Consider the following 60,079-nt stretch of genomic DNA (forward strand, 5'->3'; position numbering starts at 1 on the left):
AAATGACTTGCCTCCAGAAGTTGTGGGTGCTCCCATAGTGGAGGTTTTTAAGAACAAAATTGAGCAACCATTTTCTGAAATGGTATAGGGTCTCCTGCCAGAGCAGGGGGTTGGACTAGAATATCTGAGGTCCCTTCCAACTGTTAGTCTGTATTCTCCTAAGTATACTACATTTCATTTTAATGGAGAGATCCATAATAGTGTTAATGAGCAAGAAACTATTTTTTGATTCACTGGTTCTATGCAATGCATGATTTTATGACATATGTCCCCTGACCAACTTTGCTCCAAGTTAAATAATTCAAATAACTATCGTCTTTCCAACAGAGCAACTTCTCTCTTCTCCAATCAATTTGGTCTCTTCTTTCTGGCTCCAACCAGCTTTATGATATTGTTCAGGTTTTAAAATCAAATTACTTGCCATCAGATGACACAGTTCTGTAAGTTCTGGAATGTCATAAAAACTCTGATGAGAAATTTAATGGTGTCATTCATTCATCTTTACTTCTCTACTCTCTACTCTTGTTGTCTCCATGCAAGGAAGACCTACAGAGGATGAAGTTGCTTCTTATTCCCAACCTGCAATGGAAAATAATGCAAAGAAGCATCAGTCTTTTGAACACTCACTTTTGAGGGTATGCCTAAGAGGTTGTCACAAAGAAGGGTGTGTGTGTCAACCTATTCTCCAAAGCACCTGAAGGCAGGACAAGAAGCAATGGATGGGAATGAATCAGGGAGAGAAGCAACCTAGGACAAAGTAAAAATTTCACGAAGAACAACTTGTCTCCAGAAGTTGTGGGTATTTCAACACTGGAGGATTTTAAGAAGTGGTTGGGCAACCATTTGTCTGAAATGGTATAGGGCAGGGATGCCCAACCCCGAGTCCGTGGACTGGCACTGGTTCGCAACATGCCAAAAACCTGTCATGCAAAGAAATGAACATCCATGGGATGTAGGCAGTACATGAAATCATGCGCCCTCCAGTGTGCGGAAAAACCTCTCTCCGCAGAACTGGTCCCTGGACCCCAAAAGGTTGGGGACCACTGATATAGGGCTTCTTGCCTGAGCAGCGGGTTGGACTAGAAGACCTCCAAGGTCCCTGCCAACACTGTTATTCATGTTGGGAATCTCCTGCCTGTCAAGCCTTCCCCAAAGAACCATTTCAGGAAGGAGGATATTTTTCACTCTGCTCAGAGAGGCTTCTTTGGCCAGATCCAGCAGAGCAACTCACAGGGATCAGCATCTTCCAGCTTGGAGGGGCCCTCAGTCAGCCCTCGGCCCCCCACCCCACCCCGAGAGTCAGGGGACCTGAACCTTTGGAGCTGGATCTCCCTGGATCTGCAGTGAGAGGCCCTGGAGCGAATCCAGCAAGGAAGGGGCACAAGCCAGAGTCACTTCAGATTCATGCGTGAGAGAGAGAGCGGCCGGGTGAAGACATTTCCCCTCAGAAATCTGCCCCTCCTCTCCTCGCAGCTGCGCACCCCGCACCCACCCACGCCAGTCGCCCCTCAAAGCTCTGAGAGAGGCGCTCCCGCTTCCGGCTCCAGCTCCACGACCAGGACAGGCAGCCGAGCCACCCAATCACACGCCCGTTAGGTGGACCGCTTCTTCGCGGAGGCGCGTGCCTCCTGTGGTGGCGCCGGGATTGGTCCGAGGGAGGGACGGTTGGCCAATGGGAGAGCAGCGTGCTTGAAAGCGGACTGGGCTGTCCGTTGCTCACGCGAAGTTGTTGTTTTTTGACGCGGTGTCTGCGCTCCCCTCAGCTCTCTCAGACCGAGCGGCGGATTCAGTCCATGAGGGAGGTGTGGCAGAGGTGTCTTCGGTTGCTGGGCTGCTGGAGTTTTTCCCCTCTCCCCATTATTGGGAGTCTTTTCCCGAAGTTTTTTTCATCCTGGCTCTCGTTTCTATTTTGGCTGAGGGATTTGTGCTCCATGCAGCTCCCTCAGGCCGAGCGGCTTTCTGAACCTGGTCGAAGGAAACTGTGGTGGAGGGAAGGCGAGCAGGACCCAAAGCCTCATTCGAAGGGTGATGCTAGAAATTGGGGAGCAAGAGAAAAGACTCCCCCGGGGAGAAACATAGGAGTCCTGAAGGGATTTGAGAGGCAAAGGTTGTCAGAAGACTGTTAACGTTGAGGGGAGAAGAGTGGGACTGATTCCTTCTGAGAAGCAAAGTCAGTGGAGAAAAGTCAGATTCCCTTAACAACTGGGTTAGTAACGTATCAGCTGTACTGATTCACTTAACAACTGAGGCAAGAAAGGTCGTAAAATGGGACAAAATTCACCGAACAAATGTCTCACTTAACTAGTTAGAAGGAATATATTTTATTTCTTCCGTGATATTCCCTAACCAGTAGATCGTCTTGGCTGTTAAATTCTTTTAAGTGGAAGTTTACATTATATGTATCAAACTGGCAACATTATGAATCATTGACAGTCAAAAGCCAAATATCACATCTGCGTAAAAGGATCCGTAATTCGAGGACTACCTCTGGAAGCCATTTTTATTTCCTAAGCTCCTCCTCTCTCTCTTTTTAGAAATAGCTGGGAGAGTGGAGAAAAATGTAATCCTTATCTTTTCAACCTTCACATAAATCCATTTTCCCTTAGTTTGGGCAGAAGGTGAGCTTGCAAAGAGTTCTGTGTGGAGATCCCATTGTCGAAAGGAAGAGCTGACCATGGGGTTGCTGGAATGGTTGTAACTGAAAAACTGTCAGAAGTGAGAGCAATCAACCAATGGAACAGCTTGCCTTCACAAGTTGTGGGAGCTTCATCACTGGAAACTTTCAAGAAAAGACTGAACTTCCACCTGTCGGAAATGGTAGAGTCTTAACATCTTCTTTATAGTGTAGTGACCAAAACTGGGTGCAGTATTCAAGAAGTGGTCTTAATATATTGGCTTTATATATTGGTACCAATATCTCACATGATCTTGATTGAAATCCTCTGTTAATGCAACTTAGGATTGCATTGGCTATTTTGGCTGCTGCACACTGCTGGCTCATATTTAATTGGTTGTCCACTAAGACTCCAAGATCCTCTGTCAACTCGTAAAGCTTTCCTGGCTTGCTTGAATTGCCCTAAGAAGGAGGGGGGGGGGAAGAGATCTGATGGGAGCAGTTCGGTTGCTATGACCAGAAGCGCATTCCACACATACCTTTTACCAGATTGTGTCTCAGGTTACCAGAGCCAGCTGGAGAGGCATGTTTTCTACAGCCCACAAAAGTGCTGTCGGGCTCCGTTAGGGATGATAGATGATCTGAGCCCGTCAGCACCTTTGCAGGAACCATATCATCAGAACACTGCTGATGATAGATACTCCCAGGTAATTGCAACAGCTGTAGTGTGGGAGAATCATGACCTGCGAGGGGCTCCTCAGTCATCTGTAACTTGAAAGGAAACTCCTGTCTGTGTTTGATGGATTGTTGGACTTAATTTAATGATTCTGCCAAAGCTGAATTGAAAAAGCAACTGTGATGAAGGAACAGGCGATGGGGGTGTGAAGTTTAACTATTTAGTTTACTTGCGAGGAGATAGAAATCATGAGCGATGGATAGGTGATAGGGAAGGAAATAGTAGACTTATTGATGGGAATAAGAGGTGATTCAGGGAATAATTAAGGGCGTGGATAGGAGATAGAAGCGTTTAGGTGGGTGTGTTTATACCTTTAAATAACACTGTAAGGCTTCCAGTGCTAACCTAGACCGGTTGGAATACCGTTCTTGTAGGATGGAAAATTTGTTGTTTGACATTAAAACCCCTTGAAACCTGCTTCCTGCTCTGCATGGTGGTTTGTGGTTTGTGTGCAAATCTACAAGTTTTCGAAGACTGGCTGAGAGAAGGTTAAAATGAGAGAAGGAATAAAATGTTCAGAATTGGGGACCTTGTGTACCTCTCCACAAAATACCTAAATTTGGAGTTGCTATCCAAGAAACTGGGTCCCAAATATATTGGTCCATTTCCAGTGACTAAAATAATCAACCCTGTCGCAATACAATTAAAATTACCCTCAAGATTTAGAAAGGTGCATCCAATTTTTCATATTAGCCTCATTAAACCAGCAAATATTCTTAGTTCTGAAAGCCAATCTAAGCAACCCGGTTTTCAAAGACTGGCTGAGAAGTGCTCCATTGGAGAGAGTGATTTATGACACACCCTGGGAGGAAGGGGGAAACAGGGTCATAGGTGGGCAGTAAATTACGTAGGGCAGAGCTGACTGGACTTGGGAAAAGTGCCAACATGTTGCTCCTAATAAAGAATTGGGTTTTTGTTGAAACTTGGCTTGAGGCTCATGAATAGGGCTTCCATCAGAACCCTGACACCCTCTCACAGTTAATGCTATTAAGCCTGGTTTCTCCCAATCTATATGTGTACTTTAAAGTGCATGTGTGTGCGCACTAGTGGTGGGATTCAAATTTTTACTACCGGTTCTTTGGGCATGGTTTGGTAGGCATGGCAGGGGAAGGATACTGTAAAATCTCCAGTCAGAGGTGGTATTTGCTGGTTCTCCAAACCACCCAAAATTTCCACTACTGGTTCTCCATAACTGGTCAGAACCTGCTGAATACCACCTCTGACACACACACACAACACAAGCACCATGATATAATGAACACTAGAAAGAAAAATATAATACGTCAGACCTTCTACAATAAAACATATTGTACAAAACAAGTACATATATGTTATAGTAACTAAAAGAAACGGAATAAATGGGCAGGGGAAATAACTTGGAAAAAGAGAAAAATAAGATTCATATATTTTTAGTATAACATTAATGTAGTCCTTCAATTTATTATTACATCCAGACCATACAGAAACATATTCTTCCATCATTTCACTTTTGGAATAGGAAGACATTTAAAAAATTGATCACAACGTACTGTATTTTGGTTCCAATTCTTAGAAGCAGAGAAATATTTGTTTCCTGTTTCCATCTATATGAAATAATTTTCCTGGCTGAGTCACAAGACCTTCATAAGATGGCACCTTCCATATTCAACATCACTTTTACATACTTGATTTTCTCCCAGAACTATATCAACGTATAGAATCCAATCAATATTTAACAATGCTTTCAGATGAACTAAGTTTTAATGTTTGAAAGAGTATTTATTTTAATGTTTGAAAAGTATTTTAACATTTTAATGTTGCCTTCGTAGTGGACCATTAGATCAGCTGTTGGGTGGAGGGTGTGAAAATAAAGGTCTGGTCACTGTCCATCTTCCCCAAAAGAGGGCAAAATTAGGCAAACCTGCCCTTATAGACTTCTAGAGACATTTGATCATATGCACTTCCCCCAGTGGTGGAAACATAGAATGCTACCAACAAAATTAACAAAGCTAACTTCTCTGGAATATGCCGAGGGAATCAACTTGTTTTCTTCTCAAACAATTTTGAGAAGGTTGTGACAATTGTCATGCTATTTTGCATTCACTTTCAAGCCATCTTTACTGTTTGCTGTTAGATGCTCCTTTGTATTCAGACCTGGCCTCAGAATAATAATGTAGCACTTGGGGATGAAGATACATCCCAACAGTCCAGTACTGGAGGCCAAGATGGAGAAGACCTGCACAGCCACCATGTACTTCCCTTTGGTACTCAGATAGGTGGGCACAAAGGACACCCAGACGCTGCAGAACACCAGCATGCTGAAGGTGATCAGCTTGGCTTCATTGAAGGCCCCAGGCAAGTTCCTGGCCAGGAAAGCCACCACAAAGGAGATGGCAGCCAGGAAGCCCATATAGCCCAGGGCAAGATAAAACATAACAACAGAACCTTCGTTGCACTGCAGGACAATCTGATTGGTCTGAGAGTGTGTGTCAGACTCAGGGAATGGGGGAGAAACTCCCAGCCAGACGATGCAAATGACAACTTGGAGACCGGAGCAAGAAAGGACAATGGAGTTGGCCAGAGTCTTTCCCAGCCATCTCCTCACAAAGTTCCCAGGCTTTGTGGCCAGGAAGGCCAGCACAACCATGATAGTTTTAGCCAAGACAGACGAGACAGCGATGGAAAAGATGGTGCTGAAGGAGGTTTGTCGGAGAAGGCAGGTGATTGGCTTGGGAGGACCAATGAAGAGGAGGGAAGTCAAGAAGGATAGGAGGAGAGAGACCAGGAGGAGGTAGGAGAGGTCCCGGTTGTTGGCCTTGACTATTGGAGTTTCTAAGAATTTGATGAAGATTGCTAAGACAAAGACAGTGACCAAAGATAAGAAGATGGCAAAGGAAGCTAGAATCATTCCCAGGTCTTCTTTGTACGACAAGAAGGTTATATTTTGGGGGATGCATTTATTTTGGCCTATATTCGGATGGTGATTTTTTGGACATCTTGTGCACTTCTCTGCATCTGGGGAGAAGACAGGCAAGACCTCAAATATTAATGTTACATGATCATAATAAAGCTCTCCTTTTTTGCTTACTGTCTACAAATGATAAATTATGGCTACAATAAAATTCCAGATCTGTAAAGGGGAAAAAAGTGTTGAAAGTTCTCTAGTAAAAATGAAGGAAACCAGTCAAGATTAACAAAAAGGATATGCTTGGTGAAGGCAGGAGTGGAAATAAGCTGGCTGGAGTAAAAAGGAAGGTCCCAAAAAGGTGAAGAGCTTCCTAAGATCTATATCACCAGACAGCTTAACCCTCAACATTATACAAATCCAGATCCTAACAGTTGAGAACTCCATTGTCTCAAGCATACTCCTTTCTCAAAGATTTGTCTGGTGTGCTAATGGGGATCCTTTCTTGAGAATCTGGATGCACAGGGCAGATATTTATTTCATGACCTTGTTGAATCAGATTCAGCCAGTGGGATCAATTAGATGGGATTTGGTTGAGAAACTTACACGGATACGTTTTGAGAGTGCTGTAGATAGTACGAACGACATCTGAGAAAAGGGGTTATACAAAGAGTCAAGAAAGTGATTTGTGGGTGGGTGATTTATGCCCATTATCTTGATCTTTTGCCTCCTCTTCACCCATGGAGACCCCTAATTCTAATGATTTTCAACATATGTTGAGTGCAATTCAATCCAGCCTACCATCAGTGATTTACATAGTCTCAGTAAGCCATACATGTTTCGTGAGGTGAGGATGAGGTGACAGATGTTTATTTTTATAGAATGCTTTCTCTACATTGGTATAAATAGACTTAGCACTTAAACTCATATACCACTTCACAGTGCTTTACAGCCTTCTCTAAGTGGTTTACAGAGTTGGCATATTTCCCCTCACAATCTGGGTCCTCATTTTACTGATCTCGGAAGGATCGGTGGCTGAGTCAACCTTGAGCCTGGTGAGATTTGAACTGCCAAATTGCAGGCAGCTGGCAGTCAGCAGAAGTAGCCTGCAGTACTGCACTCTAACCACTGTGCCACTGTGGCTCTTCTCTATAGATATTTTGAAAGCAAGGCAATCTATAGATTTATGGTTGTTCAGCTCCAGGTAAGTGAATGGTGTCCTTGATGTGTTTGCGTTGTTTATTACCTATTATTTAAATGGCAGATTTTTTTTCACACAATGGGCACACCCTGAGGAATTGGCTCTTTGGATCCCTGTTCAGGGACAGTTCTTTCATCAGTTCTTCAAGCAAATACTTTTCTTTTGTATTCATGGAAGGCATAATATAATCTCTCAACAGAGAATCAGAGTTGGGCCAGTCTTCAACAGGCAGGCTCCTACAGACAGAGGTTACTTAATCAGCTTTTCTACCAAATGTTGCCATGTGTACCAGATCAGGTCTAGGACAATTCGTTGCAGCCAACTTGCCATGACCAACTTGCCATGGCCAACGTGCCAAGGCCAACTTGTTGCAGGACAATTCAATGCTGTATTAATCATTTCATTCAGTTATTTTTATTATTGGTGACCATGTTTTCATCCAAATTATTGTAACTCTTGTTTTTTTTTTAATTCACTTTTTAATTTTATTATTATTGGCTACGGTTCTGTCAAAATTAATTTTTGCATTTGTTGAATTGTCCCACAGCAAGTTGTTCTGCGGTGAGTTGTCCCATTCCATACCAGACCTGGGCTGCATAAATGTAGACAACAACTCAATATTAAAAATGATATACAAAAATGAACTCTTGCTTCTGTCTCATATTTATTGAGGTTTTCAATCTAGATTGTTAGTTTTCCTCTCTTTACCTAATAACTGGGTGTTTGCCATCACCCATGAGACACTTTGTTCAAGGCTTACATGTTTGCTTCCAAATATTCCTGAATGGAAATACTTCATGGACTGTTCTTCCCATCTTTCAAGAACTGCCTCTCCCCTTGGTGTCTCTTACCTTCCTGAATGGAGATGGTTCCTTTGGCGCACAAGATACATCCATAGCAACAAAGAGGCCTTCCTTCCAAGACCACCTTGGCTTGGCCAGGGTGACAGTTTGTGGTGCACCTGGAGTGAGGAAGGGACTGATCGAAAAAAGAAACCATTAAAATGGTTGGGTATTGCCACCGTCATGAGACATTCATCTGTTTAATTGGTCGGCTCATCCCTACCCCATTTCTCTTTCTGTCAAGGAAGGGGTTTACATTGGCTTTTTGTTTTTTTAGGATATGCGCAACTAAGATGGTCGGTACTTTTGCTGGAAGTCTTCAAAGAGAGCCTGGATAATCACCTGTCAAAGATGATTTAGCGAATCCCATGCTGAGCAGGAGTTTGGAAAAAATTATTTCTCAATGCAGCATTAAGTTCAGTGTTCAAAGAAGGGGTGGGGCTGGGGAAGCAGAATAAATATAATAGAATTGGAAGAGACCTTGGAGGTCTTCTAGTCCAACCTCCTGCTCAGGCAGGAAACCCTATACCATTTCAGACGAATGGTTGTCCAATCTATTCTTAAAAACAGCAGTGTTGGAGCATATACAACTTCTGGAGGCAAGTTGTTCCACTGATTAATTGTTCTAGCTGTCAGGAAATTTCTCCTTAGTTCTAGGTTGCTTCTCTCTTTGATTTGAGTTTCCATGCATTGCTTCTTTTCCTATATTGTCCTATATATTGCCTGATATGCAGAAGGATGCTTAGCCATCACATGGAAATCAGTGGGCATCTTGAAGGAGGCAGGAAGGAGATTCTGGGGCAATGAAAGGAATATCATCTTCAATAGGACCATTGTTAATTTGTGAAATTTTCTCCTAAAGGCCTATTGGTGGACACAGGTTGATGAGACATATCTCAATAGCTATGTCTCAATTCATCTATTACATGAAACCAAGTATTCTTTAATTGTTATTGAATTAATCACAGTTAGCTAATTGTGTAGAGTTGTCAGGGTGGGGCAGAGGTTGATATTTTTTAATAGAATTGAGAAGGAGGAAGTTCAAACCTACCCAAGGAAATTTCTGGAGAAAAGTTGGAATCTAAGCCAAATAATGTCTAACAGTAAAAGTCCACTTCGCACATGCATGCTAGTCATTTCTGGCTCTAGGGGGCAATGCTCAACCAAAAAGCCAGCACTGTCTGAAGACATCTCCGTGGTCATGACTAAACGCTGAAGGTGCACAGAATGCTGTTACCAAAGTGGTCCCTATCTTTCTACTTGCATTTTTACATGCTTTCGAACTGCTAGGTTGGCAGAAGCTGGGACAAGTAACGGGAGCTCACTCTGTTACGCAGTGCTAGGGATTCGAACTACCAAACTGCTGACCTTTCTGATTGACAAGCTCAGCGTCTTAGCCACTGAACCATCACGTCCCTTAAATAATGTCTACCTTGGTTTATAAACACAATAATTGGGTTTGTCAATAAATTAACCAGAATCAAATCAACCATTTTATGGTTGTGAAATGTGAATTCAGCATACTATGTATCTCTTCCAGGATTAAATGTTATAGAATTCTCAGTTCTACATCCTGACCTTCCTGACTTTGCTTTTAACTACAATTCAGCCAAGACAGGCAGTTTTGTTCTTAAGCTGCTGACAGCAATCATCCAATCACAGCTTGCTTTATAAAGCAAAACAGAAGGAAGAAGATCCAACCAGCATCTGAATCTGGATAAACCACATAGACTTTTTGACCAAAGTGTCAGTCTTGGAAGCCATATTTTACTTGGGAGCTTTAAGGGTGCCACATTCAGTGCCTGGGAATTTGGGAGGGGAGGAGAGTCAAGGACAAGTTTCCCTGAACCTGGAGGGGAGTGTCTGGAGGGATGTCTCTAGTTGGGACGAAGGTTTGATTGGGCCATGTGATGGACTGATGGGTGCAGGGGATGGATCTTTGAATTTCTATTGGGTAGGGAAAACCTGGAACTCTCAGATTCAGATTTTCCCAGGTGTACCAAAATGACAACTCTAATAAAATGGAACTTTGAGGAAATGTTTGTCTTGGAATTTATTGGTTTGGAGTTGGTTAGTTGGAATGATGACACAAAGTTTCCCATTCTGTGATCCATGGCCCGCTCTTTTTTTTTTTTTTTTAATCCAAGGAGCCCAACAAAATCTTTGAGAAAGAAAAAGATCCCAAGCAATCCTTCAACCCAGCTCCAGCAACACGCTATCCACTTCACAACTAGTTGGAAGAATGAAAAAAAGGTTGGAGGGCATTAGATGAGCAGCCTCAACTAACCTGGTTAAACCGTCGGGACCAATTTATGGCCTCCTGGTCAAGGCTGAATTCCAGGTCTTTGGACCTCCCTGGTCTATCTATCCTCCCAAACTTCACAGCCCCAAAGGTCTTATTAGGAAAGAGCACCCAGTTCATGGCATCAAATCTGGCAGCAAGGTCCCCCTTCTCATCCAGATACACTCCATCCATGCAAGTATTGTAGAAGTGGGAATCTCCCAGGAAAGGATGAAGCTACAATGGCAGAAAAAACAACAATAATATGAAGGAAGAGGATGTTCTACAAGTAGAGTTGAATTCCTCTACAAAGCTCTCCATAGCGATGGAAGTCGTCAGAGAGATAGAAGGCAAATTTTAGCCACTCCTTGCCTTTACGATAGCAGGATGACAGAGATGGAAGGGACCTTGGAGGTCTTCTAGTCCAACCCCCTGCTCAGGCAGGAAACCCTATACTCAGTGGTGAGATTCAAAATGTTTTACTACCAATTCTGTGGGCGTGGCTTGGTAGGCGTGGCAAGGGAAGGATACTGTAAAATCTCCAGTTAGAGGTGGCATTTGCCGGTTCTCCAAACTACTCAAAATTTCTGCTACTAGTTCTCCAGAACTGGTCAGAACCTGCTGAATACTACCTTTGGAGCACCCACAACTTCCAGTAAGGGGCTGTTCCACTGATTAATTGTTCTAACTGCAGGAAATTTCTCCTCAGTTCTAGGTTGCTTCTCTCTTTGATTACTTTTCATCCATTCCTTCTTGTCCTGCCCTCAGGTGCTTTGGAGAATAGCTTGACTCCCTCTTCTTTGTGGCAGCCCCTGAGATGTTGGAACACTGCTACTGATGTTTTAGATGCTGCCCAAAGTTGTTTTGCAGACAGAAATGGGTGGCATATGACTGATATTTTTTTTAAATAAAATATCAATTTAACCAATCCTGCTTTATCTTGCGTGCTATGAAAATAATGTGTATTTCTATTGCACCTAATAATCTTTGTAAACTGTCACCATTTTATTTAAAGAGGAAAATATGTTTTTATTTGGATGTCCTGCATGTGAATAAAAGTTTTTGAAACTTTGACTTTCATTTTGTCAATCAGAAAGATTTGTGGTTATAGAAATGGCTAGTTATATATTGTGTAAAATAAAAAAAATGAAATTGGAGTGTTTTTATCTTGTACTGTGCTAAGAAGAGCTGGAAGTCAATGCCTTTTTTTTCTTTTTCTCTTTCCCCTGGTATCTCACATCCCATTTTCCCTGCTCCGCTTCCTTCCCTTAATTTCCTATTTTTTCCTTCTCTTTTCTATATTTTATATAATAAAACAAAACCTTAATAAAAATCAAACTTAAAAAATCAATTTGATTTAAAGCAACAACAATTCAGTGATGTAGTAGAATCAAGTCATGGATACCCTGCCATGGAACTCCAGGTCAGGAATCCAAAAAATGGGACGGAGTGGAGGATTTCCTACCCTAGTAACCTCATAAAATGGAAGAAGACAATTAAAATCTTAACTTCCTCACACAATCTAAAATGTCTTTGAAATCTGAAATCGTACCTTTAGGCTTTCTAAAGGAAATCAAATACCTGCCATGCCTGAAGGACCAGCCTGTGATCTCTTTTCTTCTTTGCTTTTTGCTTGGACCTGGATAAGTAGGCATCGTGTGAAGCCCGAGCGACTGCCCAGGCAAGGTTGTAAATACTGTAGCTGTCCAGAGAGAAGGTTTTTTCCACCACCTCTTCCTCCAGGTTCTTCAATTCTTCATTCTCCTGGCACCTCACCCTTCCTTTCACAGAAAAGAGGTGTCTGGAATATGAACAGTTGAACACCATTTTGCCAAAGTTTTGCATCGTGCCAAAAAACGTTTCTGAAACTTGCGGTCTTTTTTCAGTATGGATTAAGAAAGAGAAAAAACCCCGGAGGTGCTGAGGAGACAGTATGTTGTCAGATAAATTCAGAGTGAGGTCCCACATTGCTGTGGTGATCCAAACTTTTGCCAGGATGGGCTTGATGTGCCTTTCAATGTAGGATTGTAAGGCTTTTATCAAGGAATACAAGTGACGGTGTTCCCCGTAATATATGAAAACACTGACATTGTTCCACAAGTGAAATGGTTCATTGAACAATAGCCTCATTTTCCAGGGCAATATTGGGATGTTCACCGAGAAGGCTACACAAATTGTGTTTCTGGTTAATATGGGCCTCAAAGTTCGGAGAAATCTTTTTCCATTGTCAGTGTCTGGTGCTAGAAGACCGACCCAGTTCCATCTGAAATGATGGAGCACTTTGGCAATTCCCCAATACAAGTATTCTTCTTTGGGGACTATGCGGTAGATGAATGGGAAATTGGTTTTATCATTCAGAGTTTCAGACACAAAACCATAACTGACCTAGTAAGAAAAAGAAGTGTGGGGAAAAGATTTTCAGGGCATTGTTTAAAGGATATGGTCTTATTAGTTTGAGCAATCATTTCTCCCAAGATGCTGGAGTAGTTGGTTTCTGCACTAGGCAGAATGATGAAGTAGATGGTATCAAGATCCAATTCACCTATTACTACAATTACTACCAACCTGCCTTCAATCAAGGACCTGTATACTGCATAATACTACCAACCTGCCTTCAATCAAGGACCTGTATACTACATGAGTCAAAAAGAGGGCTGTGAAAATATTTAAAGACCCCTCACATCCCGGACATAAACTGTTTCAACTCCTACTCTCAAAATGATGCTATAGAACACTGCACACCGGAACAACTAGACACAAGAACAGTTTTTTCCCAAATGCCATCACTCTGCTAAACAAATAATTCCCTCAACACTGTCCAACTATTTACAAAGTCTGCACTACTATTACTATTAATCTTCTCATCATTCCTTATCTCCCATCCCCTCCCATTTATGACTGTATGACTGTAACTTTGTCGCTTGTATCCTTATGATTTATATTGACTGTTTCCTGGTATGATTTGATTGCTTATTGTACCCTATGACTATCATTAAGTGTTGTACCTTATGATTCTTGACGAATGTATCTTTTCTTTTATATATACTGGGAGTATTTGCACCAAGACAAATTCCTTGTGTGTCCAATCACGCTAGGCCAATAAAGGAATTCTATTCTATTCTAATTCTATTCTACTACACCAAGGTACTAATTTATATTCAGGACTGAACTCTTGCAAGCTCCTACCAAAGTAAATTAAGAGAATAGTCCTGAAGCTCAGCTATCACAAGTCACTTAAAATATTTACATAAGTGCTTTCAAACTGAATGGGAAAAATGTTTTACTGGGCCAGTTGCTGTACAAATTGTACAAATACAGCTGTAGTATAGATAAAGCTGACTTCTAAACCTGGAGGCTAAAACATATGAAGAACAGCTGCAGGAACTGGGCATGGCTAGTCTAATGAGAAGAAAAACTAGGGATGACATGATATCAATTTTCCAACAATTTATTTATATATTTTCACATTACATACTAAGTGCTTAGTGAACAGCATATTGTCTGGAACAATTTATTTAGATATAATAATACTTTCCCCACTCCTAATTTCTACCTCTGCTATCCAACCATTTATAAAACAAGTCCCATGTTTTAAAATACTCTGTATCTTCTTTTTCTTTTATTTTTACTGTCAATTTGTCCATTTCTGCACAATCTATTTTTTTTATTACATCATCCTCTGTAGGTGTTTCCTCACTTTTCCAGTACAAATGTGCAAATACAATTCTTGCTGCTGTCAAAACACATAATATTAAGTATAGGTTCCCTTTATCATACTTTTCAGACATTATGCCCAGCAAAAATATTATCATATGTGGTGGACATGTGTAAAAGCAAATAAAATATTGGATAAAAATGCATACATTGTTGGGAAAAATGTGAAAACAACATATAGATTATAAGCAATGTTCCAATATCTAAAGGGCTGCCACAAAGAAGAGGGAATCAACCTATTCTTCATAGCATTTGAAAGCAGGACAAGAAGCAAAGGATGGAAACTAATCAAGGAGAGAAGCAACATAGAACTAGGGAAAAATTTCCTGACAGTGAGAACAATTAACCAGTGGAATGACTTGTCCTCAGAAGATGTGAATGTTCCAACACTGGAAGTTTTTAAGAAGAGATTGGACAACCATTTGTCTGAAATAGTCTAGGGTTTCCTGCCTGAGTAGGGGGTTGGACTAGAAGACTTCCAAAGTTCCATCCAACTCTGTTATTCTGATAACTGGCACCTCTTTAAAAACTATGAAAGAATGAACAGTGCAGGACAAGAACATTCCAATGTTCATTCTGTGCATTCTGCTTATCATTGCATATCAAACTCACACTCAGGGATGACTCACACCCTGGTCAGCACTTCTTTACTCTCCTAACATCGGGTAGGAGATATAGAAACATAGCCAGCCACACTAACAGGCTGAAGAACAGTTTCTACCCGTGGGCTGTCAGACTCCTGAACAGAAAATAACTTCAAGTCAACATAGACTTGCGGGGCCGGCACATTGTGACACATAGTATAATAAGATTGTGTGTTAGTAGGATTCACTGGGTTAGAGACTCAGTGAGCCAATCTCATTGTACACATGTTGTACTCTGACAATAAAGGTTGATTGATTGATGATTGATCAGATTTCCAGTCTTTAAAAAAAGACAAAGATTTTCACTGTCATCTTATATCCTATGAACTGGAGGAGTTCACTAATGGTACAAGGAGTTCCATAATGGGACAGATTGCCTTGTGAGCTGGTAGACTTTCCTTTGCTGGAGCTATTTTCACAGAGACTAGATGGTAATGTTTTGGGAATACCAAAAGTGAACTTTTGTGTAGGGCAGAGGCTGGGAAAGAAGATCTCCAAGACCCCTTTTAAAACTTTCCATTCTCTGCTTCTGAAGTTCAAACTGATAACTTCTCGAGATCTGCCCCAGGAATGAAAATTAGGAAATGAGCATCATTTTCTTTTGAAGTACAATTAAGACCTGGTGATAACTTGATCAGTTTGGTGTCCCACACTGACACCAAACAGCACCAGTTTGATTGGAGCAACACCAAAACCATCGGCCCCGCTACCACCTGCCACACTTGTGAGTTCATTGAAGACTCACACTCCACAAGCAATTCCATCAACAGGCACATTGACCTACAACCAGCCTATGAACCCCTCAGAATCCAAATCAACTGCACAGCCAACCAGAAACAGCACCAACCTCAACCAACCCAGGCAATACCCCTCCCCCAACAGCAGTTCATCTCCCAGTGTTCTTGATGTGAGGTAATCTTCTTATCACAAGACCCATCACAAGACTCACTGATGACTCACAGCTGACCCATCACAAAACCTGTCACACTAGTATAGAAAAGAATAGAGTAGAGTAGAGTAGAGTAGAGTAGAGTAGAGTAGAGTAGAGTAGAGTAGAGTAGAGTAGAATATGGAATGGAATGGAATGGAATGGAATAGAATAGAATAGAATAGAATAGAATAGAATAGAATAGAATAGAATAGAACAGAACATGATTCAGGATAGGATAGGACAGAATAACAGAATGAATATAGAACAGTATAGAATAGAATAGAGAATATAATAGAAAATAGAATAGAATAGAATAGAATAGAATAGAATAGAATAGAATAGAATAGAATAGAATAGAATAGAATAGATTTAGAATAGAACACAACAGAATAGAATTCTTTATTGGCCAAGTGTGATTGAACAAACAAGGAATTTGTCTTTGGTGTATATGCTCTCAGGAAAAAATACGTTGATCAAGAATCATAAGATACAACACTTAGTGATAGTCATAGGTTACTAATAAGCAATGAAATCATACTAGGAAACAAATAAAACAATATAAATTGTAAAGATACAAGTAACCATGGTTATAGTCATAAGTGGGAAGAGATAGGTAATAGGAAGGATGAGAGGAATAATAGTAATACAGTCTTAATAAATAAGTTGACAGTATTATGGGAATTATTTGTTTAGCAGAGTGATGGTGTTCAGGAAAAAAACTCCTTGTGTCCAGTTGTTCTGGTGTGCAATGCTCTATACATCATTTTGAGGGTAGGAGTTGAAACAGTTTATGTCCGGGATGTGAGGAGTCTGTAAATATTTTTACAGCCCTCTTTTTGACTTGTGCAGTATACAGGTCTTCAATGGAAGGCAGGCTGGTAGCAATTGTTTTTTTTTTCCTGCAGTTCTAATTATCTGTTGAAGTCTGTCTCTGTCTTGTTGGGTTGCAGAGTCAAACCAGACTGCCAAACCAGCCAAACAAGACAAAAACAAACAGCCAAACAAGACCCTCACTTGACACACTCACACCTGACATCCCCTAAATTCTACTGAAGATGTTACCTAGCCTGATAACAAAAACGTTTGGGAACCAACCCACAAGCTCGGAAAACCTCATCCTCACCCTACCCCTGAGATACAGATATTCTCCACTATTGCAAACTTGATCTCCATTGCCGTGTCAGATTTAAAAACATCCTTCAACCTGCTGTTTCAATGGTCATGGCATATCCCTGAGCAGGACACATCTAGGTTTGGCTTTTCTCCCCATCTCCATTCGTACCTGTGGCATCTTGTAGAGGTTCAACATGGTGGAAATCTGCTCGGAAATGTTAGACTCGGTCCCTTCAATCACAGCCAGTAGCCTCTTCTCTCTTCCACAAATGTAGTTTGGGACATTTGCCTGTCCGGTGGAGAGCAAGTCCATCAGGGCATCGGCAGTCAGTCCTGGTTCATAATAGTTCTCGTAGATGTCAAAGCCCAGGGTGATATTGGGCAAAATGTGGGGATTCTTGTTGATCTCACGAATGGCAAAAAGAAAGGACAGAAGGTACCAGTGTGCATTATAACCTTTGCTTCAAAACAAAAATAAAACCCACAACCACCTTTAATTATTCATTCAGAAGTTTAACAATTCATGCATTAGGGCACAGGTTGGATCTGAGACCCTTTGTAACTCTATCCTTGCTACTCCTACTAGAAGTAATAATTATAACACTAAAACATATGAAGAACTGTTGCAGGGACCTGGTATGGCTAGTCTAGAAAAAAGAAGGACTAACATGATAGCATTATTCCAGTATTTCAGGGGCTGCCATAAAGAGGAGGTTGCCACAAAACTTATTTTCCAAAGCACCCAAAGGGAAGAGAAGAAGCAATGGATGGAAACTTATCAAGGAGAGAAGCAACCTGGAATTAAGGAGAAACTTCCTCACAGTGAGGACAATAAACCAGTGGAACAGCTTCCTTTCAGAAGTTGTCGGTGCTTCATCAGTATAGGATTTTAAGAAGGACTTGATGACCATTTCTTTGAAATCGGTGGTGGGATTCAAATTTTTTTTTACTACCGGTTCTGTGGACATGGCAGGATTACTGCAAAATCCCATTCCCTTCCCACCCCACTAATCTACTTTCCAGCTCCGTTCTCCTGTGCAGGGCAACAAAAGAAGACCCAGCCAATCAGCTGGGACTCAGGAGGCAGAGAATAGATGGGGGCAGGGGCAGTCAGAGGTGGTATTTGCCGGTTCTCCAAACTACTCAAAAGTTTTGCTACCGGTTCTCCAGAACTGGTCAGAACCTGCTTAATACCACTTCTGTCTGAAATGATATAGGATCTCCTGCTTGAGCAGGGATTTGGACTAGAAAACTTCCATGATTCATTCCAGCTCTATTCTGATTGAGTGATTAAATAATACGGTCTCAGCCCCATTTTTGGGGAGAAGAAAATCGGTAAAATAAATGAAGAATTTTGCATATTTCCATGCAAAATAGTACAAAATCCACCCCTGAGATCTACTTACAAAACTGGTTGGCTAAAGAGAGGCTCCTTGAAGGTTGCTACCGCTGACCAGATTGACCTCAGGGAAACAATGCCACCAATATAGAGGTCTCCTGGGCGGTAAAAATTGTACACCCCATTTTGATCCTTGGCGAAATCAAGGGGGCATTTTCTCCCGCCAGCTGCACTAGGCAATAGAAGCAGAAGGAGCAGCAGGAGGAACAGCTTAGCTCGTATGGCAGCCCTCAGAAGCATTTCAGAGAGCACTGGTTGGACTAGAAGACCTCCAAGGTCCTTTCCAACTCTGTGGATCTGTTCTGCCTTCAAAAGAGAGAGAGAGCATCCAACCACAACTTCCCAGGATCGTAGGAAGTTAACTCTGCACCTCAAGAGGGTGCACGTCACTCTGAACACATTGGCTCCAGAGGAAGCATCAATTTGGCACGTGGTTTTCCAGGCAAGATTTATCAAATGTTGCAGCAGGTTGCTTGCTGCGTTCGGAGAATCAGGGATGATGAAACTCCCTTGAGGGTTAGAGGAAAAGAAGACCATGGTTTTCACAATTACAATGTAGAGTGCATCTATTACGCCAGTTTGGTCAAGTGGTTAAGGCACCAGGTTAGAAAGCAGGAGGCCATGGGGTTCAAATCCTGCCTTAGGGATGAATGCCAGCTGGGTGACTTTCTCTCTCTCTCTCTCTCTCTCTCTCTCTCTCTCTCTCTCTCTCTCTCTCTCTCTGTCAGCCCAATCCACCTCACAGGGTTGTTGTGGGAAAAACAGGTGGCGGGAGAGTGTGTGTTGTGTATATTCGCTGCCTGAGTTATTTGTAGTTAGTAATAACTGTGTATTACAAATCAATCAATCAATAAATATTGTGGCTTCAAAAGCAGTTCCAGGAAGGAAGAAAACATGTTTCGGAAACCTCACACATTTGACCTGTGTCCTTTGAGGCAAATCTGGTCTGCTCTATGCCAAAGTTTCTCGATATTTTTGGTAAAGCAGGAATCCAGATGAATGAGCCTTAGCAGTGCAGTGGTTAAAATGCAGTACTGCAGGCTACTTCTGCTGACTGCCAGTTGCCTGCAATTTCGGAGTTTGAATCCCACCAGGCTCAAGGTTGACTCAGCCTCCCATCCTTCCGAGATGGGTAAAATGAGGACCCAATTTTTTGGGGCAATAGGCTGACTCTGTAAACCATTTAGAGAGGGCTGTAAAGCAGAGGTTGTATTCAGCAGGTTCTGACCAGTTCTGGAGAACCGGTAGCAGAAATGTTGAGTAGTTCAGAGAACCAGCAAATGCCACCTCTGATTGGAGATTTTACAGTCTCCTTCTCCTGCCATGCCCACCAAGCCATGCCCACAGAACTGATAGTAAAAAAATTTGAATCCCACCACTGCTGTAAAGCACTGTAAAGTGATATATAAGTCTAAGTGCTACTGTGCTGTCCAGACAGTATAGGGGGATTGGGAATTGAGATAGTTAAGTTAGAATTGGGAGCTGTCCCCTTAAGGGAACGCCTCATGGTAAATGTAGTTAATGCATCATGGGAAATGTAGTTCATGTCATGTGCTCACATCTGTAATCCTGATTGGTCACTAACTGACCCTTGGTTGGGTTGGGGGAGTTTCCTTTCTCCTGCTTGGATCCCAGCAGCATGCTGGTGTCTCACCCTTTGCTCCAGCATTATGGGATGAAATATCAATATGCTTTTACACTATGAAGTCATTTGTGCAAAGAGTTTGACATTAAGATGAATCTCTCGAGGGCGGAGCTGGCGTCGCGACGATACGGCATGCGATCTTGGAGTTCTGAGATCACTGTCGATATCTTTGCTCCTGGACGGTCCATGTGGATCTAAACCGTCCTGAAGAGATGGTGAATGTAAAGAGTGCATCCTGTCAATCCCAGGGATATCGCAAAGTCCCTGGTATATCCAGGAGAAGCTCTTTTTGAAAGGACACCCTAAGGGAAAGAAAGAATCTGTAAGTTTTGACAGAAGTGATTAAGCGGTGATTTTAAACAGGAATGTCAAAGTAATATTTTTATTTTTTTCTTATTGCTGGATTTTTTACACATGATCTTATATTTTGAAACTGGACTGATTCTTTTTTTCTTGTCTATTCTTTTCTCCTTTTTGACTTTATAATATTTTAAGTCAGAGACTCCCTTTTAGTTATTTTTTAAATATCCTTTTCTTTTTTTAAATTAATTAATTCTTATTATATTTTGCTTGGAAAAGGAGGGGGAAAGTGAAAGCTAAAGAAACTTTGTAACACTGCCAACTAGAGGCTTGGAAATATTCTATTTTTCTTTTGACCAGACAAAGCTGAGAAAGAACTGAGACTTTGTTTCAAGGACATTGCCTGTTTGATAAGAAAGAGGGAAGAGCATGGGAGAGTGCTCTTCTGGTTTCTATCAACAGCTGAAGTCTGGTGTTGAAGCTTAAGAAAAGAAAAGGTGATAAGTCTTTGGAGAAGAGAGTTATAATCAAGAGCCTTGGATAATTAAACAAAACGCAGTGTGCTCTTTTTATTCTTTCTAAGCTGTGCTACCCCTCCTCATCAGTTTTTTTTTTTCTAATAGCTATTTGGATTTTTGGCTCTTTGGAACTTGTCTTTTTACGCCTGATTTTTGTTTAAAGGAAAAGCTTTAGTATTAATGTTTCCCTTCCTTTTCTTTTTAAGAGAGTAGTCTTTTTCTTCTCTCTCCCTTCCTGGTATTTTTGTCTTTCCATCTACCTTCCATATTGGTTTTTCTTTTTTCTTTTTTTGGTTTATTTTTATGCATCCTTTTATATTTGAGACCTCTTAATTGGATTAAGGTGTTGAAGAACCTGAAGAATTTTTCTTTTCTTTTTTTTTTTAGCCTTTTCCTTCACTTTTTCACCTTTTTTAGGATTTTACAACTTTCTCTTTTTTGTGTGTGTTCATGGTGTGTTTATGGTTTTTTCCTTCATTTTTGAATTTTTACTGTCATCTAACTAACCGATTGGATTAAGGTATACAAGAACCTGAAGAAATTTTTTCTACTTTTTCTATTATTACTACTACTTGGCTTCTTTTTTCCTACTATTTTTATTTGGAACTGCAATTGGTCATTTCACAACTGGATTAAGGTCTAGAAGAACCTGAAGATTTTGAATTCCTCAAAATGAGTAAGAAATTAACAGCTGCTGGTTCTTCAACTTCTACTTCTTCCTCTCCACCGTCTGGAGGACAACGTTCAATACAGACAATGTTAAGGCAAGAAAAAGAACAAGAAAAAGTGACTCTGCGGATGATTATGCAAGGAATTCAAAATATTCAAACAAGATCAGAGAATATTGAAAAGAGAATAGAGAACATTGAACAAAGAACAGAGAACATTGAACAAAGAACAGGGAAAACCGATGAAAAAGTGGAGAACATCCAACAAATGATGTTGAAGTATGATGAGAGACTCCAAAAAATTGAAGAAGATAAACAAAGAGACAAGAAGATTGGAGACATTGATAATAGATTAATTGTGGTTGAACAAGATAAAAGTGGTATGTTGAGATGGGAGATGGACAGATCAGAATTTTATCTTAGATTCCAAAACATAGAGGAAGAAAAAGGACAAAATCTAGCTGAGATAATGATAGAAATATTGGCTGAAGCTTTGGAAACAACTGAAGAGAAGATGATGGATGGAATAGATGAGGTTTATCGAGTCTTCACAAGATATGTAATGAGAAATAGCTTACCAAGAGAAGTTCACATTAGATTTACAAAGAAAGCCATTAAAACGCAAATATTGCAAGTGGTAAGAGAGAAAACATTGAAATACAAAGATAAGGAGATTGTAGTCTTGAAACAAGTACCCAGAAGAGTGAGAGAGATGAGAAGAGAATACCGATTCTTGACCAAATTGTTACTTTAAAAAGAGGTGAATTATAGATGGTTGATTCCAGAAGGTTTAATGTTCACATGGCAAGAACAGAGATATAGAATCAACTCAATTGAGAAAGCTGAATCATTTTACACAGAATTCTTCAGAGGGGAAGGAAGAGACAGAAAAAGAAATTTAACTAATTGAATTCCAAGAGGACTCTCAAATGATGACTGAAAAAGAAGAAGGTGCAGTAGGTGGAAAGGGGGAAGTCAAAGAACAACGTGAACCAAGATCCACGAGAGCTGTCAAACCTAACTATAAAATATAAACATGGAAGAGAAAAAATTGATTACAATTAATATAAATGGACTTAACTCAGCCGTTAAAAGAAGAACTCAGCCGTTAGTTTCATAAATTAGAGAAATTAAAATTTGATATAATCTGCCTACAAGAAGTACATATTAAAAAACAATATGAACAATTGTTGATACAGCCAAAATTAGGGAAAATATTTACTTCCTTGACACAATGTAAGACAAGAGGAGTGGTTTTATATATTAAAGAGACCATCCCAGCGAAATTGATTTATACTGATGACGACGGAAGAATATTAATGGTGGAAATAATGGACAATAATACTAAAACACTCCTGATTGCAATCTATGCCCCGAATGATAATCAAGAAGAATTTTATAAAAAATTACACATGAAAATAATTGAACTGGACTATGTTAATATAGTTATGATGGGAGATTTTAATGGAATTGTAGGCAATAAACTGGACTATACAGCACAGAAAACAATAAAGCAAAATAGAAAGACTCTCCCTAAATCTTTTTTTAAAATGGTAGATGAAGTAAACTTAAAAGATACATGGAGAGAAAGAAATGCTAAAACTAAACAATACACCTTCTACTCAAATAGACACTTATCATGGTCCAGAATAGATATGATATGGATGTCAACAGAATTGTTAACTTATATTCAAGAAATAAATATTGAAACAAGTACTTGGGCAGATCACAATCCAATGACAATTAAATGGAAAGGACAAAGAAGAAGATCTAGACGGACGTTAAATAATACTATTTTAAAGGAAAAAGACTTTACACAGTGGATGGAGAAAGAATTGGCCTTTTTCTTTGGAGAAAACAAAAAAGAAGATACATCAATCCAGAATGTATGGGATACAATGAAGGCATATGCCAGAGGCTTGATAATAGACTATACAAGGAAAAGAAATACCATGAAAAGATTAGCCTCTAAGACATTAGAAGATGAGTATAAAGGTCTTGAAAAAGAGCTACAGAAAATGCCACAGAAAAAGGACATTAAGTTAAAAATGGATATAACCAAATATAAAATAGGTCTAATAGAAAAAGAAGAATTAGCACAAAAAATTAGCTAAACAGAATTACTTTGAAGATGCAAATAAACCTGGTAGATGGTTAGCATATAAATTGAGAAAGGAGAAAGAATCAAGGAAAATATTGCAATTAATAGATGACCAAGGCCAAGTTTGCTATGCTAGTAAAGAGAAAAAGGAAATCGTTCGAGACTATTATGGGAAATTATACACACAAGAGAATATTGCTGAGGAAAGAGTTAAACAGTATTTACAGAATGCTAATTTACCCCAGATACCTAAAGAGATTGAAACAATGCTAGAAAGCAATATAACAATGATGGAGTTAACTGAAGCACTTAAGAAGCAAAACAATGGAAAGGCACCAGGCCCAGATGGACTTCCGGCAGAATTTTATAAAACATTACAAGAATCATTGAACTTTCCATTGCTAGAAGTTATGAATGAAGTTATGTTAAAGAAGAGGATACCTAAATCATGGTCAGAAGCTTATATCACACTTGTTCCAAAAGAGGAGACCGATCCATTACAAATCAAGAACTATAGACCTATTTCCCTGCTAAACGCAAATTATAAAATCTTTGCTTCAATATTGGCAGAAAGATTATTAAATAATAAGTTAATATTTAAATAATTTTATCCATCCTGATCAAAATGGATTTCTGCCAAAGAGACAAATTAAAGACAATATGAGAGTAATCTTGGACACTTTGGAATGCTATGAGACACATCCTGAAAAACAAATGGCTCTGATATTTCTAGATGCGCAGAAGGCATTTGATAATGTGAATTGGCGATTCATGTTATTACTGCTGGAACAGATGGGCTTTGCTAGAAAATTTATTCAAGCAATAGAAGCTATATATCATAAGCAGATGGCAAAGGTAATGATAGAGGGAGAACTGACAGAATCTATCGATATAAGAAAAGGAACAAGACAAGGGTGCCCGCTATCACCTCTCTTGTTTGTGTTAACTTTGGAAGTGCTAAACAGAAATATTAGAGATGAAAAGAATATAAAAGGGATGAAAATTAAAAAGGAAGAATTTAAGTTGCAAGCATTTGCAGACAATCTGGTTTTTATCTTAGAAGACCCACTAGAAACAGCATCAAAGTTGATAGAAAAGATAGAGACATATGGAAAAGTGGCTGGTTTGAAAATAAATAAAGACAAGACAAAGATTTTGACAAAGAATATGCTATCAAGACAAAAGGAAGAATTGGCAGACCTGTTGAAAATTCAGGTCATGAATAAGATCAAGTACTTGGGGATATACTTGACAGCAAGATGTAGTACACTAAAAGAGAATAATTATATTAAACTTAAACAGCAGATATCGCTAGATTTGGCGAAATGGGAAAATCTACAACTGTCATTAATAGGGAGAATATCAACAATCAAGATGAATATATTACCCAGAATTTTATACTTGTTTCAAACAATTCCAATTAGGCTTGGAAAAGACTACTTTGAAGATTTAAATAAAATTGTGTTGAAATATATATGGCAAGGTAAGAAAGCGAGAATAAAGTTAAAACTTTTGCAAGATGCTAAAATAAGAGGAGGATTTGGTTTGCCTAATTGGGAGTTGTATTACCAAGCTACAAATTTGATGTGGGTTAAGGAATGGATAACATTAAGAAATACTAGATTGTTGACATTAGAAGGACATGATTTGTTGTTGGGGTGGCATGCTTTTTTATGGTATAAAGGAACTAAAACACAGGGGTATTTTAGAAGACATTATATACAGGAGTCTCTGTGGTTAAATTGGGAGAACATTAAAAGACAATGTTATTTGAAAATTCCAGTCTGGCTATCGACTATTGAAGCATTTTCTTATCCTATAATATACAAAAAGGAACAAACAGTTAGATATGGTGAAATCTTGAATGAAAAGGGTGAACTTAAATCTATACAAAAACTAGAGGAACAAGGTATAAAGATGAATTGGTTTTCATATGCGCAAATACATTCAAGGTATGATAGAGATTTTAAAACAGAAGGTTTCTATGATAAATTGACTGACAGATAAGATTTTGACAAGTGCTGATGAAAAGGTGATTAAAAATTGTATGGATATTTATTAGAAATTAAACTAGAAGAAGAACAAGTTAAAGAAACTATGATTGCCTGGGGGAAGAATTTTGGATATGGGATTGATTTAGAGAAATGGCAAAAATTGTGGTCTCAAAATTATAAAATGACAATGTCAACAGCATATAAAGAAAATTTGTATAAGATGTTTTACAGGTGGCATTTCCCCCCTGACAAGAATAGCAAGAATGTTCAAGAATAAATCTGAAAAATGTTGGAAATGTCATCAGACACCTGGCTCATATTACCATATGTGGTGGACTTGTATGGACACTAAAAAATACTGGACTAAAATCCACACATGGTTGGAAAAAATGACAGAAAAACATATAGATTTGAAACCAGAGATATTTTTATTGGGAATTTTACCTGAAATATATAGTAAAGACTTGAAATACCTGATTGTAAATGTATTAACAGCGGCTAGGATTGTATTTGCTAAAAATTGGAAAAATGAGAAAATACCATCACAGGAGGAAATCATTAAGAAAATATTGGAATGTGCTGAAATAAGTAGATTGACATTTGAAATTAGAGAACAAGATGATAAACAATTTTATAAAATTTGGGATCTTTTCTATCAATGGTTAGACAATAAAATATAGTAATGAAATACGTTGACTCTTAGAAAATAATAAAGATATAAAGATGTATTCTTTTCTTATTATATCTACAAAATGATTCTAGGATAGATCTGGGATGATAATATGAATTGTCATAAAACAAATTAAGTAAAATATGATCATTTTGGAAAACATGAATGAATAAAAGTATAGTCAAATGATTGATTAATAAAGATATTAATGTATTTAATATTTGATTGAAAATACGAGATTATATACAATGTAATTATAATTGAAGACTATGAAATGGAAGCACAAAACAATTGGTAAACCAACCGGCACACTGTATGTACATATATTGAAGATGACTTGATGTTTTTATGTTTTGTTTGTTTATGTCTGTTTTAAAAACCAATAATTTTTTTTTTTTTAAAATTTCGACATAACCGTGAGCTATATTGGAGGATGCCTTGTGAACCAATAAAGAAACTTTGTATGGAAGCCTTTGTAGAATTTAATCTGACTGTCTTTATATTCAGCCAGTAATTAAAAGACAGAACAGCTACTGCTATTACTATCCATCAAGTTGATCTAGATTCTGGTGCCTTGTGCTCTTCAGAATCTTATTTAATGCTCGCATTTCTCCTGATGCTTAGTTTCTTTCCAGTTTGGAGAAATCTGCTGGTGCTTTGGAGAATAAGTCAATCTTCTCTTCCATATCAATGCCCCTCATGTCCTGGAAGACAGTTATCATATCCCCTTGTATTTCTACTATATTTAAATGCTGTTTTGTTTCTTGATTCATGACCCAAGACAGGATAATAAGATCTTAAGTGTAGCTGAAACTGACTCAACATACATTCACTGAGCACATGATACAAAAGTTGCAGGGGTACTTACCAACTATGAAACCTCTGGTTCAGAAAATAGTTTGCTTCAAAACTAAAAATTCCTTGTACTACCAATGTTGATGTAGACAGAGCCTGGGGCAGTACCTTCCACAAATTGTCTGATGCTGGCTGGGAGATGTCCGGGCCAAGTCCATTGACCCAGTGGATCTTGGAACCCTACCATGGTTCCCAAATTGTTACAAAGAAATCTTACCAGAATTGTTCCCAAGCTGGAAATAAAATGCCCAGACAGTTGCTTGAAATGAGTTTTATTTCTAAGAATGCAACACCTGGAGTGAGTTGCCAGAGGCAGCTGTGCCAAGTCTTCCCTGAAAGCAGGGATAAAATTCTACCGGTTCGGACTGGTTCTATAGAACCGGTTGTTATGATTCTGCGCAGTTTAGAGAAAAAGCAAACCATGCCCCTGGCTGGCCCCACCCATTTCCCCCCACCCTGCCCCTCCCCACCCAGTTAGTCCATATCGCACATGCATGACATCACACACATGCCCAACATCACTGACTGCGTTCTCCCCCACCCAGTCACTCCTTAAGGTATCTTTTCCCCCTCACGACGATCAACTGTTCCGATGATCAGCTATGCTGGGATCCCCCTCGCTATCTTACTGCTTCACCCAGGAGGCTTCCCTGAGGCCCAGGAGGCCCAAAAATGGGAGGGGGTTGCTGCAAAAAAGAGACCACACCCACCCAGTCACATGACTATGCCCACCTGGCCATGCCCACAGAACTGGTTGTTAAAAAAATTGAATCCCAACCCTGCCTGAAAGCCCTTTCTATGGATAAACCTTGCTTTTGTTTCATGCAGATGAGCAAAGGAATTCTGAGAAAGTATTGAAAGCATGGCTCACTGGTTTAAAATGCTGAGCTTGTTAGCTGGAAATCTGGGTTCGAGACAGTCTGGGTTCGAGACCTGAGTGCCATGTGACAGGGTGAGCTCCCATTACTTGCTCCAGCTCCTGCTCACCTAGCAGTTTAAGAGCAGGCAAATGCAAGTAGATAAATAGGTATCACTTTGGTGTGAAGGTACTGGTAATAGCATTCCGTGTGCCTCGGTATATAGTCATGCTGGCCACATGACCACAGAAATGTCCTCAGATAATGCTGGCTACCTTGGCTAAGAAACAGAGATGAGCATCCCCCCCTAGAGTCAGATGCAACTGGACCGAGGAAACCTTTACTTTTACTTTACTTTTAGCTGGTATTTGGAGAGGGAATGTTTTGCATACTGCTGAGTTACGGTATCTGTTTGTTTAGCACAGGTAATTGAAATACTTATCTCTTGCTGGAAAGGATTTTTTCTTATTTAAAAAAAAAATTCTAAGCTCATTCTGGCAATGCTGGTCATCTGATTACTTTGGTGTTTCCTGCCGGATCTTGGTTCTTGTGTTCAGCCCATTCTAATTGTGATTTTTAACTTTTTGGCCTGACTGAGTGCCAAGACTGTGTGGCAGGACAGCATGATTTCATCCCAAAAGGCTAAATTTCAGCAGATAAGCAGAGTATTAAGGATAAGTCACCCTCCCCCTTCCACCTGCCCCCAAAATCTAGAGCTGACTTTAGGATGAAGGATTGACAAATGTTTGGTTGATTCGACTGGATGAAATTTTGTGATTTAATTTTTTCTAGTTCAATATTGTCCCTTGGAGAGAGCTTGTTATAATCATCATGTTATAATAAGCCACCCAGTGTTCTGACCCAGGCTTCATAAACCTTAATTACACACACACTTATTTTGAAAACAAGACTTATTTTATTGCAATGCTGGGAATTGTTTTCATTCCCAGCTGGAATTAATTCTAGTCACCTGAGATAAGCACACACCTTTCAGTTCTGTGAGGTGCTGCCAAAAACAGAAGTATCAAAGGAACTAGGAAAAAAAACCCAACTAAAGTACAAAGAGCTTCAAGAATGACTGAACCAATTGAACTACTTGCTTCCTGCAAAGGTTTTGTCATCTTGGCCTGACCTTTATAACTTAGAGAAGGGGCAATCACCTCCAAGCCTTACTCCTGAGTCACCCCTTTTGTCTCAGCTGCTCTCGCCTTCTTCCCCACTGTCCAATTCCACTGCCATCTGCACTGGCTGCTGGCGAACCACAACACCCAGTTACCTTGAGGTAAGATGGGCAGCCTATAAATTTTATAAATCAATACATAATAAATTATTGTTAAGCAGTTCAGGTGCTGGATTAGAAACTGGGGGACCATGAGTTCTAGTTCCCCTTAGGCATGGGTGACTTTCAGCCTGTTATTCTCGCTTGGCCAACCCACTCACAAGATGGTGGTTGTGAGAAAAATAGGAGGAGGTATTCACCTTGAATTCTGATCTCTTTTTAACACTTATGGTCAGCTGAACCACATAATCAGCCAACTTTTATCACACGTTAGTTTAGTTTTAGTTTAGTTTACTTTATTGTCATTGCACCTCGTACAACAAAATCGAACACCATCTTCAGTGCACATCATGACCATGAAAATAAACACACACATCCTTCACACTCCACACATTGAATTGAAAACCCCCAACCCCTCACCAACACTGCACTATACAGTAGAATTCAACAGAGCTCCTGCCCTGGGATACAAGCTGTTTTTCAGCCTATTTGTCCTTGTTTTTATTATACTGTACTGTCTGCCAGATGGTAATAGTTAAAAAAAAAGGGGGTGTCCAGGATGAGATGGATCTTTGAGGATGTTTTGAACTTTCTTAAGGCAGCGGGAGCTATGAAGCTCTTCCAAAGAGGGGAAGAGGGCAACCAATGATCTTCTGGGCAATGATGTTAACCCTCTGGAGTGCTTTCCTATCTGCCCCTGTGCAATTGGCAAACCATACAGAGGTGCAGTAAGTTAAGATATTCTCTATGGTGCAGCGGCAGAAGGTCACCAGCAATTTTTCATTATGTTGTTGTTTTCTGAGAAGTCTCAGGTAGTATAATCTCTGCTGGGCCCTTTTGACCAGGGCTGCAATGTGGGTACCCCAGGTCAGATCCTCTTTTATGGTAACACGCATAAACTTAAAACTGGCCACTTGCTCCACTCAGTCTCCATTGATAAGCAAGGGATGGATGTTTGATCTGTTCCTTCTATAGTCCACTATAAGCTCCTTGGTCTTATTGGTGTTACTTTCTCTTCTGAGAAAAACTTACCCTGATCAATCATGGATGGTTCAAACTCCTTTCTAAATCAGAGAATCTCAGCTTTGGATGAATTCCTAAAAGCTTATGGGGCTGGGCTTCAACCCCCGATGCAACCATGGCTTTGTCATTAAGTGGGGAATATTATTGGGGATCTAGGGAAGGAAACCTTTTATCTCGTACTTTGTAACTCTGGAATACTGCCCAAATTCCTGTCCTGTCCTGTCCTATATGAGTTAAACGGCGCATTTAAAAAGAAAGAATGAAGCACCGAGAATGAAACATTATATTAAACAATTCTGAGACTAGTCCTTAAAAGAATGATAACCAAAAGAGATCTTTATTCAGGAAATTACATGATGACAGCAAAGCTAAGATTGCCCATCTGTGGCTTAAAACTGGCATGGGGTTGTGTTGTTGTTTTTTGGTCATTTCAACAGATGAGAAAGCCTGAAGACTAAATAAAAGAGAATGGAAAGTTTTGACAGCCCTTGTAATTAATGTTCAATGACAGAGATTTAACAGCTTAACAGATGGAATGGACCTTGTAGGTCACCCCGCCCAAACAGGAGACCCTACACCATTTCTGACAGATGGCAGTCCAATATCTTCTTGAAAGCCTCCAGGGATGACGCTCCCACAACTTCCAAGGGCAAGCTGTTCCATTGGTTGATTGTTCTGTCAGAAAGTTTCTCCTTATTTCCAGGTTGAATCTCTCCTTGTTTAGCTTCCATCCATTATTCCTTGTCTGGCCTTTGGGTGCCTTGGAAAATAGGTAGACCCCTTCCTCCCCATGGCAGCCCCTCAAATATTGGAAGACTGCTATCATGTCTCCACTAGTCCTTCTCTTCACTAGATTAGCCATGCCCAGTTTCTGCAACTATTCATCGTATGTTTTAATCTCCAGTCCCCTAATCATCCTGGTTGCTCTTCTCTGCACTTTTTCTAGAGTCTCAACACCTTTTTTTATAACATGGTGACTAAAACTGGATGCAATACTCTAGGTGTGGTCTTACTAAGGCTTTATAGAGTGATATTAGTACCTCACTTGATCTTGATTGTATCCCTCTGTTAATGCAATTTAGGATTGCAATAGCATTTTTGGCTGCTGCCGCACACTGCTGGTTGATATTTAGCTAGTTGTCCACTAAGATTCCAAGATCCCTCTCACAGTTACAGCTATTGAGCCTGGTTTCACCCAATCTATATGTGTACTTTGGATTTTTCTTGCCTAAGTGTAAGACTTTACTTTTCTCTACACTGAATTTCATTTTGTTAGATAGGGCCCAGTGTTCTAGAACCATCTGTCAAGAACCATCTGGATCTTGAGCCTATTATCTAGGGCAGGGGTGTTCAAACTTGACAGCTTCAAGACTTGTGGACTTCAACTCCCAGAATTCCTCCTCCAGTCATGTTAGCTCAGGAATTCTGGGAGTTGAAGTCCACAAGTGTTCTGACCCAACCGGGTTCCCAAAGAGCAAACACAGACAAAGGCAGCAGCCCCAACCTTTTAAGGTTTAATAACGAATGCTGTTCCTTTACAGATAAATGGCTGCTTTCCACTAATTAGCTCTGACAAGAAAGAGCCTTGCCAAGGTGTTCATCAAGGCTGCCAAAAACCCAGAGATAAGAACTAATTTACAAACACAAACTAAGATGTCCACCAGTTGAATTTAAGAGCTTCTTTGCTTTCTGCAAAGAACACTTTTTCAAACCTGGCTTTTATCCTCTTGAGGGAGGGGGCATTACCTTGCAGCCTTACTCCCGAGTCGCCTGTGCTGCTGTAATTGTTCTTTCCTCCGAGCAATCCTTCATGCACTTGCACTTGGCACAGGCTCCTTGGGAACCTCCTCATCACTGCTGCTAGCCCCCACAATCTCTGAAGGCAGCAGTCCACTCCCTGATGGCCCTGGCCCCTCATCAGAGTCCTCGCTCTCCTCAGCCATCTGCACCTGCTGCTAGCTAACCACAAGAAGTCTTAAACTTGCCAAGTTAGAAGACACTTGATCTAGGGTGTAAATACAGCTAAATAGATGTAAATAGAGCTACAAAAAGAGCAAAATCAAAGGTCAGAGACAATGTTATATCACTATGTTAGGTGCTTCTAGTGGTCAGTAATCTGAGAAGAGTTCCAAGGTGTATATTTTAAGAAAGATTAGATTCAGGGCTCTATATAACAAATGCTCAACATTGCTCAATAATTCAGTCATATTTATTCTCCGTTTTCCTCAGAATCACGATTCCATCTTCTCTTCCATTCATTCCCTAACATTTCATTTCCCCACAGTAATAAATATAGCTCAAGGACCGCAGAGTCCAAAATTTTTGACAATTTGTTTATACTGTTCTACTCTGTTTCTTTTTATGTGTTTCCCTTGAGTGAATTTTTCTATGCTCATAAAGGGACTGGTGTTGGGTAAAACCCTTTCCACACACTGGGCAGATGTATGACTTTTTCCCAGTATGGATCCTTTGATGGGAAGTGAGGGAACTTGACACAGTGAAACATCTTCCACACTCAGCACATTTATAGGGTTTCTCCCCAGTGTGGATTCGGTTATGTTCAGTAAAATGATGTTTTTCACTAAAGGTCTTTCCACATTCCTTGCACGCAAACGGTTTCTCCCCGGTGTGGATCCTTTTATGGGAAGGGAGGTGTTTTGCTGAACGGAAGCTCTTTCCACACTCCATGCATTTATAGGGTTTCTCCCCGGTGTGGATTCTGTTATGTACAATATATTGACATTTTTGTCTGAAACTCTTTGCGCAGTTCTTGCATTCATAAGGCTTCTCGCCAGTGTGGATCATTTTGTGGGCAGCAAGAGAACTTGAAGCTCTGAAACTCTTTCCACATTCCGGGCACTTATATGGTTTTTCCCCGGTGTGGATCCTTTTATGGGAAGTGAGGCAACTTGAATTAGTGAAGCGTTTCCCACAATCTGTGCATTTATACGGTTTCTCTCCGGTGTGGTTTCGGTTATGTACGGTATACTGATATTTTTGACTGAAGGTCTTTCCGCACTTGGGACATTCATAGGGTTTCTCGCCTGTGTGAATCTTATTATGGGATGTGAGGCTTTGTGCAAAACGGAAGCTCTTTCTGCATTCCTTGCATTCGTAGGGTTTTTCTCCTGTGTGGATTCTTTTATGGGAAGTAAGGTAACTTGAGTCCCTGAAGCTTTTCCCACACTCTAGGCATTTATACGGTTTCTCTCCTTGTATTCTCTGATGCAGAGTAACTGAGAAGGTCCTTCTGGGACGTTTTCCATGTTCGTTTTGTTTCCCTGCAGTGTGGCTTCTGCAGCAGTCGCATAATCCGGATTCATCTGTGAGTATTTTTCCACACTCTGGCCAACCTTCTTTTTCTGGGTGATCCTCTTTACCCAAGAAGTCACTGATATCTACATGTGGTAAAGTAGGGCACATTCCCAGCTCCCCCTTTAACCGTTTTTCCTCAGAATTTTGCTTTCCAAAAAACGTCTCTGCAGTTTTCACCTTATCTTTTGGCAATGGTGCTGCTGCTTCATGCCCGGAACTGAGCATCTCCCATTCATCCTCTGCTTAGAACAAAGGGAAAAGAAAGAAAGAAAGAAAGAAAGAAAGAAAGGAAGGAAGGAAGGAAGGAAGGAAGGAAGGAAGGAAGGAAGGAAGGAAGGAAGGAAGGAAGGAAGGAAGGTTAACACAATCTGAGGAGCAAATGGGATCAACCATCATTGTTGCATCTTTTGTGAACATTACCAAAACTAAGCCCTCTGCCCACTCAAGTCTTCTTCATTTTAGCTTTTTGTGATTCTGTTCTGACCAAGGCTTCAGAGTCCATAATTAAGCACATGCTTAGTTAAAACAACTCTGGTTTTATTTCAACACTGGGGATTACGTTCATTCCCAGCCTGTAATGAGTCCCAAACAGTCCCTCGAGAGAAGCACGCACCTTTCTCTCTTTTGAATTGCTGCCAAAAACTAAAGTGCCAAATGAACTATAAAAAACCAACTGAAATATAAAGTCCACACAGAGCTTCAAGGTTTAATCCAAACTGAGCAAATGACTTTGCTTCCTGCAAAGGTTTCTTCACCTTATGGGAGGGGTGCTGCCTTTGGAGATTGTGGAGGCTGGCAGCAGTGATGAAGAAATCCCCGAGGAGCCTGTGCCAAGTGCATGCGCACAGGGCTTCTCAAAGGAAAGAGCAGATGCAGCAGCATGGGCGACTCAGGAGTAAGGCTGCAAGGTAATGGCCCCTCCCTTAGGAGATAAAAGCCAGCTGAGAAACTGGAGTTCTTTGCAGGAAGCAAAGAAGTTTTTGCACTCAAGCCTTGTGGACGTTCGGACTATCTTAGTTTGTGTTTGGAGACTCTTTGTGTTTGAAATATTTCTTGGCAACTTTATTTAGTGTTCTTGGTAGCCTTGCACAACCTTGGCAAGGCTCGTTCTTATCAGAGACAATTAGTTTTAATAGCCTTTTAACCGGGAAGGAACAGAATTCGTAAAGAATCATTAAAAGGTTTTGCTGTTACCTCCATTTGGTGTTTGTTTCCTTGGAACAAGGTTTGGGTCAGAACCTATTGCTACCCAACCTAGATAACTGTTCTGACCCAACCGGGTTCCCAAAGAGCAAACACAGCAGCCCCCACCTTTTAAGGTTTAATAACGAATTCTGTTCTGAAGGCTGCTTTCCACTAATTAGCTCCGACAAGAAAGAGCCTTGCCAAGTTGTTTGTCAAGGCTGCCAAAAACCCAGAGATAAGAACTTATTTACAAAATTCTCCAAACACAAACTAAGATGTCCACCAGTTGAATTTAAGAGCTTCTTTGCTTTCTGCAAAGAACACTTTTTCAAACTTGGCTTTTATCCTCTTGAGGGAGGGGCCATTACCTTGCAGCCTTACTCCCGAGTCGCCTGTGCTGCTGTAATTGTTCTTTCCCCTGAGTAATCCTTCTGCACGTGCACTTGGCACAGGCTCCTTGGGAACCTCCTCATCCCTGCTGCCAGCCCCCACAATCTCTGAAGGCAGCAGTCCACTCCCTGATGGTCCTGGCCTCTCATCAGAGTCATTGCTCTCCTCAGCCATCTGCACCTGCTGCTGGCTAACCACAACAATAACACCCTCAGTGCCAGCAAGGGGTGAGGTTTGGTCTCACTCTTCACTGGAACTGATGATGTTACCTAGTTTGGAAAATGAAACGTCTGCAAGAAAACAATCAAGTTCAGAGACCCCTCATTTTAATAACTCATCACAATTATTTTTGTTATGGGGCACCATCAAGTCTACTGTCTATGGAGATTCTCAGCCATCCAGGTCCTGGCTGCCTCAAAGGTGCTTTTTCAAGAGGCAATTGGACTTTCTGTTTTTTCTTTGAAGATGCTTCGCTTCTCAACCAAGAAGCTTCTTCAGCTCTGACTGGATGGTGGGGAATGGAAGGATTTATACTCCTCACAGACAGATGTTCATTTGCATTCTTTTTTGCATTCACCACCAGATTGATTGATGGGTAGATAGACAGAGATAAAACTTCTTCAGTTCTGACTCAGTGGTAGAGAATGGAAGGATTTGGAAGGAATCCAAGGAAAATAGAAAGATAGAACAGAATAGATAGAAGATGGATGGATGGGTGGGTGGGTAGACAGACAGACAGACAGACAGACAGACAGACAGAGATAGAAACTTCATTTCTGACTGGATGGTATAGAATGGAAGGATTTGGAAGGAATGGGATGGAAAATAGATAGATAGATAGATAGATAGATAGATAGATAGATAGATAGATAGATAGACAGACAGACAGACAGACAGACAGACAGATAGGAGATTGATTGATGGGTAGATAGATAGTGATAAAACATCTTCAGTTCTGATTCAGTGGTAGAGAATGGAAGGATTTGGAAGGAATGGGATGGAAGATAAATCCTTCCATGCTCCACCATTTGGTCAGAACTGAAGAACCTTCTTGGCTGAGAAGCAAAATGTCTTCAAGGAAAAACAAAGGAAGTCCAGTTGCCTTTCGAAAAAAGCACCTTCGGAACACCTGGTTAGAAACTTTTTAATATGAAACCGCTGACGGCATTTAATCACAAAACTCTCTGACTGGGGAGCAGCCAACCTACTTACCTAGTGAGGCTACATTCCTATAATTTTCCATCATGACTTCCCAATGGAGGGCTTTTTGGTCCGGATCCAGCTCAGACCACTCCTCCTCAGAGAAATACACCGCCACCTCCTTGAAGGACACAAGACCCTCCTGAACAGGGAAACAAAGAAACCGAATAGGCTCAAGGAGGTTTTCCCAAAGCAAAGATATACACTAGGTTAAATGGCTGTGCTTGATAGGATTCCAAGGTTGAGATGAAAAAAATAGATAGGCTTTGAATGAAGAAATAATTCAGGCAAGTTTAATCTACTTGATTGATGTGGCAAGACTTTCGGTGCCTTTCAATGAAAGCAATCCTTGTTTCCTTATGGATATCTCTCTCTTTCTCTCTGTCTCTCTCTCTCATCTCTCTCATCTATCTCTTTCTAGCCATCTATCCTCTATGTCTGTCTGTCTGTCTATCTATTATCTCTCTCTACCATCTTTCTATTTATCCTATATAATTTCCCCCTATATCTATCTATCTAACATCTCTATCATCTCTCTCTATCCTCTCTCTATTCTCTTTGTTTGTCTGTCTGTCTGTCTGTCTGTCTGTCTATCTATCTATCTATCTATCTATCTATCTATCTATCTATCTATCTAATCTCTCTCTACCATCTATCTTTCTATTTATTCTCTATCATCTCTCTCTCCCTCCCTCCCTCTCTAAATATCTGTCATCTATATCTATCTCTTTATCATCTATATAATTATCTATATCTATCTATCTATCTATCTATCTATCTATCTATCTATCTATCTATCTATCTATCTATCTATCATCTATTTCTTTATCATCTCTCTATCTCTATTCTATCATCTCTCTCTATATATATGTATATATCATCTCTCTTTCCTTCCTCCCTTCCTTCTATCTATCATTTCTGTCTGAGTCATTGGCTGAGTGAAGATGAGGAAGCAGAGAAAAATTCCTTGGATTGAAAGAATTTTTAGAAAGCAGGATAGCATAATTTCATTTTAATGTATGCCAATTAGTGTATATTCAGTGGCAATAAAGTATAGTAGTATTAGTAATAGTAATAGTATAGTATTAGTATAGTGTTCTATTCTATCCTATCCTATCCTATCCTATCCTATTCTTTTTCTAGAGCATGGAAGGAGAGAATGCTCTGTATACCACTATGACTTCCTGAAGGAAAGGGAGAAGATAAATCTAATGAATGAATTTGCTCCTCTTACTTGAGTTGGAGGTTCAACCACTGTTTCAGCTGCACCATAAAGAGCAGACAACTCCACTTGAGTCTTCCCTGTGAGGTAAAAACAGAATTTTAAGAAGCGTAATTGGTAAAACAAGAAGACATGTTTTACAGAAGAGGAGAGATCTTGGAACTTTCTGGAGAACGGAGGACCTTTGATTACCTCCCAAAATATCTTGACTTGGATCTTCCAGAGAAATGCTCCTCAAGAACAGCTCCTGAGCGGATTTTGATGGATTCCTGCTTCCCTCAGGATATCTGATGCCCATTGTGAAAGACTTGAAATAGGAGACAGGAAAAAAAGAAGAATTAGTGGACATTGCGCAACATGAAATGGATTCTTGAAAGCCTCCAAAGTTCAACAGTGAGGGTGGAAAGTAAGCAAGAAATGCCAATTTTCTAAAATAAGTAACGAAACAATATCCTACAAGAATTATGGAAACATCTCCACATATTATGAGTGCCAGAAACCTCTGGTAGGGAAGGATGAAAAAGTCAACCACATTCTTTATTCCTGTCAACTTGTAAAGCATTCCTATGCTTGTTTAGAGTTGCCATAAACAAGGGGGGGGGGAGAGGAAATCTGAAGGAGCAGTGCAGCAGTTTAAAACCAGAAATACATTCCAATACTTATCTTACAAAGATTGTAGCTAAGCTACCGGATCGTCTGATTGTAAATTATGTACGCCAGAGTTGGCTTCATACAGATTAATGCCGGACATGTTGCTCCTAATAAATCTTTTGGTTTCTTTTGAAGCTTGGCTCAAGGCTCATGATTTAATTAGGGCAATCTCCGGAATCCTGACAATTCCATTCTGGGCTCCCAAAGGGAAGGTCTCTCACCTGCTCCTTCTGCTCCTCTGCCTGGCTCAGGAAAAGGCCTTCCACCAAGGCCACTGCCTGGGAGCTAGTCTCTACTCCACACTCTCGCACCCAGTTCTCCATCTTCAGGGGCAGAAGAGCCAGGAACTGCTCCAAAACAACCAGGTCCAGCATCTGGGCTTTGGTATGCTTATCTGCTTTGAACCATCGACTACAAAAGTCATGGAGTTGGCTGCAAAGTCCTCGGGGATCCTCAGAAGCCTGGTATTGGACGCTCCTGAAGTTCCAGGATTGAACTTCTGAAGGGACAATAGTTTCCTTCTCCAGGACCTTCTGCCCAGTTCTTGGCCAGACCTCCTTGCAGTCCCCAGGCTGAACAACAGAACAACCTCTTCCAGTTCCCTCACTCACTGAAGGTTGCATCTCCATTCTCTCTTTCTCTCTCTCCTGTAAGGCAATGCCAAATGGGTCCAAGGGATCTTGTGGCTGGCTCTCCAAACAACTTTTCATTCAAAGCACTGTTTCTGCTGCTGCAGCTATGTTGCTAGTTGGACATTCAGCCCTCTTCAGCCAATAGATAATTTTATCTCTACATGAAGAGAACAAATGGCTTCCAGGTTGTGCATCTAAGATGGAAAAGAAAATAAACAGAGCAGAACAGAACAGAACAACAGAGTTGGAAGCTATCTTGGAGGTCTTCTAATCCAATCCCTTGCTCAAGCAGGGGACGCTATACCATGCTTGTCCAATTTCTGCTTTAAAATTTCCAGTGTTGGAGCACCCATAACTTCTGAAGGCAAATCATTCTACCGATTAATTCTTCTGTTAGAAAAATGAAGGCAGGATAAGGCAGGATGTATAAGAAATACCATCTAATAAACATTTTAGTAATGATCTAACAATTATTCTATTAGTCTCTACCCATCCTTATTCCTAAGTCTTGGCTAATGAATGCTCCAGGAATTACCTAATACACACTCTATTTGCTCCAGGCCATCTCTATTCTTAACTTCTAGCTGAGCTCTGCAAGATGTCTATATTAGAATAGAACAGAGTTGGAAGGGACTTTGGAGGTCTTCTAGTCCAACCCCCTACTTAGGCAGGAAACCCTACTGTAGAGTTGTAATTGCAGGAATGTTCCAATCTCGGGTGGCAAACCTCAGATAAAGAATGTTTCCAAGCAAATACAACTCAGGCAAACAAAGTCACTAATCTAAAGGAGGATTAGAGAGAGGAAGTAAACATATGTTAGATTTTAACTAGAGATAATTAATTGTGTTAATTACTATGCTAAACAGTAACAAAAGTTAAGCAGTAACCAAAGTTAACCAATGATGGGGGATAATTAAAAATGTGTATAAATGCAAGACTAGACTCCAATAAAGATCATCATGATTCAGTTGATCATGATCAAACAACTCGACTGCCTCGTCATTACAACACTCTACACCACTTCAGACAAATGGTCATTCAACCTCTTCTTAAAAGCTTCCAGTGTTGGAGAATTCACAACTTCTGAAGGCAAGTTGTTGCACTGATTAATTGTTCTAACTGTCAGGAAATTTCTCCTTAGTTCTAAATTGCTTCTCTCCTTGATTAGTTTCCATCCTTTGCTTCTTGTCCTGCCCTCGGGTTCTTTGGAGAATAGCTTGACTCCTTCTTTTTTGGGGCAGCCCCTGAGATATTGGAACACTGCTATCATGTCACCCCTAGTCCTTATTTTCATTAAACTAGACATACCCAGTTCCTGCAACCATGCTTCATGTTTTAGCCTCCAGTCCCCTAATAATCTTTGTTGCTCTTCTCTGCACACTTTCTAGAGTCTCAACATCTTTTTTTACATCGTGGTGACCAAAACTAGATGCCATATTCCAAGTGTGGCCTTTCCAAGGCCTTATAAAGTGGTATTAACACTTCGCGTGATCTTGATTCTATCCCTCTGTTTATGCAGCCTAGAACTGTGTTGGCATTTTTGGCAGCTGCTGCACATGGCTGGCTCACATTTAAATGGTCGTCCGAGATTCCTCTCACCGTCAGTACTATTGAGCAAGGTACCACATATACTGTACCTGTGCATTTGATTTTTCTTATCTAACTCTTTATTATTTTTAGCAGCTTTCTAATCACCCAGAATTGTTACAGGCTTTACAGGTGCATATTCCCTGTGAATAAGCATTCTTTGTTCTTGCCAGACAGATTTCTACCATTACAGGCTTCCTGGTTTTCTTTCAAAGGTACGTCAGCATTGTGAGTTGTATGTGTGGGAGGGTGCACGAAGGGATGCTCAGCCAATCTCACTCTGACAATATAGGTACTCTGATGATAAAGATAGTAATATTCTCATTTCATATGATCTTAACTTTATCCCAAGAATTAGAAAGTGGTGGATTGAACCACTGAGCAATATTAATCCCCGTGGAAGGAAAATATTTTTCTGACCGGATATGGGATTGCAATAGCATTGAGCATCCCATTGAGTGCTTGCGACGCACGGTTGAAAAATATTTTATTTTCATCAAGGATTCAGAATGCTGAAATGCTGGAACATTTTCTATTTCTTTCTCCTTTTTTTTTTTTTTTTCACAAGGAAGGGATTGCTTTTTAAAAACTAGACCTATATTCACCTCCAAGCAGGGCTCATGCAACAGGTCAAACCCCAAACGAATTAGCAAACCATGAAACTCCAAATGAAAGGCAAGGATACGACCCTGGCTTTAAAGGTAAAGGTTCATTTGAAGGGGGGGTCTTCAGAGCATGTGCAGAGTTCCCTCCCCTTGTAAAAAAAATATACCTCTGAAAAAAATAGAGAAAGGTAAAGGTTCCCCTTGCACATACGTGCTAGACGTTTCCGGCTCTAGGGGGAGGTGCTCATCTCCGTTACAAAGCCGAAGAGCCAGCGCTGTCCGAAGACGTCTCTGTGGTCATGTGGGCCGGCATGACTAAATGCTGAAGTCGCACAGAACGCTGTTACCTCCCCACCAAAGTGGTCCCTATTTTTCTACTTGCATTTTTACATGCTTTTGAACTGCAAGGTTGGCAGAAGCTGGGACAAGTAATGGGAGCTCACTCCATTATGTGACGCTAGGGATTCGAACTGCCGAACTGCCGACCTTTCTAATCAACAAGCTCAGTGTCTTAGCCACTGAGCCACCGCGTCCCTGGCTTTATGATGCTCCATTTCCCTTTTTCAGGGTTGACCTTCGGAGAGCCAAGTCATATAGCCAAGTCATCTAGCCAAGTCATGTAGGGGGCATGCATAAGCGCACCAACGTGCCTACCGTCCCTGTCCTATTGTTTCTTTTATTTTTTTTATATGTACCCATTTCATGTATTCATAACTATGTATATACTTATACCTATTATCTTGTAAGCGATTGACAAATAAAAATAAATAAAATAAAATAAAAATAAATAAATAAATAAAATATCTTACACATAGGAAGGTTCACCCAACACCCCCGAGCTTTAACAGGTCAGCCAATGGTAGGAGCCAAGTGCAACCCCCTCAAACAGGGTCTGGAGATGCTGTCCTGCTTCACTCCCCCTCTTAAAACGAGAGTTTTAAGGGGAAACCCTGAATGCGATCACTCTGCTAAACAACTAATTCCCATAACACTGTCAAACTATATAGTAAAACTGTATTATTATTATTATTCTCATCCTTCCTATTACCCATCTCTTCCAACTTATGACTGTAATCATGTTGCTTGTATCTTTACAATTTATATTGTTTTTATTGTTCCCTAGTATGATTTGATTGCTTATTAGTAACCTATGACTAAGTGCTGTATTTTATGATTCTTGATGAATGCATTTTATTTTTTCTCTATGTACACTGCACCAAAGACAAATTTCTTGTGTGTCCAATCACACTTGGCCAATGAAAAATTCTATTCTATTCTATTCTATTCTATTCTATTCTATTCATTCCATTCCATCCACCCCACCCACCCACCCCATTCTATTCTATTATTCTATTCTATTCTATGCTATGCTATGCTATTCTATTTATTCTATTCTATTCTATTCCTATGCATGCTATGCATGCCATGCCATGCCATGCCATGCCATGCCATTTTCTACTCTACTCTACTCTACTCTACTCTACTCCACTCCACTCCACTCCACTCCACTCCACTCCACTCCACTCCACTCCACTCCACTCCACTCCATTAAGACAGGCTGAATTGTGAAGGATTCGGCTCTCTTTGAGCCTCATGCAGCATCTGGTGCGAATCTGACCCTCCTTGGGGCATCTCCTGCCTGAAATTTGCATGGTAGATCCTCCCTCTCCCTCTCCATTCGCTCTGGCTGTTCTCAGAAAACGGGGCGGGAAGGACTCACCCAGCCCCCACCTCCCCCTCCCAACCCTGGCATTCTTCTGGGCAACACAGCTGGTCCTCTGCTTCTCTCCCCCCCCCCCTGCCTGTTGTTTGCATGGAAAGGGGCAGCTGGGGCACATGGACTTTGGGTTCTCCCGCTCCCAGCTGGGGAATATGGACTTTGGGGTCTCCCGTTCCCGGGGGTTCAGAAGACTGAACTTGGGATGAGGACTTGGCATGTGTCTTTCCTTCCTCCAGGGTGAGGACCCCCCCCCCCTCCGCCTCCCTTTGCATGGAAAGAGATCCCCCCCTTCCTTTTCCTCTCTTAGGGCCACATCTGGCTGTCTCCCCCACAAGACACCCCCCCTGCAGCATTTTCTTTTACCTGCAGCGAAGCTCAAAGGGTGACGGGGAGAGAGAGTGCAGCATCCTAGAGTGGCAAAGCTTTGTGATGTCATTCCCTTCTCCTCCTCCTCCTCCTCCTCTGGAAAGCCAGCTGTGGTCTTCTAGCCACCCAATGGTGAAGTGCACTGTGTTCCCTTGGCTTGGCAGAGGGAGCCCTCTGGTGGATTCCGTGTGCAATGCAGGTGTTCAGGAGGCAAAGGGGAGAAAGGCTGCATTTTCCATGCAGGGCAGAGGGGAGGCAGCAGTCATGTTCTCTCCAAAGGCGTCATTTTAAAACTGTGTTTTCTCTACAAGATAAAGTTTCCGTTAGGAAAGTGACTATAATGATATATTATCCATTCCATTACGTACTATATATTATATACATATTATAATTATACTATATCATACATTATATTTATAACTAGCTCAATACCCGTGCTTTGCTATGAAACTATGTGGACAGGCTTAGTTTTGGGAGAGGAAAATAAGGGGAAAAAAATTCTGCCTCTGCCTACCAGCATCCATCGGTATTCATCTGGCTAGCGTCCTGTCAGTGTTTGTGTGAGAGAGAGGGCTGTTTGGAAACTGAAGCAGTATTTGCTGTGTGAGCAAGGAGACAGCAAGGAGCCTGGGCATGGCTTAGCTCAACTATTCTGTAGTAAAGCTGATTGGTGCTGTGAAACTGAAACTCCTCTCCACTACTTGTATTTTGCATTTGGAACAGATTTCTTTTCAGGTGGGGAGGGGGAGTAGAACCCCTTAGCATCAGAGTGTGTTAATAATAATATACAAATACTAATGCTCTGATGGTCCTTTTGAAAAATCCTTTCTTAGTGAGCACCTAGAAGCAGAGGAACATATGTGCCAAATTTCAGGTTTGTAGACTTTACGGTTCTGGAGATTTTGTGATGATGCATGAGTGGGATTTCGCTTTTAAATATATAGATTACCATATACTATACTATATTTTCTATTCTATCCCCTATTATCTACTCTACTCTATTTTTTATTCCCTGTTCTATTCTATTCTATTCTACTCTATTCCCTTTTCTCTTCTCTTCTCTACTCTATTCTATTCCCTATTCTCTTCTCTTCTTTACTCTATTCCCTATTCTCTTCTCTATTCTATTCCCTATTCTCTTCTCTTCTTTACTCTATTCCCTATTCTCTTCTCTATTCTATTCCCTATTCTCTTCTCTTCTTTACTCTATTCCCTATTCTCTTCTCTACTCTATTCCCTATTCTCTACTCTACTCTACTCTATTCCCTATTCTCTACTCTACTCTATTTTCTATTCCCTATTCTATTTTATTCCCTATTCTCTTCTGTATTCCCTATTCTCTTCTCTTCTTTATTCTGTTCCCTATTCTCTGCTCTATTCTATTTTCTATTCCCTATTCTATTTTATTCCCTATTCTCTTTACTCTATTCTATTCCCTATTCTCTTCTCTACTCTATTCCCTATTCTCTTCTCTTCTTTACTCTATTCTATTCCCTATTCTCTGCTCTATTCTATTCCCTATTCTCTACTCTAGTCTATTTTCTATTCCCTATTCTATTTTATTCCCTATTCTCTTCTCTACTCTATTCTATTCCCTATTCTGTACTCTAGTGGTTGCCAACCAGTGGCCCAGGGACCACTGGTGGTCCATGAGAAAATTTTGGTGGTCCGCAGAGAAAAGTCACCCCAAAGCACACACCCCCAAAGCAATTAATCCAGGCTGCACGGGAACAAAAGGCTGCGCTGCCCACATGGCCCACGGGAACACAAGGCTTGCGTTGCTTGCATTGCAAACAACACGAGGTAGTGAGGGGAAGTGTGAAAGGGCGGAGGGGGGAACTTGCCCCATGCGCCTCGCCTGGCCACCGGCTTCTTCTTCTGCTTTTGGCTGCATGCAAGAAAAGTCTTTCTTTCTCTCCTCCAAATTCTGCCAGAAATGAGTCTTTGGGAGCCTGCAAGGCATCCTGCTCCAAGAGGCTGCGCCGGCGCGAAAAGTCTCACAAAGACTCATTACTGGTGGAGTTTGGGAGAGAGAAAGAAAGACTTCTGCTTCTTTCGTTGCATGAAGCCAAAAGTCTCTCTCTCTCCCTCCCGAGAACGGAGCCGGAGACCATATCCTGCAATCCCAAATAATGATCGATCGGTAGGAAAACGGGGTGGGGAATTTTCCTGCAGACTTTTTTGGGGGATTTTCCCAGGATCTCTGGTCCGCGGGATTTAAAATTATGAGTTTGGTGGTCCCTGAGATCCAAAAGGTTGGCAACCCTTGCTCTACTCTACTCTATTTTCTATTCCCTATTCTATTTTATTCCTTAGTCTCTTCTCTACTCTATACTATTTCCTATTCTCTTCTCTACTGTACTCCCTATTCTCTACTCTATTCTATTTTCTATTCTATACTATTCCCTATTCTACTCTATTCTATTCTCTACTCTATTTTCTATTCCCTATTCTATTTTATTCCCTATTCTCTACTCTACTTGTTTATACTATTTCCTATAATCTTCTCTACTGTACTCCCTATTCTCTACTCAGAATTCCCTATTCTCTACTCTATTCTATTTTCTATTCTATATTACTATTCCCTATTCTACTCTACTCTATTTTCTATTCCCTATTCTATTTTATTCCCTATTCTCTTCTCTACTCTATTCTATTCCGTTCTCTACTCTATCTTCTATTCCCTATTGTTTTATTCCCTATTCTCTTCTCTACTCTTTCTATTCCCTATTCTATTTTATTCCCTATTCTCTTCTCTATTTTCTATTCCCTATTCTATTTTATTCCCTGTTCTCTTCTCTACTCTATTCTATTCCCTATTCTCTACTCTATTTTTTATTCCCTATTCTATTTTATTCCCTATTCTCTTCTCTATTCTATTCCCTATTCCCTACTCTATTTTCTATTCCCTATTCTATTTTATTCCCTATTCTCTTCTCTACTCTATTCTATTCCCTATTCTCTACTCTATTTTTTATTCCCTATTCTATTTTATTCCCTGTTCTCTTCTCTATTCTATTCCCTATTCTCTACTCTATTTTCTATTCCCTATTCTATTTTATTCCCTATTCTCTTCTCTATTCTATTCCCTATTTTCTATTCTCTACTCTATACTCTCAACTGCGGTATGGAGGGTCCATCTTTACCCACCCCCTTCTCAAGCTGCCACCTCCTCGACGGTCACCTTTGGGGCGCCCTCTCCCCTTTTGCCTGAAAACAAGGGCGCACCCGCGGGCGCCCTCTTGACACTGCCTCCCGCTTCCCTGGCTCAGCAGGAAAGAGCCCCCCCCTCCGAATCTCAACAAGAAACCCAGAGGGGGGGGGGGAACCCCGGAAGTGGCCGAGGGCCTCTCTAGGAGAAAGACCCGTTCGGTGCTTTCGCAACTCGCCCCCCAAATCCCTCCACCCCGGCTGGCGGAAAAAGCCTTTGCCGGGGAGGAAGGCGCATGCGCGCGGCTGCAGCTGCGCAGCTGGGTTGGGCTGGGTGGGAAGGAGCTGCGCGGATCCTTCCCCTGCGCGCCTCGCTTGGGGATCGGAGCTCGGGCGAAGGGCAGAGCCGCCTCTTCCCCTGCGGGTGCCTGTGCAAGCAAATTCCCTGCCTGCCTGGGAGTCTCCGCCTGCAGCTTCCTAGCTGGGCATCCCGGGCGGGGCAGCAAGGAAAAGCTGGGCTGCCGAGTCCCTCCTACGGGGAGGCTCTTGGCTGGAGCCCCGGACAGCTCCCTCCGGTCTTTAAGCTTTGCCTTGGATGAGAAAACGCTTCCAAAGCGGCGGGGACATATTCTGAAGGAGCGTCTTTGGAAAGGGGGTGGAAAAACAAGGTGGGTTTGTGTTTGTGTGTGTGTGTGTGAGAGAGAGAGAGACGGTTTGACGTGTTTTCCCCCCTTCTTAGTTTAGGAATGGAATATACAGATTAGGATGGAATGGAGTAGAATAGGAATTAGGAATAGAATAGGAATTAGGATTAATATTAGATTAGAATTAGGAGTTGGAATAGGTGACCAGTAAGCTGCTTTTCTAAGGTTCCAAATTAGAGTTTATAATGATTAGGATTAGGATAAAATAGAATAGGAACGGACTGGAATAGGGAATGGAATGGAATATAGAGATTAGGATGGAATGGATTGGTATGGAATGTGAATTAGGAATGGAATAGAATTATGATTCATATTAGATTAGAATTAGGAATTGGAATCGAATGAAATGGAATGGAATATAGAGATTAGGATGGAATGGAATGGTACGGAATGTGAATTTGGAATGGAATAGAATTATGATTAATATTAGATTAGATTAGAATTAGGAATTGGAATGGAATGGAATATAGAGATTAGGATGGAATGAATATGAATTAGGAATAAAATAGAATTATTAATATTTAGATTAGAATTAGGAATTGGAGTAGAATAGAATAGGAATTGACTGGAATAGGGAATGGAATGGAATATAGAGATTAGGGTGGAATGGAATAGAATAGAATACGAATTAGAAATAGAATAGAATTATTATTAATATTAGATTAGATTAGAATAAGAAATTGCAACTGGAATAAAATAGAACAGAATAGGAATTGATTGGAATAGGGAATGGAATGGACTATACAGATTAGAATGGAATGGAGTGGAATAGGAATTAGGAATAGAATAGAAATAGGATTAATATTAGGTTAGAATTAGGAGTTGGAATAGAATAGGAATAGGTGACCAATAGCCTGCTTTTCTAAGTTTCCAAATTAGAGTTTATAATGATTAGGATTAGAATAGAATAGAATAGAATAGAATAGAATAGAATAGAATAGGAATGGACTGGAATAGGGAATGGAATGGAATTTAGAGATTAGGATGGGATAGAATAGAATAGAATACGAATTAGGAATTAGGAATAGAATAGAGTTATGATTAATATTAGTGTAAACTAAAAAATACTTTGGTCTTTTTAGTTGTCAGCAAAAAGCGAGGGAGGAAAGCAGTGCATTCCTTAAATGCTTGAGATAATTGCTTTGGCAACCGAAGCCTCTGGCACTCAAAATTATTACTGGAGAGCATGATTGATGATTCTTGGCTATGGATGTGTCTTATTGGAGAATATACATCCAGGAGTGGTGGGAAGACCAGGGTCAAGGGTGAAAATGATTTGTCAGAGTCAGCTGCAACCGGAAACGCCGACATGTCAGCTCCTAATAAATCAATCTTTTTTACTCTGAGAGATGCGGCTAGAGACTTATCATTTGAATGGGGGTGCCTGTCAGAGATCTGACAATTAGATTAGATTAGAATTAGGAATTGGAGTTGAAATAGAATAGAATAGGAATTGACTGGAATTGGGAATGGAATGGAATATAGAGATTAGGATGGAATGGAATAGAATAGAATAGGAATTAGGAATAGAATAGAATTATGATTAACATTAGATTAGAATTAGGAATTGGAATAGAACAGAACAGAACAAAGAATGGACTGGAATAGGGAATGGAACGAATTTATAAATTAGAATGGAATGGAATGGAATAGAATAAGAATAGAATAGAATAAGGATTAATATTAGATTAGAATTAGGAATTAGAATAGAATAGGGAATGGAATAGAACATAATTCTTTATTGGCCAAGTATGATTGGACACGCGAAGAATTTGTTTCAGGTGCATAAGCTCTCAGTGCACATACAAGCAACAAGTGAAAAATCATGATCATAATCATAAAATTCAATCATAAATCATAAGATACAACACTCGGTGATAGTCATAGGATACTAAATAAAAGCAATCAACATAAAATCATAATAGGATACTAAATAAAAGCAGTCAACATAAGTCATACAAACCACAAAGTTATAGTCATAAGATGCTAAAGGAATAGGTAATAGGAAAGATGAGAAGGATGATAGTAATACAGCCCTACTATGTGGTTTGACAGCCTAGCCTTAGGGCATAGATGGTGTTGTGGGAATTAGTTGTTTAGCAGAGGAAAAGTATGGGGGGAAAACTGTGTGTAGTTATTTTGGTATGCAATGCCCTATAGTGTCCTCTTGAGGGAAGGAGTTGAAACAATTTATGTCCAGGGTTTGAGGAGTCTGTAGATATTTTCACAACCCTCTTTCTGGCTCGTGCCATATACAGATCCTCAATGAAAGGCAGGCTGAAGTATGGAAACAGAAGCTTTAATTAAAATAAAGGTAAAGGTTCCCCTTGCACATAAGTGCTAGTCGTTTCCGGTTCTAGGGGGCAGTGCTCATCTCTGTTACAAAGCCGAAGAGCCAGCGCTGTCCGAAGACATCTCCGTGGTCATGTGGCCGGCATGACTAAACGCCGAAGGCACATGGAACACTGTTACCTTCCCACCAAAGTGGTCCCTATTTTTCTACTTGCATTTTTTACATGTTTTCAAACTGCCAGGTTGGTAGAATCTGGAACAAGTAATGGGAGCTCACTCCGTTACGCCATGCTAGGGATTCGAACAGCCGAACTGCCAACCTTTCTGATCAACAAGCTCAGCGTCTTAGCCACTGAGCCACCGCCTCCCTGTATTAATGAGAATAGTAATCATTTATTTCATTTCTATACTGCAGAATTCGCAAGAACACTTGTGCTGTTTTCTCTGGTGCTGTTTTGAGTCTGGAAGCCTCTGAGTTAAATGGCTGCTGAACGGCTCTGAGGAAAAGGGGATGTTCCCTTCTTAGAGATGCTGTTTGGGGCAATCCCTCAGGAAGATTCATCTCCAAAGAGACCATCAGATAAAGGCTCCTTAGAATAGCAATAGCACTTAGACTTATACACCACTTCACAGTGCTTTACAGCCCTCTCTAAATGGATAGGAACTGGACAATAATCACCTACTAAGTCCTGGGTGGTGTTGTGGCCCGCTGGTGGCTGACAGAGCTGGCAGCAGAGGCGGACAGTAGCAAGGAGGTTGGGGAGGAACCTGGGCCAGTCTTGGAGGCTGAGGAAGGCTTGGATGAGGGCTCTGCATCAGAGGCAGAGATGGGGCCAGGGCAGGCTGGTAATCATCAGCTGCCTTTGGGCTCGGACATTAGTGAGGCAGGGGAGCTTCTGGAACCAGTTCCCAGCCTGTGCATTTGCAGAACTGCCAAAAGGAAGGAACAATTAAGAACTCAGGGTCGACGTGGGAGTAAGGCCACAGGTAGACGATGAATGGCCCCTCCCATCAAAGGAGCAAAAGGGCAGGGGGCTTTTGCAGGAAACAACTCGCTTCCTCATTCGTTTGTTCCAGTCTTGTGAAGATTTGCAGGTGTAATCCAGCCCTTCCCTGTCAGCACTTTGTGTGGAAATATTTACCGGGCAGCTTTCCAAGATAGATAAAGTCTGAGCTAATTAGTATACCTTTGCAAGACTGTTTGCCAAGCCGTTGGCTGAACGTGAATGTACTAAATTCACATTTAATAAAAGGTTTTGCTGGGACTCAGAGTTGGCTTAGTGCTTTTTGGGGAAGCCTAGGATAGAACAGGTGGTTTTCTTTCAAGACGAAGTGCTTCCCCACCTGCTTCAAGATGGGTTCCTCCTTTCTCGCTTCTTATGCAGCCAGCTCACTCATTCTTCCCTGGTCATCTCCAGCATGAGCAGAGCTTATGTCATTTCAAGGACCTTACTGTTGTGGCCCGTCAGCTACTAGCAGAGCTAGCAGAGGAGTCAGATGAGGTTGAGGGGGAGCCTGGGACAGCTTCAGAGCCTTTGGAAGGCTCTGATAAAGGAAACAGAGGCAGAGACACAGGGAGAGCCATGGCCTTCCACCCTCCCCCAGGTGGAGAGGCAGTTGTCTTTGGGGCCTGAGCTGAGTGAGGGAGAGGAACAGTTGGGGCCTATCCCAGATGCGCCTATGCGCAGAAAGGAAAGGAGAGAAGAGCAAAGGAAAACAATTGCGCTCCGACAATTTTGGGCTACCAGGGTGGTTATTTAGGCACTTAAGGAATGCACTGTTTTCTCCCATTCCCTTTTTCTGGCAGCTAAAAAGACCAAAAGAGAATATTTTTAGTTGATAGTAGGATTGCCAACATGATCGCCAATGTCTGATGAGGGATATGGCACAAGAAGAAGAAGAGTGTTTTTATAACAAGTAGTTCCTCTGATTTTTTTTAAATCACTCTCAGAGACCAGAGCAACATCAATGGCATCTCCTGGAACATCGGTTGTCCGTGGTGGAGCACTTGCTTTTCCAAGGAAGGTAGGAAGATCTTTCCCTCCTCAAACTGCTATCATCCAGCCCTGTCCAAAATGATCCAGCCCTATCCAAAATGGGGGGAGGTTTTTTTTTCCATAAGCAGCTTCCAGATACTTCAATAGGAAGTCACAGTGTGTTAGGAATGTAAGTCACCTAACAGTTGGGTTGGAAAATATATAAACCAGGATAGACATTTTAATACTGTCTCTTTAAGGGAATGCTAAAATTGTAATTGGGTGTGGTTCCTCAAACGGCCATAAGATGGAGCCAGAAACCTGAGTTGTCCTGTTCTGTCCTATTGCTGAGACAGTTGCCATTTCTGCATTTCCCTATTGATTGTTGCTGATTGTCGTTATTCTTGGATTTGATGTAAGTCTGTTACTAAACTGTTTATGATACTGGACTTAGTTATTGGATTATCCCTGGACTGAAAACTGACTGCTTTAACCGTGAATGACCTGGACTGTGTTTGGACTTTGCTTAACCATTTACTGGAAGTAAAAACCTACATTTTACTATTCAGTGCATCTGTGTGCCGTTTGTGTGTTATTCTTCACCACTTTCACTACGACTCCCTGTGTGCGCTCATTCTCCTAACGGGGAATTACCTCAACACAGTGTTACTGGTAATTCAAGAGGAATCATCTTAACAATACAAAACCATCCTCTTCTCCACCTTGGATGCTGAGTGGAATGTACTTGGTAATGTAATTATGGTTTGAACTCTGCAGCATATGACCATGCAATATTGATCAGCAATCCCAGGTTAAAACTTATCTAAATAATGTTGCACACACATGTGGATATTAAAACTAGAAAGAAATTAGGATGAGAAGTTGAATGAGGCTGGCTTACTGTTGTCAGCATTCCAGGGAACCTCCATTCCAATCAGTAACTCCGATACAAGCATAATCTCAAAAGTAACTTTATTAGAATAGCACCTGGCACATCTGTGGAATCTTGAAACTAAAAGTTTCCCGGACTTCCCACAATGTCCCAACCTACAAACCATCCCCTTTTCTCTCATCATCACATCACATGAACCAATCCCAAAGTAAGTTCCTTTTTGTTTCTGCGCCACACTCCATGACCTTGAACTAACAAAAGAATTCTATTTTGTCTACTTAGAGCTACTCAATAAAAATCACCCCCCCCTCCCACTTCCTCAAGCTATGTGGCAGCGATGAATAAGGATTTCAAAGCTGACAACTGTATTAAAATTCTTAATTGACTGTAGTTTAAGATGATCTGCTTAAGACAGGAGTGTCAAACTCAATTTCATTGAGGGCCACATCAGAGTTGTGTTTGAATTCAGGGGCGGGGGCGTGGCCAGAATGACATCACTCATCGGGGGCGCATGTGGTGGCCCGAGTGCTCTGCCATGAAAACGGGCTTCTGGGCCCCGTTATCTGCCATGACTGCCTCCTGCAGCTCTCTGCCAGGGAAAACAGAGCTTATGGGGGGTGGTTTGTGGCCCTCCTGAACTCTGTTTTTGCTGGCAGAACTACCATGGAACAGTCCTTTGCTGTTAGGACAGCTCAGTGGACCAGATCTAACCACCCTGTGGGCCACATCCGGCCCACAGGGCTTCAGTTTGACACCCCTGGCTTAAGAGAAAGCACAAGGTTCCTCTTAAGTTTATATTATGTAGCCAATGTCTACAATATGTCTACTCTTGTTGTAGTCATCCTTCAAATCTATACAGTGGAGCCTTGAGTCGTGACTGTAATCCGTTCCCGGACTCCGGTCACGACCTGATTTGGTCGTGTCCGGAAGCATGACTGACTGCATGCGCGCAGTAAAAAAATGGTGCCAAAGGGGAAATCAGTGTGGAAAGAGAATCCCTCCACGCCGACTTTGTTCACCACCCGATTTTTGAATCGTGACCCAATTCAAAAATCGGGTAGATTTTTTGTTTGCCACCCGATTTGGTCACGAACAGGAGCATTTGCGACCTGATGTTTCACTGTACTTCCTTCAGTTAGCCTTTGAATTTTAAAAATACAATAAGATCCATTTTTGTTCTGAAGAAGGCCTGCAGAGTATATTTAATTTTATTCTTAGACTCCCTGGTAACAAGATAATTTGTTCATGTTTCACCTGTGTCCTTGGACATTAATAGAAGGGTATACAACAAGTTACATTGCTACTGCACCTGACATAATTGAGAATTGGCCAAATTCACAAAAGATTATCCCCCAGGTATATTTTTAATCAGAGGTTCAGAACTCAGGGCAGTTGCTTATCTATTCTAGTTGGGAATCAGGTTTGTTCTTTTAAGAAAAAAAAGTTCATGTATATATTATTCAACTGTTTTTTAAGAAGGATGTTTGTAGAATATGTGTGGTTTCTGTTTCAGAATTCCGTTTCCTTTGAGGATGTAGCTGTGTTTTTCTCTATGGAGGAGTGGACCCTGCTGGATTGTGAGCAAAAGACTCTGTACCAAGAGGTTATGCTGGAAAATGCAAAGAATGTGGCCTCCTTAAGTAAGGAACTGTTCTTTCTCTAGGCTGAAATTGTTGTAGAAAGTACCATACTTTTCACAATATAAGACACATTTCTTCCCCCCCAAAAAAGTGGGTGGAAATGTCTGTGCGTCTTAGAGAGCAAATATTGCAACGGAGGGAGAGGGAGGGAGATCACCACTGCCTGTCACTGCTGCTGCCATTTGCCACCACTGGGGAACACTGGAGCCTTCACTGCCAAGCAGTTGATTGGCAATTGGATCAGCCTCCTGGAATACCGCCGATCAGCTGTTCTAGGTGGCGAGGATTGTCGCCACTGCCTATCGCCACTGCTGTCTATTGTCACTGATCGCCACCATTTGCTACAACCACCATTCAAGCGGGAAATGGTGGTGGCAAACGGTGGTGATTGGCAGTAAACGGCAGTGGCGATCGGTGGCGATAAGTGGCGGCTGCAATCAGCGGCGGCAAATGACAGTGGCAATAGGCGGTGGTGGCGATAGGTGGTGGTGGCGATAGGTGGTGGTGGCGATTCCTGTTGACTAGAACAGCTGATGTTCCAGGAGGCAGATCCAACTGCCAATCAGCTGCTTGGTAGTGAAGGCTCCAGTGTTACCTGGCAGTGGTAAACCTAGGTGTGTCTTATGGTCTGGTGTGTCTTATAGTCCGAAAAATATGGTAATTGTTCTGTCAGGAGATTTCTCCTTAGTTTTAGGTTGCTTCTCTCTGATTAGTTTCCATCTATGGCTTCTTGTTGTGCCCTCAGGTGCTTTGGAGAATAACTTGACTCCCTCTTTGTGGAAGAAAGAATAATAATTGAGAACTGTGAGAATTATTGGAACACTGCTATCATGTCACCCCTAGTCCTTCTTTTCATTAAACTAGACATACCCAATTCCAGCAACCATTCTTTATATGTTTTAGCCTCCAGTCCCCAAATCATCCTTGTTGCTGTTCTCTGCACTCTTTCTAGAGTCTCAACATCTTTTTTACACGTGACGAACAAAACTGGATGCAGTATTCCAAGTTTGGCCTTACCAAGGCATAACACTTTACATGATCTTGATTCTAACCCTCTGTGTTGGCTTTTTTGACAGCTGCAGCACACTGCTGGCTCATGTTTAAATGATTGTCCACTAGGATTCCATGATCCACCTCACAGTTACTACTATTGGGCAAGGTACTGCCTATACTGTACCTGTGCATTTGATTTTTCTTGTCTAAATGTAGAACCTTACTTTTTTCACCATTGAATTTCATTTTGTTAGATAGCGCCCAATGTTCAAGTCAGTCGAGATCCTTCTGCATCTTAAGCCTATCTTCTGGAGATCCTATCTTCTAATAGAGCTGATGTTGCTTAGGGATAAGGTAGGCAGTTCTGCATCATGGAGGAGGAGAAAGAAGCCTGTGATAGATCTTATATCAGTCCAATACCAAGCACAGCCCCATGTTATGAACGTACCCTGACAGAAGTAGATAGAGGAATCACAAAAAGAGCTAAAAGGAAAAAGAGCTGGAGGGAAGGTTTGATAGTGTTCAAATAAGGGCTTGCAACAATGATGCTTGAGCCCGTTTGTACCTCACTTTGTGTCCATTTTTCTTTTTTCTTTGAAGCAGGTGATGGATGGGAGATGGAGAGTTCTGGTCAGGAGGCGGTAACACCTTTCCTAAAAGACAAAAAGGAAGTTGTGGAGAAGTTTTCTGGAAAGCCAAGTCCTGTGGAAAAACAGTTAAAGGGCGAGCCAGGGAAATGCTCTACTTTACCCTGTGCGGATATCAATGTCTTCTTAGCCAAAAATGTTCACCAAAAAAGAGAAGTGTGTCCAAGGTGTGGAAAAGTAGCCACAGATGTATCAGGATTATGCGATTGTTGCAGAAGCCACATCGTGGTGAAACAGAATGAAAGCGGAAAACGCTCCAGAAGGACCTTCCTCCTTACTTTATGTCAGAGAATACAAGGAGAAAAACCATACAAATGTCTGGTGTGTGGAAAGTGCTTCAAAGATTTAAGTCATTTTACTTCTCATTATAGGGTCCACACGGGAGAGAGACCGTACAAATGCACAGTGTGTGGAAAGTGTTTCAAAAATCCAAGTCATCTTATTTGCCATAATAGGATTCACACGGGAGAGAAACCGTATAAGTGCACCGAGTGTGGCAAATGCTTCACCGAGTCCCGTTCCCTCACTTGCCATAAAAGAATCCACACGGGGGAGAAACCGTATGAATGTAAAGAATGCGGAAAGAGTTTCAATCAAAAACATAGCTATACCGTACATCACCGAATCCACACAGGGGAAAAACCCTACGTGTGCTTGGAGTGTGGAAAATGCTTCACTGAATCAAGTTCCCTCACTTGCCATAAAAGAATCCACACCGGGGAAAAGCCATATAAATGCACAGAGTGTGGGAAATGCTTCAGTGAGTCGGGGTCCCTTGCATCTCATAAAACAATCCACACAGGGGTGAAACCATATGAATGCCAGGAGTGTGGGAAGGGCTTCAGAGCTTCAGTGTTACTTGCTTCCCATATAAGAATCCACACCGGGGAGAAACCCTATAAATGTACGGAGTGTCCCAAGAGCTTCCGTTCTGCAAAACACCTTGGTTTCCATAAAAGAAAGCACACAGGGGAGAAACCGTATAAATGCCAGGAGTGTGGAAAATGCTTCACTGAATCAGGGTCCCTGACTTACCACAAACGCACCCACACCGGGGAAAAGCCCTATAAATGCCAGGAGTGTGGAAAGAGCTTCAGAGCATCAAGTTTTCTTACCTCCCATAGAAGGATCCACACTGGGGAGAAACCATATAAATGCAAGAACTGTGCGATGAGCTTCAGTCAAAATTACCAGTATGCTATACATAACAGAATCCACACGGAAGAGAAACCATATAAATGCACAGATTGCGGAAAGGGCTTCCACAAGAACAGTCACCTTACGTACCACAAAAGGATCCACACCGGGGAGAAACCGTACAAATGCAAAGAATGTGGAAAGAGCTTCATCCAGAAATATCAATACACCGAACATAACAGAATCCATACTGGGGAGAAACCATATAAATGCATGGAATGTGGAAAGAGTTTTAGAGCTTCCAGTTTTCTTACTTCCCATAAAAAGTTCCACGCTGAAGAAAAACCATACAAATGTGTGGAGTGCGAAAAGCCCTTCACTAATTCAGGGTCCCTTGCTATCCACAGGAGGATTCACACTGGGGAGAAACCATATCAATGTAAGGAATGTGGAAAGAGTTTTAGTCAAAAACATCATTATACTAGACATAGCAGAATCCACACTGGGGAGAAACCATATAAGTGTGTGCAGTGTGGGAAATGCTTCACTGAGTCCCGTTCCCTTACTTGCCATCAAAGGATTCACACTGGCGAGAAACCATATGAATGCACTGATTGTGGACGACGGTTTACTGAATCCCGTTCTCTCACTTCCCATAGAAGGATCCACACTGGGGAAAAACCATATAAATGCCCAGAGTGTGGAAAGAGCTTTAGAGCTTCAAGTTCTCTCACCTCCCATAAAAGGATCCACACTGGGGAAAAACCCTATAAATGTAAAAACTGTTCAAAGAGCTTCAGGCAAAAATACAATTATACTATACATAACAGAATCCACACTGGTGAGAAGCCTTATAAATGCATGGAATGTGGAAAGAGCTTCCATTCTCAAAAACTTCTCCCTTCCCATAAACGGATCCATGCACGGGAGAAAACATATCAGGGCAAGAAATTTGACAAAAGCGTCAGTCAAAAATACTATTATACTGAACATAACACAAGCCAGCCTGGGGAGAAACCATATCAATGCATGGAGTGTGGGAAATGTTTCCCTGAGTTGGCGTCCCTCACTTCCCATCAAAAGATCCACATGCATTAAAAAATCATATAATTATATGGGGAATGGTATTTACTCAACATCGGTGCCTATATGAGCATAGAAAAAGTCATTCAAGAGAAACCCATAAAAACAGACTAGAACTGTATACATGGATTGTGTGTCAAAAAATTTGCAGACTATAGCCTTATCTTCTTATGCGATCAGATGTTGGATATCATGTTGCTGTTTTTTCTTTTTTTACCACAACGAAATGTTAGAGAGTGGAATATAAGGAATGATGATTCTAAAGAGAATGGAGAATAACTACAACTGATTACTTCAGTGATGTTAAGCATTTGTCCTCACAGAACTTTGAATCTAGTCTTTTTTGGACGATCTATTATGACGTCCTTCACTGTTTGTATCTCTCAATCAATTGCCGCTAGAAGCATCCAGCAGAGTGACAGTAGAGCAACTCTGGAGTTTGTTCTCTTGCATCTCTCGTTATTTCTCTGATTGATCAGACTGTTTATTGTGAGGGCTGTCAACACTTTTTATGTTCTATTAACTCTGCTGGTTTCCTCGCTTTGATGGGATTAAAAACATGATGGTTCTAAGGCACAGATAAGCAATCTTGGCTTTGTCATGATAATATCTTGAATAAAAGTGTACCTTTGGGTTTTCTCTCTTTCACAGATTAGTCTGAAGAATTGTTTTATAAAGTGCCAGTGTCCGAACTTCATTCTTGTCAAAGAGTTTGCAGCGTGACTACTATTGTGAGACAACCCAGGAGCAAAACACAGCACACAGAGGCTTTGTCTTTTAACAGTGGTTTATAAACAAGACTGCTATATGCATACATATACGTGGTAGGCAAATACCGGGCAAGCAATCAGTCTTCATTACTCTGCACAGAGAACTACAATGGAGATAGAACATGAGAAGAAGAGAAATATGCCCTCTCATGGCCTCCCTTTACAGCTTCTTAAAGTGGCAATAACCCTGCTGGCTGACCCATCCTTGGTCTTAAAGCGGCAATAACTCTGCTGACTCATACTCATTGCATCAGCATTTACAGCAGCTGTCAGAATTCTAGCAGTTACCCCAATTAAATCATGACAGATGGTCAGCTATTACTGTGTTTCTCCAACAATACAGCCTCCACCAATAGGAAGGCCCAGCATGATTTCTAGGCATGAGGTGAAATTAAGCCCCTCCCCCAAAATTTAGGCCTATATAAACCATGCATTTCCCCGCCATTTCTCACATCGTTAGAACTACACGAGGTGAAGAGAAATGGGGGGGAAGGGCGGGGGGATGGGGAGAAAACTTGCCTTTAGGAGTGCCCTGCAGGTAGCCTAGGCTAGAATACCCTGATAGCCGAAGGCAGAATCCCCAGCCACTTCAGGGTGTGGCGTGGCTACCCGTGTCCCCTCGCCTTTAGGCAGTCTCTTTCGGGCGATGGAAGCTCCCCAAGTGCAGTCACCAGCCACTTCAATCGGCCAGTAGAAGCAGCCTTGGGGCAAGCACACACACACACTCGCCTCGCTGTGAGGCCGCTACTATCGGCAGACGAAAGCTCCCTTGAAGGCAGAGTCCCCAGCCGCTTCAGGGCGTGGCGTGACTACCTGTGTCCCCTCGCCTTTAGGCAGTCTTTCAGGCGATGGAAGCTCCCCAAGTGCAGTCACCAGCCACTTCGATTGGCCGGTAGAAGCGGCCTCGGGGCGAGTGCACACACACACTCCCCTCGCCATGAGTCCGCTTCTATCGACCAATGAAAGCTCCCTTGAAGGCAGAGTCCCCAGCCGCTTTGAGGCGTGGCATAGCTGCCCATGTTCCCTCGCCTTTAGGCAGTCTCGGGCGATGGAACCTCCCCAAATACAGTCAACAGCCACTTCGATCGGCGGTAGAAGCAGCCTCGGGCGAGGGAGTGTGTGTTTGTGCGCTCGGCCCGAGGCCACTTCTACGGGCCGATCGAAGTGGCTGGTGACTGCACTTGGGGAGCTTCCATCGCCCGAAAGAGACTGCCTAAAGGTGAGGGGACACGGGCAGCCACGCCTCACCCTGAAGTGGCTGGGGACTCTGCCTTCAAGGGAGCTTTCGTCTGCCGATAGAAGCGGCCTCGCGACAAGGGGAGTGTGTGTGTACGCTCGCCCCGAGGCCGCTTCTACCGGCTGATCGAAGTGGCTGGTGACTGCATTTGGGGAGCTTCCATCGCCCGAAAGAGACTGCCTAAAGGCGAGGGGACATGGGCAGCCACGCCACGCCCTGAAGCAGCTGGCCTTTGGGGAGCTTTCATCGGCCGATAGAAGCTGCCTCGCGGTGAGGTACGTGCGTATGGGCCGCTCTAGGTGGGGGAGGAAATTAAGTCACCCCCAAAAAGACAGCCTAGCCGTTTTTTCAGGGGTCAAAAAAATAAATAAAGCCCAGCCTTATTTTGTGAGAAACACGGAAAATCATCAATACCT

The 60,079-nt window shown here is 41.4% G+C and overlaps 3 protein-coding genes across 5 annotated transcripts; 1 reads left to right on the forward strand and 2 right to left on the reverse strand.

Moving 5' to 3' along the window:
* Positions 1–4,803: 4,803 nt before the first annotated feature.
* LOC113425955 (vomeronasal type-2 receptor 26-like) lies at positions 4,804–18,757 on the reverse strand. The gene is made up of 6 exons (XM_087953605.1): positions 18,367–18,757; positions 17,130–17,421; positions 12,140–12,943; positions 10,565–10,795; positions 8,287–8,413; positions 4,804–6,344 (listed from the first exon to the last, which is right to left on the reverse strand). The coding sequence occupies exons 1-6, from the start codon at positions 18,597–18,599 to the stop codon at positions 5,419–5,421; spliced, it is 2,613 nt and encodes an 870-aa protein (XP_087809731.1). The 5' UTR covers positions 18,600–18,757; the 3' UTR covers positions 4,804–5,418.
* Positions 18,758–30,587: 11,830 nt separating this feature from the next.
* On the reverse strand, positions 30,588–46,431 carry LOC113425944 (zinc finger protein 18-like). Of its 2 annotated transcripts, XM_026688253.2 has the most exons (7): positions 46,371–46,431; positions 43,140–43,446; positions 38,454–39,058; positions 37,774–37,888; positions 37,594–37,661; positions 36,372–36,501; positions 30,588–33,823 (listed from the first exon to the last, which is right to left on the reverse strand). In XM_026688253.2, exons 3-7 carry the CDS (start codon positions 38,940–38,942, stop codon positions 32,604–32,606), a joined length of 2,022 nt encoding a protein of 673 aa, XP_026544038.2. In that variant the 5' UTR covers positions 38,943–39,058; positions 43,140–43,446; positions 46,371–46,431; the 3' UTR covers positions 30,588–32,603. The 2 variants fall into 2 exon arrangements, with proteins under 2 accessions (XP_026544038.2, XP_087809785.1); XM_087953659.1 differs by lacking the exons at positions 43,140–43,446; positions 46,371–46,431 and adding an exon at positions 41,866–42,339.
* Positions 46,432–46,457: 26 nt separating this feature from the next.
* On the forward strand, positions 46,458–58,306 carry LOC113425943 (uncharacterized). 2 transcript variants are annotated; one of them, XM_087953622.1, is made up of 4 exons: positions 46,458–46,960; positions 51,240–51,313; positions 53,670–53,796; positions 55,390–58,306. In XM_087953622.1, exons 2-4 carry the CDS (start codon positions 51,257–51,259, stop codon positions 57,669–57,671), a joined length of 2,466 nt encoding a protein of 821 aa, XP_087809748.1. In that variant the 5' UTR covers positions 46,458–46,960; positions 51,240–51,256; the 3' UTR covers positions 57,672–58,306. The 2 variants fall into 2 exon arrangements, with proteins under 2 accessions (XP_087809748.1, XP_087809749.1); XM_087953623.1 differs by having other exon boundaries at positions 46,614–46,960; positions 55,393–58,306.
* The last annotated feature ends 1,773 nt before the right edge of the window (positions 58,307–60,079 follow it).

This window comes from Notechis scutatus, chromosome 2, assembly GCF_049901735.1.
Source record: "Notechis scutatus isolate UNSWTSFEM ecotype Mainland chromosome 2, rNotScu1.2, whole genome shotgun sequence".
In the NCBI taxonomy this organism is placed as follows: domain Eukaryota; kingdom Metazoa; phylum Chordata; class Lepidosauria; order Squamata; family Elapidae; genus Notechis; species Notechis scutatus.

Excerpts from the sequence above, each read along its gene's own strand:
- LOC113425955 (XM_087953605.1), bottom strand. The coding sequence starts at position 18,599 with ATGCTTCTGAGGGCTGCCATACGAGCTAAGCTGTTCCTCCTGCTGCTC. Across the intron at positions 12,944-17,129 it reads ACCTCTACAAGATGCCACAG|GTCAGTTATGGTTTTGTGTC; the intron begins GTACGAATGGAG and ends TTTTCTTACTAG. Across the intron at positions 6,345-8,286 it reads AACCATCTCCATTCAGGAAG|ATGCAGAGAAGTGCACAAGA; the intron begins GTAAGAGACACC and ends TCTTCTCCCCAG.
- LOC113425944 (XM_026688253.2), bottom strand. The coding sequence starts at position 38,942 with ATGAAAAGTTGTTTGGAGAGCCAGCCACAAGATCCCTTGGACCCATTT. Across the intron at positions 36,502-37,593 it reads TGGTTGAACCTCCAACTCAA|GAGGGTCTTGTGTCCTTCAA; the intron begins GTAAGAGGAGCA and ends TTCCCTGTTCAG. Across the intron at positions 33,824-36,371 it reads TAGGAATGTAGCCTCACTAG|AGGATGAATGGGAGATGCTC; the intron begins GTAAGTAGGTTG and ends TGTTCTAAGCAG.
- LOC113425943 (XM_087953622.1), top strand. The coding sequence starts at position 51,257 with ATGGCATCTCCTGGAACATCGGTTGTCCGTGGTGGAGCACTTGCTTTT. Across the intron at positions 51,314-53,669 it reads CACTTGCTTTTCCAAGGAAG|AATTCCGTTTCCTTTGAGGA; the intron begins GTAGGAAGATCT and ends TTTCTGTTTCAG. Across the intron at positions 53,797-55,389 it reads AAAGAATGTGGCCTCCTTAA|CAGGTGATGGATGGGAGATG; the intron begins GTAAGGAACTGT and ends TTTTCTTTGAAG.